The 72089-nt window shown below is 44.4% G+C and overlaps 1 protein-coding gene across 1 annotated transcript; it reads right to left on the bottom strand.

Annotated features, from left to right (window-relative positions):
• Positions 1 to 16868: 16868 nt before the first annotated feature.
• Positions 16869 to 28635, bottom strand: LOC132823591 (adhesion G protein-coupled receptor G3-like). Its single transcript, XM_060837509.1, has 8 exons — positions 28614 to 28635; positions 26808 to 27145; positions 24712 to 24819; positions 24570 to 24615; positions 24378 to 24484; positions 20883 to 21007; positions 18820 to 19088; positions 16869 to 16972 (listed from the first exon to the last, which is right to left on the bottom strand). Exons 1-8 carry the CDS (start codon positions 28633 to 28635, stop codon positions 16869 to 16871), a joined length of 1119 nt encoding a protein of 372 aa, XP_060693492.1.
• Between the last annotated feature and the right edge of the window lie 43454 nt (positions 28636 to 72089).

Consider the following 72089-nt stretch of genomic DNA (forward strand, 5'->3'; position numbering starts at 1 on the left):
CCACATGAAAGATTACTCTACAGACTAAGAGTGTGCAGTGTGGGGTAACATCTTAGCCTGGATAGAGAACTGGTTAGCTCACAGAAAATGGAGAGTCAGGACAGATGAGTCATTTTACAATTATCACATTGTAATTATTGAGGTGTCACAGGGATCAGTACAGGGGCTTCAATCAGTCACAGTCTTTATGAATGATTCAAGAAAGGGACTGAATCTGATCAGTATTTTCACTGATGACATAAAGGTAGTGAAGAGAGTAAACTGTGCTGAGTAGATAGGGAGTATGGAAAGGGATATAGAGAGGGAAAGTGAATGGGGAAGAAAGTGGCATGTGGAGTATAATGTAGGAAATGTGATCTGGTTTACTTTGGCAGGAAGAAATGTAAACAGAGAAATTGAACAACGCTGTGGTCCAGAGGGATTTGGCTGATCTGATAAGTGAGTCATAAAAGGCTGGTGTTCAGGAACAGGAAATCATCAGGAGGACAAATGGAAGTTGGCATTTATTGCAAGAGGAGTCAAGTGTAAAAGTATTAAAGTGTGAAACCAGTAACTGGTGAGTCCACATCTGGAGCCTGAAGTACTGCCTACAGTTTTGCTCTCATGTCTTAGAAAGGATCTGATTCCATTTGAAGCAACTCAGAGCAGATTCAGCACTGATTCCTGCGATGAAGGGAATGTCTTATGGGGAAAGATTGGACAGATTGGGCTTGTATTCATTGAAATTGAGATGAGTGAGCAGGAATCTTATTGAAAAGGATAAAGTCCTGAGGGGGCTTGATATAGTAGATAAATAAAGGATGGTTTACTTTCTGGGAAAATTTAAAACCGGAGGCACAGATTAAAAATACATGGTCTTTGATTTAAATGAAAAACAGGGAGAAATACTTACAATCATGTCAGAGAAAATAAGTTGAATACTGTTCCACAAAGAAGAGAGGAGACAGAGTTATTGACAATGTGTAAGGTCGTGTTAGTGTCTTTATTAACAAAAAGAGAAGACAGTTATTGACGATGTGTAAGATTATGTTAGCGTCTTTATTAACAAAAAGAGGAGACAGAGTTATTGATGATGTTTAAAATTGTGTGAGCTTCTTTATTGTCAAAGTAGTCAAAGGTCATGGAGTAAATAGGAAAGGAGAGCTGAAGACATGATCAGATCAGCAATTATCTCCACAAATTGTTGAATAGGCTTGTTGGGCTGAATGGCCTACTCTTTCCCCTTATTTGTTTGGTCCGATGTCTGCATGGTCATATGTATGAGGTATTTTATGTTAACCAATAATAAGCAGACATTAATCATTCTATAATGACTGTTGTTATGCTGTTGTATTGCTCTTATTGGCATCTGGCATTCAACCAATTGACATTTCTCTGCACCGAACTTCCTCTGTCATTTGTCCATCCATTCCACCAACCAGACTATGTCCTTTCTAAATTCTCTACTATCCTCCTCACTTATGGCTTACCACACTTCCACGTTTTGTATCAGTTACAAACTTATGAAACTGTGCCCTGTACACACAGGTTTGGTCATTGATATAAATTGAGCCCAGAGTGCTAACATACCCCTGACAATTCTCAGCAATAGGAAACTCCAACTTTTCTATTCACTGAAAAGCTCCTGTTTCCTCTCATTCAGCTGATTCCATAGCACATTGCTATTCCACAAAATGACAACTTCGCTCTCAAGGCTCATGTGTGACATTGTATCACATGATTTCTGGGAGTCCATGTAAACCACACAAACCACATTGCGTTCATCAAACTTCACTCTAACCTCTTCAAAACCTTCAAGTTATTAAATCCAGTTTTCCCTTCAGAAATCCATTTTGCTTTTCTTCAATTAAGACATATTTGTCCATGTCAAAAAGTGTGGTGCTGGAAAAGCACAGCCGGTCAGGCAGCATCCAAGGATCAGGAGAGTTGACGTTTTGAGCATAAGCTCTTCATCAGGAACTGCCTGATCTCCAGCATCACTTTCTCCTTATTGTTCAAGTGACTATTAATTTGAGCTCATATGATCATTTCTCAAAGATATTCCACCACTGAAGTTAAACTAACTAGTTTATAGTTGCCTATTAACCTAAGAACATTAATAAGTATTCATAAACAAATAAAAACTATAAGCTAGGTTTTAAGCCAATCATTGCAAACATTAGCATTCTTAAATATTATCAAGGGCTTGTGCTCGAAACGTCGAATTCCCTATTCCTGAGATGCTGCCTGACCTGCTGTGCTTTGACCAGCAACACATTTTCAGCTGTGATCTCCAGCATCTGCAGACCTCATTTTTTACTTAAATATTATCAAATAAGACAATGTTTTATCATAGCAATTCCAATTGGTAAACCAGTCAGTTACAATTGATCTAATAACAAATAGATGATCAAGGCAGTAAATCACACTAAAACTTCCTAATAAAAATGTCACAAGGTTTTCGCAGGACATTGGTCCCAAGTTACAGCGAGAGAAAAAGAAACATGATTAAAAATTAAATACAAATCAAATCAAAGCAAGATGTAAATGTTCAAAATGATCACATTCTGTGATTCAACATCATAAAGATCAAATTTCTCAGAAATAGATTTTGGATATGAAAGATCATTTTAAAGGACATTCTCTTTATGAATATTTGTTATTCTGCATTAAAATATTTGTGAAACTCTAACAGAAAATGATATCTGGTGGGTTCTGAATGTATCAAAAAAGAAGCTGCAATCCTAAATAGAATGGCATTGACTCTGTAGCACAAAACAGGCCATTCAGCCCAACGGGGCTGTGTCACTGATTATGCTGCACATGAGCCTCCCTCATTTCATCTTCCTCTCACTGGTTTGGCGTATGGCTCCAACATTCTTGGACAATGCCGGACAACTTCTGTATCAGGCTCAGCTGAAACAGCCTGAACACAGTTTGGAATCAATTGGTGGGAAATCTGTGCACATGGAAGGGGTGACTCTCTTTGATCTTTGGTCCTTCCAGTGCACAGCTTCAGGGCTGCACCAGGAATTCAGGGACAGAGGCCACATCCTTTTCTATCAATGATGGAAAGTTATGGGGCCCTCCCAGAATTCCCTGACAACGTCCCTGGTGTGCTGCTCTGTGCTGGGAAATTTGCTCTGTGCTGGGAAATGTGCTGGGAAATGAGAGATGAAAGTTTAACATTGTGACTCAGAAACAGACGGCAGCACATTACAACTGTCTTCATCAGGTGGTTGTAGTTTTACTTGTCTCGCTGACCGTGCTACTGGGTGATCGTGTTAACATGCAGTACCACAGGAAGATGAAAAACCCTGCAAGCAAAACAAACTGTTTCAGGAACTTGTTTTGGTGTTTACATCAAGTATGTTAACATTAATAAATATATTTTAAGATTATTCATTAAAGAACGAGATATTTAATGATGAGATGGCCAACATTAGTTTGATGATCCAGAACAAGGCATATTGATCCTTGAATGAATGTAAATTGGTAGATTATTTTTAGTGTTCATGCAATTGATTTATTATTCTCCATATCAAGAATGGTGGTCTGATGAATTTCTCCCTCCTCTCTATCAATGACATGGTACAAAGAAAATTGGAACAGCAGTAGACATTTGGCCCATCAAACCTGTTCCATCATTCATTCTGACCATGACTGATTGTCCAACTCAATGCTCTATTCCTGCTTCCCCCCACATCCTTTGTTCCCTCGAGTCCCAAGTGCTATATCCAACTCCTTCTTGAAATTAGACAATGTTTTGGCCTCGAGTAAAAAATGAGGTCTGCAGATGCTGGAGATCACAGCTGCAAATGTGTTGCTGGTCAAAGCACAGCAGGCCAGGCAGCATCTCAGGAATAGAGAATTCGACGTTTCGAGCATAAGCCCTTCATCAGGAATAAGAGAGAGAGAGAGCCAAGCAGGCTAAGATAAAGGGTAGGGAGGAGGGACTAGGGGGAGGGGCGATGGAGGTGGGATAGGTGGAAGGAGGTCAAGGTGAGGGTGATAGGCCGGAGTGGGGTGGGGGCGGAGAGGTCAGGAAGAGGATTGCAGGTTAGGAGGGCGGTGCTGAGTTGAGGGAACCGACTGAGACAAGGTGGGGGGAGGGGAAATGAGGAAACTGGAGAAATCTGAATTCATACCTTGTGGTTGAAGGGTTCCCAGGCGGAAGATGAGGCGCTCCTCCTCCAGCCGTCGTGTTGTTGTGTTCTGCCGGTGGAGGAGTCCAAGGACCTGCATGTCCTCGGTGGAGTGGGAGGGGGAGTTAAAGTGTTGAGCCACGGGGTGATTGGGTTGGTTGGTTCGGGCAGCCCGGAGGTGTTCTCTGAAGCGTTCCGCAAGTAAGTGGCCTGTCTCCCCAATATAGAGGAGGCCACATCGGGTGCAGTGGATGCAATAGATGATGTGTGTGGAGGTACAGGTGAACTTGTGGCGGATATGGAAGGATCCCTTGGGGCCTTGGAGGGAAGTGAGTGTGGAGGTGTGGGCGCAAGTTTTACATTTCCTGCGGTTGCAGGGGAAGGTGCTGGGGATGGAGGTTGGGTTGGTGGGGGGTGTGGATCTGACGAGGGAGTCACGAAGGGAGTGGTCCTTGCGGAACGCTGATAGGGGAGGGGAGGGAAATATATCCTTGGTGGTGGGGTCCGTTTGGAGGTGGCGGAAATGGCGGCGGATGATACGTTGTATGCGGAGGTTGGTGGGGTGGTAGGTGAGAACCAGTGGGGTTCTGTCTTGGTGGCGGTTGGAGGAGCGGGGCTCAAGGGCGGAGGAGCGGGAAGTGGAGGAGATGCGGTGGAGGGCATCGTCGATCACGTCTGGGGGGAATCTGCGGTCCTTGAAGAAGGAGGCCATCTGGGCTGTGCGGTGTTGGAATTGGTCCCCCTGGGAGCAGATGCGGCGGAGACGAAGGAATTGGGAGTATGGGATGGCATTTTTACAGGGGGCAGGGTGGGAGGAGGTGTAGTCCAGGTAGCTGTGGGAGTCAGTCGGTTTATAATAGATGTCTGTGTTGAGTCGGTCGCCCGAGATAGAAATGGAGAGGTCTAGGAAGGGGAGGGAGGAGTCTGAGATGGTCCAGGTGAATTTCAGGTCGGGATGGAAGGTGTTAGTAAAGTTGATGAACTGTTCAACCTCCTCGTGGGAGCACGAGGCAGCGCCGATACAGTCATCGATGTAGCGGAGGAAAAGGTGGGGGGTGGTGCCAGTGTAGTTGCGGAAGATGGACTGTTCCACATATCCTACGAAGAGGCAGGCATAGCTGGGGCCCATGCGGGTGCCCATGGCAACTCCTTTAGTTTGGAGGAAGTGGGAGGATTGAAAAGAGAAGTTATTCAGGGTGAGGACCAGTTCAGTCAGTCGAAGGAGGGTGTCAGTGGAAGGGTACTGGTTGGTGCGGCGGGAAAGGAAGAAGTGGAGGGCTTTGAGTCCTTCGTGATGGGGGATGGAGGTGTACAGGGACTGGATGTCCATAGTGAAAATAAGGCGTTGGGGACCGGGGAAGCGAAAATCCTGGAGGAGGTGGAGGGCGTGGGTGGTGTCCCGAACGTAGGTGGGGAGTTCTTGGACTGCCTCGACTGCTTTCTGTGATTCTGAATCCCACAGCCTCAGCTCTCTCTGGGTGAAGTTATTTCTCCTCATCTCAGTCCGAAATGGTTTCCCCGTATCATTAGACTGTGATTCATGGTTCTGGAGTCCCCCACCAATGGGAACATCCTTCCTGCACCAATCTGTCTAGTCCCATTAGAATTTTATAACATTTCTTAATCGCCCTGACTGGCCCAGGCTTGGCCAGTTTTATACTCTCCTGGTGGAGGATCACAAGACTTCAACTTAATGTCCATCACTAGGAGAGTTTGAACAGTTGATAAGTGGGGAATTGATCAATGGTCCAATGTTCATAATAGACAGAGGTTGAACCCCTTCCTAAAAACACTCAGGAAAGTTCAATCACATGGGTGATCACTCAGAGAAAAATCATCCCTGCAGTTAGAATGGACAGATTCTGCAAGGATCTGCTCCTCCAATCACAGGCTGGGTCTCTCCAAGCAGCAGTGGCAGTGGCATAGAAACAGCCTCTGATTGTCGGAATTTAGAGAAGGTTAGTGGCGGCAATGAACAAAGCTTTTGAGGTGGAGAAAGTAAGGGCCCTGATGTTGGAGGTGTTATGGCTACAGACTATAGGAAGGACAAGAGACAGGGTGCGAGTGGAGCCTTGGAGCAAGGTTGTTAGATGGGGGAGGGGTGGGGAGTGTGCTGTGAAGCTGGGGAGGGAGAAGTGAGGACAGGTGCAGGGAGTAAGACCTGAGGACAGAAAGTTGCAAATGGGAGAAAAATGCTGCAATCGTGGGAGAAGGTGTGCAAAGGGGGAGAGAGGCTGCAAAGAGAGAATTCACTGCAAAGGATAAAAGAATCTACACAGGGGAGAGACTTTCACAAAGGGGAGAGAGTGGCTGTAATCAGGAGCAAACAGAAAGCTGCATGAGGTCAGGAGCTGCAATATGGGGGAAAGAGGTGGTGAATGCTATTGAAATGAAGCCTCTGTTAATTGTGTAATTCAATATTAGAACACAGAGCATAGAACATGTAACTCTGAAGATGGACGAGGGAGATCCAGTAGATATAGTGTAACTGGACTTTCAGAAAGCTTTTGATAAAGTCCCACACAGGAGGTTAGAGAGTAAAATTAGTGTGCACGGTATGGGGGCAAAGTACCAGATTGTATTGAAAATTGGTTGGCTGATAGGACACAAAGGGTAGTGATAAATGGCTCCATTCCGGAATGGCAGGCAGTGACCAGTGGGGTACCGCAGGGATCCGTGCTGGGACCGTAGCTTTTTATAATATATGTTAATGATATAGAAGATGGTATCAGCAATAACATTAGCAAATTTGCTGATGATACAAAGCTGGGTGGGCAGGGTGGAATGTGATGAGGATGTTAGGAGATTACAGGGTGACCTGGACAAGTTAGGTGAGTGGGCAGATGCATGGCAGATGCAGTTTAATGTGGATAAATGTATGGTTATCCACTTTGGTGGCAAGAACAGGAAGGCAGATTACTACCTCAATGGAATCAATTTAGGTAAAGGGGCAGTACAGAGAGATCTGGGTGTTCTTGTACACCAGTCAATGAAGGCAAGCATGCAGGTACAGCAGGTAGTGAAGAAGGTAGCTAATAGTATGCTGGCCTTCATAACAAGAGGAATTGAATATAGAAGGAAAGAGGTGCTTCTGCAGCTGTACAGGACCCTGGTGAGACCACACCTGGAGTACTGTGTACAATTCTGGTCTCCAAATTTGAGGAAAGACATTCTGACTATTGAGGGAGTGCAGCGTAGGTTCACGAGGTCAATTCCTGGAATGGCGGGATTACCTTACACTGAAAGACTGGAGCGACTGGGCTTGTATACCCTTGGGTTTAGAAGACTGAGAGGGGATCTGATTGAGACATATAAGATTATTAAATGATTGGACACTCTGGAGGCAGGAAACATGTTTCCGCTGATGGGTGAGTGCCGAACCAGAGGACACAGCTTAAAAATACGGGGTAGACCATTTAGGACAGTGATGAGGAGAAACTTCTTCACCCAGAGAGTGGTGGCTGTGTGGAATGCTCTACCCCAGAGGGCAGTGGAGGCCCAGTCTCTGGATTCATTTAAGAAAGTGTTGGATAGAGCTCTCAAAGATAGTGGAATCAAGGGTTATGGAGATAAGGCAGGAAGAGGATACTAATTAGGAATGATCAGCCATGATCATATTGAATGGCGGTGCAGGCTCGAAGGGCTGAATGGCCTACTCCTGCACCTATTGTCTATAAAAAAAAACTACAGCACAGTACAGGCCCTTCAGCCCACAATGTTGTGCCTAGCATTTATCTTCACCGAAGATCAACCTAACCTCCACACCCCTCAGTTTACTGCCATCCATGTGCTTGCCCAGCAGTCACTTAAAAGTCCCTAATGTCTCTGACTCTACTCCCAGCTGGCAGTGCATTGTATGCACCCACCACTGTCTGTGTAAAAAACCTCCCTCTGATATCTCACCTTTCCTCCAATCACCTGATAATTATGACCCCTCATGATAGCCATTACTGCCCTGCGGAAAGGTCTCCAGCTACCTACTCTATCTATTGATGTCTCCCATTCCCTTGTACACCTCCATCAAGTCACCTCTCTCTTCCTCTCTCCAGTGTGAAAAGCCCAAGCTGACTCAATCTCTCTTCATAAGACAAGCCCTCCAATCCAGGCAGCATCCTGGTAAATCTCCTCTGCACCCTCTCTAAAGCATCTACATCCTTCCCCTAATGAGGCAACCAGAACGGGACACAATATTCCAAATGTGGTCTAACCAGGGTCCTATAGAATTGCAGCAAAACTCCCTGGCACTTAAACTCAATCCTCCTGTCAATGAAAGCCAAAATATCATATGCCTTCTTAACAACCCGATCAACTTGTTGGCCACTTGAGGGATCTATGTCCATGGACCCCCCAAGATCTCGCTGTTCCTCCACACCGCCAAGAATCCTGTATTTAACCCTTTTTCACCATTCAAATTCTACCTTCCTAAGTAAATCACTTCAGTTTTATCCAGGTTGAACTCCATTTGCCACTTCTCAGCCCAGCTCTGCATCCTGTCAATGTCTTGTTGTAGCCCACAACAGCCCTCGCCACTATCTACGACACCACCGACCTTTGTATCATTGGTAAACTTACTAACCCATCCCTCCACTTCTTCATCCCAGTCATTGATAAAAACCCCAAAGGGCAGAAGCCCTGGGGACCCCACTGATCACAGACCTCCAGGAGGAATACTTTCCATCCACTATCACTCGCTGTCTTCTATGGGCCAGCCAACTCTGTATCCAGACAGCCAAATTTCCCTGTATCACATACCTCCTAATTTTCTGAATGAGCCTACCGTGGGGAACCTTATCAAATGCTTTACTGAAATCCATATGCACCACATCCACTGCTTGACCTTTGTCAATGTGTCTGGTCACACCCACAAAGACGTCAGTGAGGCTTGTGAGGCATGACCTACCTGACTCTGACAAAGCCATGCTGACGATCTTTAAACAAATGATGTTTTTCAAGATATTCTTAAATCCTATCTCTCAGAATCTTTTCCAATACCTTGCTTGCGACAGATGTAAGACTGATGGGTCTGTAATTCCCAGAGATTTCCCTATTCCCTTTCTTGAACAAAGGAACACCATTTGCCTCCCTCCAATCAGCTGATATTACTCCCATGGAGAGTGAGGTTGCAATGATCATCACCAGAGGCACAGCAATCTCATTCCTCACTTCCTGGTCCAGCCCTGGGGACTGACCTATCTTGATGCTTCCCAGAATTTCCAGCACATGCATTTCCTCAATATCAATCTGTGCAAGCCTTTTAATCTGATCCATGGGGTCTTCACTATCAACAAGGTCTCTCCCTCATGAAATCTGAAGCAAAAACCTCATTTAGGGCCTCCCCTACCTCTTCAGACTCCAGGCAAAGTTCCCCTCCATTATCCCTGATCATCCTCTCTCTGATCATTCTCTTATTCCTCACGCATGTACAGAACGCCTTTGGATTTTCCCTAATCCTGCCCGCCTAGACTTGGAAATAATCCTTGGCTACAGAATTACAGGTAAGCGAGGAAAGATGGATTGAGGATAGCTAGGAGAGGAATATTGATTAGCTGTATTTCACAAAGATTTGCTTTTATATGTTATCCTATCACGTATTACTTCAACTCATCTCTCATGCAGTGAATTATCCGAGGTGCAGTGACTGTGTCTGAGACAATCATGCTCCCACTGAGCAGAGACCTCGCCCGGCCACAGCAAACATGGTTAAGGTGATGGATGTTTGATTACAGAATGTGGCAGTGTGTTTTTTTCAAAAACCATTTGTTGCTTGCTAACTTACTCTGATTAACTTAAATGGAAATGCAGTCTCCAAAATCCCAAATAAAATCTCAAGAGAAACCCTCAAAACATAATATTATTTTGAGCTAAAGTCTCATCAATGTGAACAGTCTCGGTAATAGTCTGACTGACCTTGGAGAGGGTTGAGAATGCAGAACAGGTACATTGCAGTTACACTCTGAGGTCCATATGAGAAGAAAGCTATGCCATAGGTAATGCCCAGTAGACAGGTCAAGCCGAGTACAGTGATTACACTCTTTCTATCTCTCCCTTTCAATCTGAACACCTTCACACCCACAATTAGCAGCACGATTGAGTTACTCAGGAAGACAAGTGCAAAATATGCAATATTTGTAACATAGTGCACTGTCTGGTTTTTTATCCAACACCTGTTGAGAGGACAGAAAAAATATTTTAATTAAGATCCATAAAATTATCCCAAGGAGAGTTTTGTGCAGAATGAGGTGATGATGTAATATTCATCCAAATGGGGAGGTGCCCATTTCAATTGGTCAATCCTGCTGCCACGGTGGGGGGGGGGGGGCGGGGGGGGAGGTTTCGGCTCGCTCAGTTGGCTGGCTGGCTTGTTGACAATGTGAAGTGACAACAACAGCATGGGTTCAGTTCCCGCTCTGGCTCTGGTTACTATGAAGGTCTCTCCTTCTGGATACACAACAACACAGAGTGGCCGGGCAGAGGCTGAGAGCCAAGTTCAGGACCAATCGGGATGGCCCCAACCGGGACCTCGGGTTCATGTCACACTACAGGTGACCCCCACTGCACTATACACACACACACACACACACACACACACACTCACACACACACACACTCTCTCTCTCCCTCCCATGCAGGCACACACACATATGAGTCTCTGGAGTGAATTTGCATTTGCAGAATTGTTACAGCAGACACATTCTATTTTGTTCAAAAAGCACACAATCTGCAGGCAGTCAATCGTGTAACATTTCATAAATTCCTACTTTGGAAATAGAACTAGTCTGGTTTAACATTGGGATAGACAGACAGACACTAACTTCACACCTTTAATACATTGTCTGAGCTGAGCTGTCACCATTTCTTTATAGAACCTTCAGTTATCTTGAAATTTGACTTGAGAAATGTTCTGGGATTTACATATTAATGAAACGAAACCTGCAACCCATTCTAAAAGATGAAAGTTAACAGCAATTCAGGTTTGTTCACGATATAATTTCAGTTACATGACACTGCAAGCTGTTGCTATAAATTGCTGGGTGTCTTGAAATGCATAAAAGTGTATATATCCCCAGGACCTGATCAAGTGTACCCGAGAACTCTGTGGGAAGCTAGGGAAGTGATTGCTGGGCCTCTTATTGAGATATATGGATCATCAATAGTCACAAGTGAGGTGTCAGAAGTCTTGAGGTTGGCAAACGTGGTGCCACTGTTTAAGGAAGGTGGTAAGGACAAGCCAAAGAACTATTGACCAGTGAGCCTGACATCGGTGATAGGCAAGGTGTTTGAGGGAATCCTGAGGGACAGGATATACATGTATTTGGAAAGGCAAGGACTGATTAGGGATAGTCAACATGGCTTTGTGCATGGGACATCATGTCTCACAAACTTGACTGAGTTTTTTGAAGAAGTAACAAAGGGGATTGATGAGGGCAGAGCTGTAGATGTGATCTATGTGGATTTCAGTAAGACGTTCGACAAGGTACCCCATGGGAGACTGGTTAACAAGGTTAGATTTCACAAAATACAGGGAGAACTAGCCATTTGGATACAGAACTGGCTCAAAGGTAGAAGATAGAGGGTGGTGTGGAGGGTTGTTTTTCCGATTGGAGGCCTGTGACCGGTGGAGTGCCACAAGGATTGGTGCTGGGTCCCCTGCTTTTCATCATTTATATAAATGATTTGGATGTGAGCACAAGAGGTATAGTTAGTAAGTTTGCAGCTGACACCAAAATTGGAGGTATAGTGGACAGCGAAGAAGGTTACCTCAGATTACAATGGGATCTTGATCAGTCAATGGGATGAGAAGTGGCAGATGGAGTTTAATTTAGATAAATGTGAGGTGCTGCAATTTGGGGAAGCAAATTTTAGCTGGACCTATACACTTAATGATAAGGCCCTCGGGAGAGTTGCTGAACAAAGAGACCTTGGACTGCAGGTTCATAGCTCCTCGAAAGTGGAGTCGCATGGAGGTGGGATAGTGAAGAAGGCATTTGGTATGCTTTCCTTTATTGGTTAGAGTATTGAGTACAGGAGCTGAGAGGTCACGTTGCGATTCTACAGGACATTGGTTAAGGCACGTTTAAATATCGCATGCAATTCTGGTCTCCTTCCTATTGGAAGGATGTTGAGAAACCTGAAAGGGTTCAAAAAAGATTTACAAGTATGTTGCCAGTGTTGGAGGGTTTGAGCTATAAGGAGATGTTGAATAGGCCGGATCTGTCCTCCCTGGTGCATTGCAAGCTGAGGGGTGACCTTATAGAGGTTTATAAAATCACGAGGGCATGGATAGGATAAATAGACAAAGTCTCTTCTCTGGGGTGGGGAAGTCCAGAAATAGAGGGCATAGATTTAGGGTGAGAGGGGAAAAAATATAAAAGAGATCTAAGGGGCAATGTTTTCACGCAGAGGGTGGTACGTGTATGGAATGAGCTGCCAGGGGAAGTGATGGAGGCTGGTACAATTGCAACATTAAAAGGAATCTGGATGGGTATATGAATAAGGAAGGTTTGGAGGGATATAGGAAGCCAGGAGCTGGCAGGGACTAGATTGGGTTGGGATATCTGGTTGGCATGGACGGGTTGGACTGAAGGGTCTGTTTCCATGCTGTACATCTCTATGACTCGAAATGACAGTGGATTATCATTGGGTAGATGTTCAAAGATCGAATGTGACATTTTGCTGGCTGCTGTTTCATCATCAGAAATGACAGGTTGATATGAAACAGTTTAATGTTTCAGGGTAAAATAGTACACAGAGGAATGTTGTGTGTGCATTAACCGTTTGTGGTGATTGTCTCTGAGAGTGACTCTTGGCCTCGAGTCTCCTTTCAAACATTCCGTGTTGACAAATGAGGATTCTCCAGCTCGAGTTCTTCATGGATCAAAATATTCAGTGAGGAAATCCCCATCTCAATGCTTTTTAATATCAATTGCTCTAAAAAAAACTACATTAAAAGTCGGGAGCTAAAACAAAGTGAATTAAGTAAATGAAATAAATTCAACGCCTCCCAAGGCACCCTGGGAAAATGAAGACTGAAGGAATGAGAAAGAAAGCTCTAGACAACAATTTGCAATCTCTTATTTACACTTTTAAACAGGATTGCTAACTCTTCAATGTTTTTTTGTAAATAAAACAATCAGTTGGATTTATAAATGGCCTTCAGTGGTTTGTATTTTTCAGCAAAGCTGCTTCCCAGAGACAAGTGAATGAAGAGGACAAAAAGCCAAGGAGAGATTCAGAGGGATGATTAAAAGTTTGGATATCGAGGTGGTTTTTAGTGTTTAGTGGAGAAAGGGAGTGAATTGGAGGGTCTTCAGGAGGCAATGCCAGAGATTGATGAGGTAAAAGGAGTGAGGAATGTTCAAAATGGCCGTTCTGGAGCGTTGTAGGGAGGGAAGTATTTCCAACGATATAGGGAGGGGAAAGGTCATGGAGCTTTTAAAGCAAGGATCAGAATCATAAATTGGAAAAGGAGGAAGGTCAGGAGTTAGTGTAGATCAGTGAGGACAAAGGAAAGTGGATAATTAGGACTTGATGCAGAAGAAGGAATGACTGCAGCGTTTGTGATGAGCTGAAGGACACAGATGGAGAAAGAAGACTGGAATAGTCGAGGCTGGAGACAACAAAGATACAGAATCATAGAAACATAGAATCCCGAGTGTGGAAACGGGCCATTCGGCCCAATATGTGAGGGTTTCAGCAGCAGATGGGTTGAGGAGGAGAGGGAGCTCGGGGAGGGACAGGGACAGAATTTTGTGATGGGAAACATTTGCAGCTAGAAGCTGAACCTGAGGTCATAGAAGAGACCAAAGTTTTAAAGATCAGCCTGAGGCTGTGGGGCAGGGACAGGAATAGGATCAACGGTGAGGGGATAGAGGGTGTGAATGGGGCCAGAACAACAGCTTCAATTTTCTTCATATTTAGTTGAAGGAAGTTAAAATAGATTCAGAAGTGAATGTTGAAAAACAATCTGGCAGCATGGAAACTACAGACGGTTCACATGGTGGTGGAGAAGGAGACTTGCTATTACAATAATGTCAGCAAGCTCCTAGTTCGAGAGGATGGCCCACAATTGGATTCAGAGATAAGGGGACAGGCTAGTAAGGGAAGCCATTGTTAGAAGTGTTCTGGCCATGGTAGGGAAGAGCAGTGAAGTGAAGGAAGTCCCATGGAGCTGGATAATAGACAACATCTCAATGAGATTCTTTCACCCCTACTGTAATTTTGAACTTGCTGCAGCTGAATGGATTTGATAAAAAGGAGGCAAATAATTATCATCACAAGAAAAGTTGCCCAGTCTGGATGGGAGGCACCTTTGGTAATTGATAGCATCAAGGGTGGAAATTGGCAGTGGCTGTCATCTCATTCCTCTCCCTGGATGTGGGAGCAGTGCCAGGATACTGGTGGGTTGCTCGTGTTGCAGCCCTGTCTAAACTAGAAGCTTGAATAAACCCAGTAACTACAGGCCAGGCAGTTACTGTCAGTGATGGGGATCTTTAGAGACAAGGATTCACACAAAATGGAATTGGTATTTTTTGAAGTACAGGATTCACAAATGGAAGTTAGAAGATCATTTTTAAAAAATCTTGTGTTTGACTAACTTGATTGAGTTATTCAGAGTAACAGTAGCAGGTACGCCACACTGACCTTTACTGACAATCCTATATTGGTTGTCAGCATAATCCTTTGCACACTGGATTATTTAGTATATGCTGTCCAATTGCAGAAGCACATCTAATGTTGGACACTACGTTGTGAGTGTGGGCTAATGATGTGTTCCTGAACCTATCGGCCCTGTTTATTGCAGACAGAAAGATTATGTACACCCACTGCCCATTTCAACTCAACAAAATGGGTGATTGACATTCTTTAGTTCATTTCTCAGGGCGATGCCTTGACTAACCAGAGTTAACTGTGCCTGGATTAACATTTAACCGAGGCTTTGCATGAACCATGCTTATATAAGAACTAGGAACAACAGTGGACCAATCAGCCCCTCAAACTGGCTGTGCCACTCAATGAGACGATGGGTAGACTGATTGTAACATCAAATTGCCATTCCTGCTTCAGCTGATCACCTTTCATTGCCTCCTCAGCAACAGTATCATTGCCTTAACAATATTCAAGCACAATGCTTCCACCATCTCTTTTGGGAGAGAATTGCAAAGACTCAGAACCCTCTGAAGGCAAAAAACAGCCTGTTTTAAATGGGTGCATCTGATTTTATAAACAGTGATCCTTGGGTCTTGGTTCCCCCTATCCAAACTAGACTTAATTATGCTGTTCCGAATATACACAACAGTCCCAATAAGCACACTCCTTTTAAACACCAGTCTGAATGGAACACATACTTACAGGTTGAAGTTAGAAGGAGAGAGTGAGTTTCCACACAGCTCAATGCTGAACTCCCAACCAGTTCTGGACTGAATTAAACTGCTGGAGAGCTGACCACTCCTCCTTCATTATACAGGTCACTTCTAAAACATGACCACTTTGGCCTGAAGTCTCATCTGTTTCCATACAAACAAAAGACCTCTCAATACCCTTCAATCTCTGTACCAGACCAGTCTGATCAGAGCCCAGCCTGGTGTATTACCCCTCGGAATAATATCAAGGACAGAGTGTCCTTGAGCCAAGGAACAGCTTTTAGAAAAAAACAGCTCTGTGACGCTCTCTGCATGTACCCTGTCAGACCCCTCAGGAACTTATATCTATCAACCAAGTCATTTCTTACTGTTTGAAACGCCAGTTGATTTTATTAAACATGCGTCATTGGCTGAGCCAGCATTTATTGCCCATCCCTAGTTGCCCATAGGGCAGTTAGAGTCAACTACCTTGCTCTGGATCTGGAGTCACATGTAGGACAGACCAGGTAAGGTTGGCATTTTCTTTGTCTGAAGGACATTAGTGAAGCAGATGGAGTTTTCCCAACAATTGACAATGGTTTCTTGGTCATTGTTACAGAATTTCTTTGACTGAATTCCAATTCTTCCAACTGCCAGGGCAGGATTCAAACCCTGGTCCCCAGAACATTACCTGGGTTTCTGGATTCACACCTAACACCACGAGGCCATCACCTCCCCTGTCCAACCTTTCCTCACAAAGCAATCCTCTCATTCCACATATTAGTCCCGGTAAATCCTCTCTGAACTGCCTCCAATATATTGACATCCTTTTTGAAATAAGCTGACCAATATGGGAATTTTGGAAATTTAAGATAAAATGGATTGATTATTTCACTAGCCACTTCTTTTCAGACCCTGGGATGGAGTCCATCAGGACCCGAACACCTGTCAGCCTCCGGGTCCATCAATTTATTCAGGACCCACTTCTCCAGTGACTGTGATTTTCTTCAATTTCTCCCTTCCTTCTATTTCCTGATTGTCATCATTAACCTCCCTATGGTAATGCCTCTGCCAATCAGAGTTTATCTGGTCACCAAAGACAACTCTTCTCTCAAAATATATATGTTGTTGCCACCATCAAATTGGTATTCTTACAAATTGTCCTGATGAATGTAAGACATAAAGCTTTGACAAGATGCATCTTTCTTCAGCAGTACAAAAGATCAACTGTTTCCAGAGGGAAAAGGGTCAATCCCTGGGGAGCGATGGGGAAAGAGTAGGAGAGTAAGGATGACTGGACAGTTTTACCAAAGGAACTGGCACAGACTTGATCAGCCAAATGGCCTCTTTCTCCATTGCTTTAGTTTATTTTCCAGTAACTTATTAAAAGTTGAATTATTAAAACTTACATGCTGGTAGGGGCATGATCGCCATCGAGAAGAATTGAGTACTGGCCATAATTATCTGAGCATACTCCAATGATGATTAAAAGCACACCAGCTGGGAGGCCTGGGAACACAAATGAGCACAGTTACAGAGATTACTGACAGTATTCTGTGATTGTTAATAGACAACATTTATTAATAATTCCAACTACAGTGAGAATTACACTCAAAACCAATTTAATATGATCAATCAGGCTCACAGTGTGATTTAGCTTCATGTGGTAGAAGCTACATCTATTCACACACAGGACCCTATCCTTTGGAGGAAGAAGATATTTGCCCATACATCGTATATTCTTCATTGAGGAAAGGGTTATGGTCATGGTCAATCCATGCTGCTTTATCCATGACAATGCCTTGACGACACAATTTGGAGGGACCAGTGTTGGACTGAGGTGGACAAAAGACACCAGGTTATAGTCCAACAGCTTTACTTGGAGCCACAAGCTTTTGAAGCAGTGTTTCTTCATCAGGAAGTTGATGACCTGTTGGAGAAGCAGCACTCCGAAAGCTAACACCTCCAAATAAACTATAACCTGGTGTTGTGTGATGCTTAATTTTGACTACACAAAGGATGCTTGCCTGGTCGAGTTTAAGCATCTAATTAAGACTAACAGCTTTGAGTTACTGCTGCATCTATATCCCAAACATGGTCCAATCAATCAGTACCCTCATCTTACACTATATGAGTTGATGGTCCCTTTTCAACATTATTTCCTTGCGCCCCAGTCTTGATGACTCAAGAGGAAAGTGATTCAAGTTGGGTTTATTTTAAGCAATATTTTAGAACTAACCTTGCATAGCAAGAGTTCAAACTGCTCTTGGAGACCTGTTTCCTTGTTTCAACTTGTTTTATTTGGCTTGAAATGAAAACTCTTTGTTATATTTGTCAGATCCACAGAGAATAGAAACTGAGACAGTGTGTGACAAGCTGCTGAATTCACTCAGAGCCCCTGCTGTGTAGCTGGTATATACAAATTTCACTCCCCCCTAGATTCCACTATACGGGAGTGTCAGACCCACAAAGAGGTCACTGACGTTAAGACTCAGACTTCAGATGTTGGCAGGTTGCTGTGGGGTGCTGCGCTGGGAATGTTGAATACAGTTGGCAGGGCTTCTACCCAGCATGGAGCTGCCCCCTGACTCTGACTGTTTTTCTGCTGAGCAATGTGAGGACAGTCAGAAATGAGCTGCCTGCTCTGTTTTGGGGAGTGGTGACAGATTGGAAAGTGAAAGTTGCTGTCAGAATCCTTCACTTCCTGCTACAGCAACAGGAAGCCGGCAGCTTTTGGAAGAAAACTTGTTCTTTGGTTTAAAATACCGGCCTGTGTGTATGGTCATGCTCGGCACATATTAACATGTGTCTCTTGGTGATGACTCTGGGGGACCTCACCCTTGAACCTTTCAGCACTGAATTTAGATTCCTAACACCCACCTTTCAATCAGAGACACAGTTCATTGCTGGAGGAATCTCTCCAATTAATCAAGAGAAACCCTCTATCTACTAACACCATTAATTCCACTCTCACAAGAGGGGATGGTGTCTTTGATTGGTGCTGTCTCAGGGTTACATGTCAAGGATGTTTCATGCTGTGTTCATTCCCAGCTGGAAGTAAACCTGGACTATCAAACATCACTCCCATTCTGTTTTCGGTCCGGGTTTGAATCTGTTCACTTACCAATTACAATTCCTACTTTCACCAAGTTTGATCCTTAATGCACTTGGCCTGAAATGTGACAGAGATTTTCTCCTGTTATGTGACAGAGACAGCCAGAACCCTTAAAGAATAGCTGTTTTATACTACAGCCCCTTTTCTTGTAACAATGAAATAAAAGTTGGTGCTACATGAGACAGTGAGAATCAGACCATGCATTTACAAATAACTCAGTGACAGAATACTTCACACTCACCCCAACCGAGAAGGCAGAGTTTCAGCATGTAAAACCGAATGTAAATGTTGAAGACTTTGATCAGCATAAGGTACAGGTGAAATGCTTCAATTCCCATCCATGTAAAACTGCAAAGCAGTGAGTAATGCAGCAGGGCAGCAATGGCTTTACACAGCTCATCAGTGCTCTTGGAACTGAACACTGTGCTGGTTAAGAAGCTCACATTGAGAAGGAACAAGGCAGCAGAGAGATTCACGTGGATCTGGATGGAAGCTTCCTTTTGTCTTTTTCTGAATGAAGGGAACAGAAACAGCAGAAGGTTACCTCAGAGTGCAATGGGATCTTGGTCAGATGGGCCAATGGGGTGAGGAGTGGCAAATGGAGTTTAATTTAGATAAATGTGGGGTGCTGCATTTTGGAAAGGCAAATCAAGGCAGGACTTCCCCTTAATGGTAAGGTCCTGGGGAGTGTTGCTGAACAAAGAGACCTTGGAGTGCAGGTTCATAGTTCCTTGAATGTGGAATTGCAGGTAGTCAGGATAGTTAAGAAGGTTTTTTTTTAGATTAGATTACTTACAGTGTGGAAACAGGCCCTTCGGCCCAACAAGTCCACACCGACCCGCCGAAGCGCAACCCACACATACCCCTACATTTACCCCTTACCTAACACTACGGGCAATTTAGCATGGCCAATTCACCTGACCCGCACATCTTTGTGACTGTGGGAGGAAACCGGAGCACCCGGAGGAAACCCACGCAGACACGGGGAGAACGTGCAAACTCCACACAGTCAGTCGCCTGAGTCGGGAATTGAACCCGGGTCTCTGGTGCTGTGAGGCAGCAGTGCTAACCACTGTGCCACCGTGCCGCCCTGTGTTTGGTATGCTTTCCTTTGTTGGTCAGAGCATTGAGTATAGAAGTTTGAAGGTCATGCTGCAGCTGTACATGACATTGGTTTGGCCATTTTTGGAATATTTTGTGCAGTTCTGGTCTCCCACTTATTGGAAGGATGTTGTGAAACTTGAAAGGGTTCAGAAAAGGATTTGCCAGGGTTGGAGGGTTTGAGCAGTAGATAGAGGTTGAATAGGATGGGGCTGTTTTCCATGGAGCATTGGAGGCTGAGGGGTGACCTTATAGAGGGGCATGAATAGGATAAATAGACAAGGTCTTTTTCCTGGGGTGGGGAAGTTCAGAACTAGAGGGTATATCTTTAGGGTAAGAGGAGAAAGGTTTAAAAGGGACCAAAGGAATAACTTTTTCATGCAGAGAGTGAAGTGTTAATAGAATGAGCTGCCAGAGGAAGTGATGGAGGCTGGTACAATTACAACATTTAAATGGAATCTGGATGGGTATATGATTAGGAAGGGTTTGGAGGGATATGGGCCAGGTGCTGGTAAACGGGACTAGGTCAGATTGGGATGTCTGGTCAGCACGGATGAGTTGGACTGAAGGTCTCTAACCGTGCTGTATATCTCAATGACTCCATTTGGGTGAAAAACAGCAAGCTGATAAACATTGACTTTGAAGACTTCCTGCATCTGGAGATGCCTGAGGCAGGTGAAGCATGTGCCTATGGCTGTTTCTATAACTCCCATCTCCTGGAGCAGGTGGATAACCTGAAGGCACAGCTTGAGGGGCACCTCTATACAGCAAGCACCCCTAATCAGGAAACTCTTCCTCTCTGACCACCTGCTAAAGGGGTGTTGGAAGGAATTGTAGCTCGATGATCAGTCTGGCCTCAGTCTGGATGCACCCTCTATGGTCCTCAAGTCCTGGAGTGGAACTTGAACCCAGAACTGCTAACTCAGAGGTAGTGACACTGCTCACTGCAGATACAAACTCTGACCATGACATACTGAGGTACAATCTGAAAGTAAAGTGAATCACTACTCAGCTACAATACTCTTAGAATTAATATCAAACATTAAAACAGAAGTAAGCTTTGTTTAATGAACTTGCTGTTGCGAATTATTCATAAACTCTATCTTCAAGGAGACATTTGTTATATATTGTGATTGTACAATGAGACCATTGAGAATGGCTTCTTCTACATGAAATTTCATCTTTGATGATTAATGTTCCTACCTGAGAATAAAGTGGATGATTAAAGTAATTGCTGTGAAAATGCCAGAAACACCACAACCAATCTGGGTGATGTATGTTAGTGATCTCAATGTCTTCTCATCCAAGTGTTGGTTCCCATCGATTTGCTTTATAACAGAAAACGAGAACATTGACATGAGGATTGGGTAATGTTTTCTTCAACTGAGTGACACACCCTACTTTCAATGTACTTTCCCTCACCTCCGGGTTGGGGTCCCCCTGTGATATCTACTCATCTCCTGTTGAGAAGCCACACAAACACCTGATCTAAGGCCAGGTCCGTCTGAAAGCAGCCACAATGATGTGCACACTCTGAACAATTCTCTTTTCTACTCTGAGCTGCTGGGCCTCCACACAATCCCCAGAATGAGAAGCTCCACATCAGATACTCAGCATCTGGAGAGTAATGGGGGAATAGCTAATGTCCATATTCTGATGCACTGCTGTTGTTTTAGTTCATTCTGGGAGTGCTGTTTCTTTCTAATCTTTGTAAGAAATGGGGAAGTGTGTTGTTTTTTCAGATATAGAAAAGCAAGAGTGTGTATGTGCAGAGAAGGGGTACAAGGAAAAATATCAGCTCGGCAAGCATTAGGGAAATATATCTTTATCTTTCATGTATAATTGAGGTTAATTGAATACTAACTTTAGTGAAGAATTATTAAAGCAAATAATTTCTTTCATCATAATGTTTAAATGATTTAGTCTCAGCAAAATAGCTGAGATAGCTGAAACGCGTAAACTAGGCAAGAAAAGATACATTGTCCAAATGAATGTTCAGGAATGGAATGTCCCTATGAACAATGGAAGATGTTACAAGCAAAGTAAAAAAAACCATCAAGATACAAGTTTAGCCTGATGTCAGCACCTACAGAGGGAAAGGGTGCCAACTTGGAGAAGGGGGGAAACAATAAGGGCGGAGCACAGAGGGGTAGTGGCAGAAAATAATAAGAGAGATTGGGTAATATAGGAGTAGGGAGAGGTGACCTCACGCAGCTCAAAAGTATAACTGTGTAATAGTTTGAACAATCATCACTTCAATTGCTCTCTGCAATTGGGGTCCTTTCTTACAAGATCGTAGAATAAATTGTCTTGTTTCCAGCTTTGGTGGTCTCGTCTAAATTTGATTGAATTTTATTTCTAACAATCCCCCCTTGTCCTGTCCAACTCAGAGCCTTGCTCAGGTACTGATGGTGGGTAAGAAGCAAGCACACTATTGTGTGATTGGAATCACTGCTCACAACAGACCAGGCAGCTCATTGTCTGCCTGAACTAATTACCTGATTACCCCATTAACCTGGACTAATTACCTAATTAGAGTTGGGAGTGTGTTGCTGGAAAAGCACTGCAGGTCAGGCAGCACCCGTGCAGCAGGAATTCCTGATGAAGGCCTCTGGTCCTAAAAGTCAATTTTCCTGCTTCTTGGGTGCTGCCTGACCTGCTGAGTTTTTCCAGCAACACACTATCAATACTGGTCTCCAGCATAGGGCAGCATGGTGGCACAGTGGTTAACACTGCTACCTCACAGCACCAGGCTCCTGGCTTCAATTCCTGACTGTCTGCGTGGAGTTTGCACATCCTCCCCATGTGTGTGGGTTTCCGCCGGGTGCTCCGGTTTCCTACCACAATCCAAAGATGTGCAGGTCAGCTGAATTGACCATGCTAAATTGCCCGCAGTTTTAGGTGCGTTAGTCAGGGGTAATTATAGGGTAGGGGAACGGGTTTGGGTGGGTTTCTCTTCAGAGGGGTGGTGTGGATTTGTTGGGTAAAGGGTCTGTTTCCACACTGTCGAGAATCTCATCTAATCTAATCTGCAGAATTCACTGTCTCCTCGTTCCCTGAATACTCCATTAGTGTGGACTAATTCCTGATGAAGAGGTTTTGCCTGAAACGTCGATTCTCCTGCTCCTTGAATGCTGCCTGACCTGCTGTGCTTTTCCAGCACCACACTCTAGACTCTGATCTCCAGCATCTGCAGCCCTCACTTTCTCCATGTGGACTAATTACCCAGAAAGCCAAAAACAGGCAGAGGTTATCTTCATATAAATAGACCGTGTAAGGAAGGCAGGCTTCCTCAATTCCCTGAAGGAAAATTTGCTATGAGGATAAATGGGAAGGAAGGTCGATGACTAATGTCATCAGGCAGCTGAAAGAAAACCAATGAGGTGTCAGAACACACAACTGGAAATATTAACTGTTAAACTAGAAGTCTGTCCATACTGTGTACAAGACCCTGGTCTGGCCACATCTCACTGACTGTTTTAGGTTTGCTCCCCTGAGATAATTGGGGAGATTGAGTCCCTGGAAGAGGTTTTGAGGACAGCTACGTTATTGACACGGAGTCTGAGGCTTCATGGAGATCAGAGCAAACTGAGCAAGCTGGGCCTTCTCCCTTTGGAAAAGTGCTGCCTTTGAGGGGATATGATGAGGACTGGGAATTTTCCCCGAGCTGCTCCCACTCCACCTCAATCAATCTAATGGTTTGGGGCAGAAATCACACTGACACACATAAAATGGGCTTTCACCACATTTCCGGAAAAGTTATGGCATCTGAACAGAAGCCAATTCAATAAAACTCCCAATCCGAATGGTGACAATCCTGGTGGGATAGGCAGTGAAGGCGGCACGGCGGCACAGTGGTTAGCACTGCTGGCTCACAGCGCCACGCTCCTGGGTTCAATTCCTGACTGTCTGTGTGGAGTTTGCACGTCCTCCCCGTGTCTGCGTGGGTTTCCTCCGGGTGCTCTGGTTTCCTCCCACATTCCAAAGATGTGTAATTCAGGTGAATTGACCATGCTAAATAGCCCGTAGTGTTAGGTAAGGGGTATATGTAGGGGTATGGGTGGGTTGTGCTTCGGCGGGTCGGTGTGGACTTGTTGGGCCGAAGGGCCTGTTTCCACACTGTAAGTAATCTAATCTAATCTGAAGACAATTGGGCTGTGGGAGATGACAAGTGAGAGGTGGGAATAAGTATGGGCTATAAAGACAGCACTTGAGTATTCCAAAACAATTCACTTCCCAAGAGACATAAACCTCTGGAAGAAATCACCAGCACACACTGGGAGTGAGAGATTTACTGCAATCATTCCATAGGAAGCTGGATGAGTTTTGGTGAGTGGGAGACATCTTGATATGCCCAAGGTGAGTGGATTAACAGTGATTGTGACATCAGGTGTCATTGTCTCATGGACCTATCAGGGTCAGTGTGACACTTCCCAAAGCTCCTCCCTCAAATTTGGATTCTCTCTCAGATTTAATTTCTCGTGCCCCCCTGTAAAGATGGGATAACTCTGGAAGAAAGGAATGGGTGGGGGGAAATGGATGGGATGGGATGGGACTGTCCTAATAAAACAATTGGTCTTTCTTGTCTGTTTTTACATCTTAATATGCAATGAAGGATTAATGGAGTGAAAGTTTGTTGATCGCAGCCAAAGTGGAATAGGCCAAAAGATACAAAAGATTGCATGACATTGACCCTACCAGCAAGACAGCAAAGAAAGTCAGGTGATTGCATTGACAGATGACTTCATTGACTGTGTTTTGTGTTGTGCAGCCGGAATCGTTCCAGTGACCCTCAGCTGTGTTCCCTGCAATAGAAAGGGACAGCACTGAGAACTCAATCCTTGGGTCCAGGATCATTGAAATCTTTGATAACATGACCGTTTTCCCTACCATTTTGTTTTAACTCCCAGAAGACACATTTTGGAATGGCTTTTACCTGGTATGAAGAAAATGATCAATAAATCTTTACCACTCTTAACATGAATATTTCCTGTTAATCAATTGAATCATGAAAAGTGAAAAATGTCCTTACCGGTGATGATTTGGTAAATACAATTCTCACAGGGTCAAGCAGATTATCAAACGCTCTATTCCCCACTTCAATTCCAACCACACGATTTAGAACAGTTTGATTTTTAACCTGCAAAGATATACATAAAGATTGCAGTAGAATCTCTTATTAAAATTAAATAAGGAAATGGAATGAACAGCAGCCCAATTTCTGGGTGAAGACAGACTCCACTCACTATAGTTAAACGTACAAAGTGTGTTGACGTGGAGTGTTTGGATCGAGGTCTTACCCTTGTGTATTCAGTCATCCCACCTGTATGATGGACTGGGATCAATGGTTCTCATCTCCACCCAGCTCTCACTGCTGGCTCGAAGGGTCATACCCTGTCTGAGTTGAGGGACAAACCATAATGGAAGGAGAAATGATGAACATTGAGGTGTATTCATTGACAATGAAAACAGCCAGGGCAGAAAGATTCCAAAGGATTCAAATCACCAGAATGTTTTGGACCAAGTGCATGCCACACCATATTCCATGAACTGTGGGGGTTGGGATATCAGTAATGGGTAAAATAGCATGGGCTCTTCCAAACCTTGGTCAGGAAAGGGAAACTCTGAATCCAAACCTATCGTTAGTTTGGAGACCGTTTGCAGGGTCTCACAGATTAACTCCAAGCTTAAAGGATGGGATCAGTCAGCACACACTACTGAAGGAAACAAAGGTCTTTGGAATGCACCTAATAAAATATATGCTCAGATTTTCACACAGAAACCACATTGAAAATGAAGAGGTGGTTGACATTTCAAGAATAAAAAGAACTCTAAAATGTGACACCCAGAAAAGAAAGTGTCAGTATTTCAACGACTGGATCAGAACTGAAAAGCCAGAAGGGTCTTTTCTGAAGGGCAAAGTGGGGGCTACAGAAAGAGACATTATCTGTGGTAGACTAATGAAAGATGTCAGAGAGGGGTTGCAGGTTAGATATAGTGGATATGGGAGGATGGTACAAGTCAGAAGGGTGTGGCATAGCCTTACAGCAGATCTCTTAGTGGGATACAAGCAGTACCATGAGACCACTCAAGTTTTGAAAATGTACCAAGGATGTGCACACACACTTCCAACAGGAGTACAGGAGATACCATATTCATCGAAGAGTTTGTGTGCATGTACCTAATGATCACCAGCATCATAGACAGGAGATAGATCATGATGTCAGTCAGTGAGTAGCAGCGATTTGACACCAGTGCTGCCACTTTGGAGTTCCATCATCCAGCCAACCCCACGGTTCACCCTGAACACAACATTAAGATCATCACCTGTGCTACTTCAAGACTTCTGAGTTAATTGTAGGATTGCAGTATTCTTTCTGTCTAATGCTGCAATTTTGTGCATTTGGGCATCTTTCCATTCTTGTTAACAGATTCAGGAAGTGACACAGGGAGTGACACAGGGAGTGACACAGGGATTGGTACAGGGAGTGGTACAGGGAGTGGTACAGGGAGTGATCTGGAGAGTGCTGAGTTTTTTTGGTGAATTTTGCTGTAGTAATTAGTTGTCATCAGACACAATGGGGCCTGTGAGGCTTCATCTTGACTATGAGCCTGACTGGGAAAATGAACAGAGGTGTAACGATGAGAAAAGGGACAAGGCTTTCAAACAGATCCCATGTCAGCTAAGGATGGTTTGGAAGCAATTCCTCCCTGAATTTTAGTGATGAAAACAATGTGACTATTTCACTAAAAAAAGATTGTGACTGTAATTTCCCAACGATTGCAGCTCAACCTCAGAGCTAAGCAGGGACAGCATTAATAATGGCCATCAATTGGACTGTGGCTCTGAACTCTGAAGCTTCTGACTTTCCCTGAGGCTGCAACAGCTTGCAGTTTTCAGTGAACTCCTGCATGAGAGAGACGCTCCATTCCAAGGGAATGAAATTCATCCCGGTCCCTCTTGAAGGTGGAACAAATTGAAGGATTTCTTTGGATTGCAGCCTTTACACAGCGCGGGTTTGTCAATGAGCTCACACACCGTGCCTTGTGTATAATTACAGTTTACGTTTTACCATTTCCCTGAGCTGAAAGTAATTCCACTCCCTCAATGTGGGTCTGCTGTGTGACCACAGGTAACGTATCTTTCAGGTACATGCCCATTATCCTGGCACCAATACTGACACATTCATTCTGTGGCAGTCCTCTGTGCCAGCTGTGCCCATTATCCTGGCAAAGCAAAGATTGGTTAATGATCAGCAGGATGACCTCCTCATGATATGGCCCATGACTCCAGATGGGAACCTTGCACATGTGCACATGACATTGACTTGCTCCCATTCTTTCGAACAGACCATTGATGTCCTGAAGCAATGTCCTGAACTGTCCTGGAAGAGCCCAGTAATCTTCAGCTGAGCAGGTGTCAGGGTTTGTCCTGGTCTGCAGGATGTTTGTTATAATGAGAATGCCTGAACACAAGATCACACAATAGACTCCTGTAACAAGCTCAGACAGAGACTCTGATAGGCCAGACGACAGAAGAAGGCCGCTGGGTTTATAGTGATCCAACGTCACCATGAGGCTTTCGATGTCCCCCCTGAGGTGAGAAGCTGAGGAACAGGCGTAAGAATGGGAAGGGAGAAGTGGGAGAACAAAAAAGATCTCTGGAATGAGGCAGCCCCTTTCTGTTCAGGCTGGATGTGAACAAATCATTCACAAGCAATACCAAGAATTTCAAAATAAAAACCGAAAGAACTGCAGATGCTGTAAATCAGAAACAAAAACAGAGAAAGTTCAGCAGGTCTGGCAGCATCTGTGAAAGGAAATCAGACTTAACGCTTCGGGTCCTGTTTCCAGAAACATTAACTCTGATTTCTCTCCGCAGATGTTGCCAGACCTGCTGAGCTTTTCCAGCAACTTCTGTTTTTGTACCTAGAATTTTAACTCCACTTCCAAGTCCGAGATTCCTTATTGGTTCTCTGTCACTGACCATCACATTGTTTACTTTCCCCACAAAGCAAAAGTAAAAGCCAACACAATGGCTGATGCTGTCTCCTCCAGAGCAGCTGAAACACACAGGTACCTCTCCCCCCACTTCCTGCCTCCTCATCTGTGACCCCCCCGTCCTACAAGAATGAAGCGAGTGTGTCTGTGAGGAACATGCAATGCTGATGCAGCTGTTCTGATTGAATAGCTGGCAGTGTGTCAAAGTTGTGAGTATTATAATAGTGTGAAGAGTGTGTGGATGAGGGAAAACGTGTGTGCACTAAGGCTGTGTCTTTACTGATGGTTATTGGATGTTAGTGGGTGGTGGCCCTTTGATGATTTGAGATGTGACTGAGGGATTCTGTCACCCTGAGTACACAGTGCACCTCTCCTATTCATTACATCTCTTCTTTTCAGTACCTCTTCCAATAAGATTTGCAGTGTATATCTGAAAGTTTGATCCACGCTGTCCCCTCGGATCAGCACTGTCGGCTGTTCCACAACCCCGATTTTTGAATGGTCTCAGCACCATCTGCAGCCAAAGAGCATCTCCCCATCTCGAAGTGGACAGTGGCTTCAGACGATGTTTGACACACATGATACTGGAACCTTTACTGATCTGTTTAGCCAATGATCAGCCACGGGGCAGTGGTTGTGTGTAGCAACAATGGAAATGAGGTAGTGCAAAACTGATATCCTACCTCTACCTCAAACAACAGGCATGGATTAATTGGACATCACAATCCCTGTACCTGCGTCCATCATAAACCCATACTGTCTCTGCAGTTATGATACAAACTGTTTCCATGATCCTCACACCAGGCCTCACTCCATGCTCTCTGACAATGGCCATCACTGATGATCACACTAAAGTGGGAGACTCGATAAGTAAGAACTCCCTGTACTTTGGAGCACTCTCATCTTCCAGAACATGAAGGGGCTGTTACGTACCTGAGAGGATACCCTGGATCATTCTTGGTGGATCACATCACTGTGCAGCACCTGGGTAGATTGCTATTTAAATGCAATCTGTTATTGTTGAACCTGATGGAAACCTAAAGCTTGAATCTGTCCCTTGATGTTGTCCATCAGAAAGGTAACATTTTGCTGCTTTCTTTAGAGATGTTTATTATAAACCTCTGGAACAGGTGGAACTTGAAACCAGGTTTTCTGGCTTAGAGGTAGGGACACTACCACTGTACCACAGTGTTTACTGTCACACTAGCACACTGGTCACTTGTTTTTGTGTAGTGATGTACAAGAAAGTGACTGATGTTAGCCTGAAGCAAAAATATTTGACGATCAGGTTTTTAACCAAAGATGGTCATTTTATTCCATTCCCTCCCCCACCCTGGTGGACTCTGCTCATGTTACTCGGTATGGCCTTGGAAACTCTCGCATTCAGGATGGTGTACTAATCGAACACACAAAGAAATATCTGCTCAAAGCATCAATTTACCTCAGCAAGACTTCAACAACTATTTAAATAATGCTCAACAAGAACGAAAACTATCACCTCAGATAAAATGCTCAATAAGCAACAGGGAGAAAGGTCTATTATTTTAGTACCTTTTGATAAAATCCAACAGCTCATTACACACTTGGAAAAGTGATTACGTTACCTGGAACAGTCTTGCATCCCTGAATAATATTATTTTACTTCGTATCGTTTTCGTTGAAATGTTGATGTTGTCCAGGAGAGTTAGTGGCAGATTGATCCTAATCGCTGGGTCAAAGGCAGAGATATTCTCCTGGGTTTTACATTCAATAGAAATAATACATTTGGTTAACTGACAAGAATCTGCAATGTCATCTCCCTCTTCCCTTCAGGAGGAACGTGCTGAAGAAGTTTCAAACTTTTGGCCTTTTGTCCCACTTTAGGACTTGAGCACAAACATTAAAGCTGACACACCAGTGCAGTACTGAGGGGGGGCTGCATTGTTGGAGGAGCTGACTTTCAGATGGGATATTAAACTGAGGTCCCTTCTACCTGCCTGGATGGATGTGAAAGGTCCTATGGCACCATTTTGAAGAGGAGCTCAGGAGTTATCTTTCAATCAACATCAGAAAAGCAGGTAATCTGGTCATTGTTATATTGCTGTTTGTAGGAGGTTGCTGTGCATCAGTTCACTGCCCTGTTTCGTACAACCGTGTCCACACTTCAGAAAGTACATCACTGGCTGTAAAGTGGTTTGAGAAATGCCAAATAAATCCAATTTTTTTCTTTCTATTAAAAAAACCTGTTGACCTTTGGTGGAAATTCTAACACTCGCTGTGAGAGTTCTTTAGCAGCACTCAGAGCATCTTCCACCTCACAATATGGTACCAGAAGCCTGGGGCCTGCATGGCCATCAGGGAAATGATAGTGGGACCAGAAAATAGAGGTGACTCACAAGATCAGAAATATAATTATGGTCACCCTCAAACTGTTCAAACTCATTCCCAAAACTCTGCTCGTCTCGAAACAGGATTGGAATTTGAAATGTTTTAAGAGAGAACTTCTGAGGTAATTTTAATCTCACTTGTCCCGCATGAAATGGAGTTAAAGCAACCGACTGTTTCATCTGCACTCAAATTTCCACCGTACTAATTTCAGTTCCCTCTCAGTCTCCCGGTAAGTAACGGGGTCATTGAATCAGCACCAGGATGGGGCCCTTACTCATTCCCTTCGTTAAGATATGGGAGGAGAAGTGTGTGAGCATGTACACAGGATTGTGTGCTTGTTTGTTACACACTTGTTTGCATGTTTTATAAAATCCTTACAGTGTGCAAGCAGGCCATTTGGCTCATCGAGTTCATACTGACCCTCCGAACAGCATCCCATCCAAATGTATCCCACTGTGTTATCCCTGAAACCCTGCATTCTGTATGGTCAATCCACCCATCCTGCACATCCCTGGATCACATCCCCACTTTAGCATGGCCAATTACCTTACCTGCACATTTTTGAACTGTGGGAGGACCCTGGAGCACCCGGAGGAAACTCACGCAGACACGGCAAGAATGTGCACACTCCACACAGACAGACAGTCACCCAAGGCTGGAATCAACCCTGGGTCACTGGCTCTGTCAGGCAGCAGTGTTAACCACTGTTCCACCCAGTTGTGTAGTGTGTTTGTGTGTATTTATGTCTGTGTATGTGCATGTGTGTTTGTTTATGTATATGTGTCCGTGTTTAGGTGCATGGTGTGTTTGTATGTGTGCCTGTGTGCATTTGTATGTGTGTCTGTGAATGTGTGTCTGTGATTGTGTGTGTGTGTGTGTGTGTGTGTGTGTGTCTATGCGTGTGTGTGTGTGTGTCTGTGTGTGTCAGAGGTCCTGGTGGAGGTGGAACACAAAGTCAGTGAATGTCACACGTTCAAGCTTGGAGCAATAACAGAGAAAGAGAGACTGCACTGTGAAGAGAAAGTGGGGACACATGACTTCCAGCCACTCGTCCTGCCAGCAGGACTCTAACTGGGACACGAGAGGATTTCCACATACACTCACCGTATCTGCATTAGGGAACTGGAGACCTGGGAAATTTTCAACTTCTGTATCTCGAATGTAGAATATTACATTCTCTGTTTCAACAACTTGTCTGTCCTCTTCACAATCTCCAATCAGTAATTTGTTTTCCAAACCTGAGATGATCGAAGCTCTGCATAAGATGAGTAAAGGAAGAATGTTACTGCCCCGACGGTAATGGAGGGCTGGAGTTCAGCAGCAGTGGGCTCGGGATAACTTGCTGCATCAGGACAAATAGTTTAACACAGTGCATTGGCCTGAGGCCCACACTGCACTCTAGCTGCCCGTCTGGGTGAAGGAGGTGAAGGAGAGAGGCCTGAAGCCCTTGGGGAGGCTGTACAGCGGCTCATGAGGATCTTTGTCTTCAGTGTAAATACAGCACTTCCTCACGGTGTAACCAGACCAGTTTGTTCATTTGGAATGGGTCTAAATGTGAGGCTGCATTCCTGATTATAATAAATTCACACATTTTGCTTCCTGTTAGCATCCTGGGATCTGCCCAGTGCCTTGAGCAGCTTGCTCTAGGCCAAAGAATGTCCTGGTTCTGCACAATACCATCCAGACAATGCTCATTGATTACGTTCTCTGCATAACATGCAGCACTCGCATGAAATAAGACAGAATGATGCCAATCAATTGGCCTGGAGATGTCTGGTGGGGTCAGACCAGTTTGTGCAGAGACACTGTGTGACTTTATCAGACCCATTAGGTTTATTCACTCATTAGCCGTAACAAAAGCTGTGTAATTAATGGAAGATATCATTCTGAGGCCCAGAGTAGGGAAAGGATAGCTCCCAGGAAGCTCAGTTATTCAACAAGAGAGGAGATATTTGCAAATGGCAATGGGGAGTGCTGAGGGAAGGGAGGGTCAGAAACGTCAGGAAATGCAGGATGGCACTGAAAAAAGTAGGAAGATGCTGCATACTCGCTGCACTTGGTAGGATTACAGATAGTGGTGTTTATCCCCAATGTGATGCAGGGAAGTGACTAAATTCCCTTCATTGTACACATGTATAGATCTGGGACTCAGTTGGCTGGATGGTTGGTTTATTTTGCAGAGTAATGTCATTACCATGGGTTCAATTCCTGTACTGACTCTCCTTCTCAAACACCCCATCCCCTCACCTGAAGTGTGGTTACTTTCAGGTTCAATCACCTCCAGTAATCTCTCTCCACGAGAGAGTAGTTCAGTGATCTTCTAAGATTATAACAACTTTACTTCTTCTATAAATCTACAACTATGATTTTTAAAATGTTTCAGGATTTAAGTGTTTTACATGATTGAGAGATGACATCTGTCTGTCTGAGTAATTCCATAAAAGTACACGGTTACAGCAGGGTTATTCATGATTAATTATAAAACAGAGAGGCAGAGAAAGATATCCAGGGTATTCCAGAGGTGTTGAAGCAGAAGACTTTGTAACCAAGAAAGATGGATGGTAGGGAGGGTTATAGTCACAGAATAAGGGGTCAGCCAGTTAGGACCGAGGCAAAGAGGAAGGTGGTGTTGGGAAATGTCTTAATTTCTTTTTAAAGACAAAAGCCACATTGCACTGACTGAGGATTACAGTCACAAAAAGCATCATCACTTGGACATTCTACATTTTACACCATTGAAATGGAGAGACCCTGTCTGCCAGGCTGCACCAAGAGAAATAGCTTTGAAAGAGTGTGAATGGCTGCCAATCCTTGTCTCATGAACAAAGGTCAACAAACAATCCAACAGGTAAACTCAAGGGGCTGGTGACACACCATGAGGTGGAGGTATTGACAAGCAATTGAGGAGGGCTCTAGGAGCAGTTGGCTTGCTTCCCACAACTGAGAAGGGGATCGCGGAGGACCCTGTGCTCAACAGGAGAATGAGCTTCTAACAGAGGTCGGTCGTGAGATGGGACTAAGGAGGACTCTGGGAGAAGACAGCTCGCTCACTCCGACTGAGAAGGGGATTGTGGAGACCCAGTTTTGAAGAACAGTCTCAAAGAACAGTCGTACCAAAGAGTGCTCACTCCACAATGTGATGGCCAGGCAGTAGGAGTGTAGAGATGGCAGGCAGGTGGGTGACTGAAAGGAATTGAGACAGCAGATCCAGGAAACCCAGGATTCCATGGAGCTGTCTAATGGGTCTGACATTTTAGATCCCTATTTAGTGAGCAATGTGACTGAATTGGGGATGGATGCCTCGAAGGAAAACCACTATACCATGGTGCCTGAAGGTACTCTGGGAAAAGAGAGAGGGGCTGAGAGGCAGATTAGGGAGACGGCAGCAGTTGCTGACTCAATAGCTCGAGTAATAGACAGTCTGGTTTGCAGATGAGATTGTGAGTCCCGTACGCTCTGCTGCTTCCTGGGTGCATGGATTTGGGATGTAATGTAACGGCTGGATAAACTTCTGGTAGGGAGGGTGAAAAACCGATGGCTGTTCACGTGGGAACCAATGACACAGGGAGGGATAGCTTGGAGATCTTGCAGGATCAGTTTCAGGAGGTAGGGAGTAGGTTGAAATGCAGCACTTCCAGGGCAGGAATCTCAGGAATACTCCCTGTGCCATGAGCTTCACCATTTAGGCAAAGACAGATCAGGGAGGTAAATGTGTGGCTTGAGGGATGGTGCAGGAGGGAGGGGTTTAGATTTTTTTACAAGTAGGATCATTTTTGTGAAAGAGGAGATGGGCTTCACCAAAACAGAAATGGAAATAATCTCTTGGCTGAGAGAGTAAACAGTGCAGTGAGGGTGGGTTTAACCTTGCAAGGTAGAGATGTGGGTTAACTAATGGACCTAGTTTTGGAGGTACCAGAGAGGGCTAAACAGAGAAGATGGAGAACAGGGAAAAGGAAGTGAGGGAAGGCTTGAGTGTTGACAGTAAACGAAGAAATGCTTGTCTTCCATTGGGCAAGGAAGAAATAAGGGCAAGGTAATTGTATGTATGTAAATGTACGGAGTATAGTGAACAAAACTGGGGGCAGGAAACAGAAATTTGTCTCGTGGGATATGATGTAGCAGCAGTGATGGAATCAATATGGTTAGAGATGAGAAACTGGAAGGGAGTGGTGACCTTGTTAGATATTTATTATAGACGTCCAAATACTGGGGAGGAAATAGAAGAGAACATTTGCAGGCAGATTATGGAAATCCTCAAGACAAGTTGGATTGTGATTGATGGTGATTGCAATTACCACAGGGTAGACTTGTCAGTAAACAAGTGTGCACGAGAACTGTCTGGAACAGTACATTTCCAGTCCTACAGAGAGGGAGCAGTATTGGATCTGGTCCAAGGAAATGAGGTGGACCAAATGGAGAATGTCAGAGTAGGGGAGCATTTGGGAAATAGCGATCATAATATTAATCGTGTTCGATATTATGTTGGCAAAGGATCAAAATCAGTCAAAAAGGCTGGCAGCACTCCAGGTAGAGAAGTTGCCTGACCCAGATGGGATGCATCCTAGATTGCTGAGAGAGAATATGTGAGTCTTTGACAGAAATTGTTTAACCCTCTCTGAGCACAGGGTTAGTTCTGGGGAACTGGAGGATTGCAAAGTGACATCATTGTTTAAGAATGGGCAAAGGATAACCCAGGAAACTGCAGACCTGTCAGCTTGTTATCAATAGGAGGAAAGCTGACAGAAGCTAAAAGAGGGGATAAGGTAAAGATATACCTAGAGACAGTAAACATGGTTTTGTCAAGTTTCAGCAATATCTGACAAACTTAATTGAGTTCTTTGATGATGTGAAACAGGCAGTGGAGAGGGTAGTGCTGTTGGTGCTGTACATTTGGACTTGTAGAAAGCATCTAATGCAGTGCCACATGGCAGGGTGGTTCGTGAGTTAGAAAGGTTTAGGATTGATAGGTCCTTGGCAGCATGGGGTAGACGTTGGCTACAAGGTCAGAAACAGACGGTAGGTGTAGATGAACATTTCTAAGATGGAGATGAGTTGAAACTGTTGCTCCCCGGGGACTGGTGTTGGGACCCTTGCTTTTTCTGATTTATATAAATGATTTGAAGTTGAGAGTTGAGGGTAAAATCTCTAACTTTGCAGATGACAGTAAGCTCAGGAGAATAGTGAATTGGGAGGAGGATACTAAGGGACTTCAGAGGGACATTGACAAGGTGACAAAATAGGCAGACACCTGGCAGATGAATTTCAAAGCAGAGACATTTGAGGTGATACATTTTGGTAGAAGAATCACAATACAGAATCCAGGCTCAATGGTCCCACCCTGAGGGGAGGTACAGGAGCAGGCGGAACTCAGGGGTCATGTGGGTGATTCTCTGAAGGTGGTCAGACAGTTTGGAACAGTTATTGAGAAGGTGTATAGGATCCTTGGGTTTATATAGGAGCCATATTGTACAAAAACAGGGAGATGATGCCATACCTCTGTAAGTCATTGGTCAGACCACATTTGAAGCATTGTATTCAGTCCCAGGCACCTTATTTAAGGAAGGATGTTAAAGCCCTGGAGCAAGTGTAAAGGAGATTGACCAGAAATGTCAGGATTGCCAGCAAGAGAGCTGGGAGTGAAATGAGGAGAAACTTCTTTCCTCAGAGAGTTGCTAAGATTTGGAACGTGCTGCCAGGGAGAGGGATGGAGTCAGATTCCATTTCAGGTTCCAAAAGAGAACTGGATATATATTTGAAAGTAATGGAATTACAGGGTACAGAGATAAGGCTGGAGACTGGGACTGGCTGGGGAGTGCTTTCAGGAGACAGTACAGACCAAATGGATCAAAGGGCCTCCTTCTGTCCTGTGATATTCTATGATTCAATAATTCAAGGACTAATCATTGGAACAATGGGATTCTGGCTGAGAGAGGAATTCCCAGCCATGATTGAATCAAATTCTGGCTGGACTGTACTTACCAGTGTCACACTTGGGTCACTGGGCAATTGGACAGAGAATGCCATGTGACAACAAACCTCTTTCTATGTTTAAGCAGCTGCCTCACTGGGCAAACATCTGAGACACTGAAGGATGAAAAGCAGGACTGGGTTCTCCTTGTCTCCCTTTCTCTCTATCCAGTTTGCAAGTTTTAAACCCTGCCAGCTGACCTTGACTATCCATGTGCCACAGACCAAGGTTGTAAAAAGAACTCAACCTATCGCTGCTGTCTCCACAAAAAAAGGATAAACCATCAATCGACATCTTTAAGTCACATCGATGCTGAAATGAACACAACCACCAAATTCAGTCTGGAGTAAGTCATCAGTCTTCAAGAACTATGTACCCCTTCAATATTACTGGTCTCTAAATTGGATGATCTACCCTCCGAGTCTGTAACTTTAGCCCTAACATCAGATGCATGTACTTTTCCCACAAACAATGTTAAACTGACAGGAGGTGTTCCAGCTGGTTTCCCTCTTTTTCCTATCTTAAATAATTAGTAAATTTCCAATCCAATGCACAATTCTCAAAACAAGGTAGACTTGAATTTATGATGCGCGCTCTTTTAGTTTCTGCACTGACTGCTTCAATACCTACAGGAGGTAACATCAGAGGTTGGAAATTTAACTAAACCAAGTCCCATTACTTTTTCCATTCAATTTTCTGAAACTGATATTGAAGCCTTGATTGATGTTCCGTTTTCCTTCTTGCAATGGTCACATTGCTGTGGAAAGACATGCAAAATACTGACTTCACAAAATGTCAATATCTTTCATGGAATTTCATTTTTGAAATGCAAAGTACATGTTCGGAAATTTCATGGTGACATAGTGATAGCCCTTGGAAAATGTAATTGTTAGAACTGTTTTCAATTCTCAATGACAAAGACAACCTATACATTAAGATCTTCTACATGGTTGGAAAATTAAATCACTTCACATCATTACAGTTTTATGGACATTATCTGTCCCTCAAGAGCATTTCATTCTCCTCTAAAACAAACTGTGACCCCACATTGTAGATTAAGATGCTGGCTAAGGCAACAATGAGTCTGTTTGAACTGAACACTGAGTTTAAAGGGGCCTGCTAATTTTAGGTTTCCTTCATGTTTGAATCATATGCTGCTATCTTTTCCCTTCCAGTGAAAATGGAATCTGTCGGAAATGCATCTAACAGTTTCACATCTGGGTCGTGTCCACCATTTTAATGGGTATAGGAGTCTCCAGGACTCCACTGAAAACCAGATCTTTGTGTCTGTTGCAGTATTGCCTCTCTATGTGTTTAATTAGCTCAACTCTCCCTCAAACACTCATATTAGAATAATCTTCTAATATTAACCACTGTATTACTCAGAAGATCTTTTCAATCTTGTGATGACAGCAAGACCTTATAGGGCAGGATAATAGGCCACAGATGGGAAGACATTTACAATCAGGAGGGAAATGCTGTTGAGCAAACTGTTGGAGCTTTGTGCTGACAAGTTCTCTGGTCCGGATGGACTCCATCCACGGGTCTTAAAACTGTGGCACGTGAATAGTAGAAATGTAGCTTCTCATTTTTGCATAAGTTGCTGGATTTGGGGAAATATCTGTTCAAGTGGAAGATAATTAATGCAATTCCTTTATTCAAAATCTGTCAGAGCGAAAATATTAGAAGATATCATCAAAGATATTATCATAGAGCACTTAGAAAAATAGAAAATAATGAGGCAGAGTCAACAAGGCTGTGTGAAAGGGAAACCATAACAAAATGAATTAATTTACTACAGCTCTTTGAAGAAGTAACATGCAGTGGAAAAGGTGGATATACTGCATTGATTTCCAGAAGGCACCATGTCAAAGGTTAGGGAGGAAAATAAAGCCTGAGGGTGCAGGGTATAACACATTGATAAGGACCGAAGATTAACTCATTAACAGGAAACAGAAAGGCGGCATAAATAGGCCTTTTTCTGGTTGGCATTTGTTACAAATAATGTGCCTCAGGAATCAATGCTGAGGCTTCCAACTTTTATAATTTATATAAAGGAATTGGATGAAGAAACCTAAGGCAGAATTGCTAAATTTGTTGATGACACCAAGATAGGTCGAATACAGAGTCATGAATAGGACAGATTGAGGCTACAACAGGTTACAGAGAAATATTTGGATGAAGGTTTGATGAATGGAGTATAATGTGGGAAACTGCAAATAGCTCGTTTTAGAGAAATAAAACAGAAACATTTCTAAATGGAGAGATTGTAGACCTTTGTGAAACACAGCAATCTGGGTTTATTAGTGAATTAATCACCGAAACCTAGCATGCAAGTACAGCAAGTATTTAGGAATGTAATTGTTTATTGTGAGAGGAATTGAATATGAAAGTGGTCAGGTTATGCTCCAGTTATGCAAGGCACCAGTGAGATCACATCTGTGGGTCTATGTATAACACTGATCTCCTTGTTTAAGGAAGGATGGAAATGAAGGAGGAGGTTTCAGAGACCCAAGTGGGCATGTTGTCTTATGAGAAAGAATTGGACAGTCTCATCTTGTATCTGTTAGAGCTGGGAAAAGTAAGAGGTGACTTGATTAAATGTAAGACCTGGAAGGAATCGATGTGGAGGATGTGGAGATGATGTTCCTTCTTTATGGGATAACCCAGAACTAGAGGTCACTGTTTAAAAACTAAGGGTTTAAAGATGGAAATAAGGAGAGTTGTTTTCTCTCAGAGGATCATGTATCTTTGGAACACTCTTCCTCAAAAGATGGCGGAAGCAGAAACTTTGGGTATTTTCAAGTCAGAGGTAGATAGATTCTTGGTAAAGGTTGAAAGGTTATGGGAGGCGGAATGTGGAGTTAAGGTTACATTCAGATCAGCACCCCCTCCCCCCACTCCCATGATCTTCAATAAGATCTTCAATGGCAAGAACAGGCTCAAGGGGCCAGATAGCCTATTTCTGATCCTGACTCGTACGTACATATATTATGTTTTACACTGTCTCCTTTAATTCAAGGTCAATCGTAATAGTCTGGAGCGGGTGTGTGACCTCTTACAAACCTCCTGGTGACAAGCTCATGTAACCTCATATTCTGTCTGCCCAGAGATAGACCCATGTGACTTCTTGGTCTGCAGACATAAAGTCAAACCGAACCTTATTCAAGGTTAGGCACAAGCTTAACATCTGGACACAACAGACGGCAGCTGGCCTACACTCACAGGCTCAGAGTTAGTCTGACTGAACAATATGGGGAATAAAACAGTTGCTGCTTTGTCACAATGGTGAAAAGGTCTAATTTCATGTTAACTCGCAAGCAGAATATACATAGTACTCCAGCTTGAGACCAATAATTCCAACTGCTCAATCTAATCTTCATACCTGAAGGATCTCATCTCTGGAACATTCTCAGAAACTTCTTCAACACTCTGTAACATTCATCCAAAGTGTGGTACCCCAGCACCGTACACAATACTCCAACTGAGGGCTCACCAGAGTCTGAGACAGGTTCAGCATCCCCTCCCTGCTCCATTATTCTGTTAATAAAGCGAAAGATGCTTTATTCTTTGTGCTGTCAGCTTTAATGACTCACACACATGTCCTCCCAGGTCTCTCTGCCCTTGCACATTCTTTACAAAAATAGCCTTTGTTTCATACTGTCTCTCCATGTTCTTTCTAACAAAGTGCATCACCTCACACCTTTCTGCATTGAATCTTCTATGTCCATTCCACCATCTCATCAATGTCCTTTTGAGGTGCTGCACTACTAGCCTCACAGTGTACAGTGTCTTGAAGTTTTGTATCTTCTACAAACTTGGACGCTTGGCCCCTATACTCTATGATCTAGAATTTTAATATAAGTGTGGAAAAACAAGGGTTCCAATACTGATCCCAGTTGGGAAACTTGTCATCTCTCAGGAGAACATTGTCTCAGACAATGCACATTGATCTCTGTGGAGAAACTGCTTCATACAGCACGAGTTCTGTTGGAGACACACACAAACATGGAAGGGTCAAACTCCCAGATGGATGTTTATTGCAGAGATGTTGATTTCCGTACCAACTGCTGCCCTACTCGGGGTAGACACAAATATTAACATGAGTTCGCAGAAGGAGGAGGCCACTGAGCCCCATTGGTGCAGACATTTTTAAACAGCAATGTAACGTGTAACACACTTAAATTATTTTGTAAGCTCGATCCAGCCGTTAGGAAAGAGCCCAGAGTGGTTTAAACATTGGGGATGCTGGTTTAACTAGACAATGGCTTGCTTTCTGTAGTTCCTTTCGGCGAATAGGTATAATTTTCAACACTGTCCTGAAGTGTATTGGGCTCTACACATGGAGGGAAACAGAATAGGGATGTGTGCAGAATATAATGAGCATTCCATGGAAGCAACACAGAAATGTGCAAGTTTAACATCTTATATCAAGAGAGGTTTCTCCATCTGATACCAATTTTACTTGAGCTTGCTAATGGGAAAAGAAGCAATATAAATCCTAATTTCTGCCCCCCTATTTATCACTCTGGCAAAGGATTTTCATGAATAATATTAGCATGAAGCGAGAGGCAGAATATCCTGTTCTCACTGGTGTTCTCACAAGCTTGGAGACAGGGAGGGTAAATAATTAGGTGGGATGGTGTTTTACCTGAGCCCTGCTGACTTCCCATCTTCACCAGAGTTAGGGTCTGGGCTGCAGCTCGACTTCCCCACCATGCTCATGGTCAAGGCCCTTAAGTGGCCAATAATGGATCACAAGATGGCCCCATCACACCACCTCTGCTGGGATTGACACAGCTACAAGTTGGCAAGGTGCTATGTGGTGTGCTGGACTGATCAAACTGTGTGGGCTGCTTGTCACCTCTGGGGAGAGTGTGTGTTGGTGTCCTTCAGTCAAAGGCAATCAGAAACTAATCGAAGGATAGCACATCAGGAAGGGATGGGCTGATGAGAGTTGTCCCTGCATTTGTTTACTACCCTCCTGGCCTCTTTTTCCCTGCAACTTCCCACAGCACTATCCCTGCTACATTACTGACCTGTGGCTTGGCTCCTCCAGGAGCCTGGGATTTGCGGGAGCGAGGGGGGTCCTTCTGACATCATCCATGACCACCTCAGTGGCACTGCTGAGCACATCAACTACCAGCCCCTGAAAGCTGCCAGCAGCTCTCACTCTATGGCACTGCTACCCCCAGGGTGATGATTCCAAGGAAGGCTCTGTCAATAGCTGTGCCACTGCCTGATTGGCATGTGGTTTGGCTGGTATTCGTCCTAAAGAGACACAATGGGTCTCTTGCTGACTCTGTCCAGTCATCAGGTGAGACCTCTGGTATTTCAACAAGACTGCCTCGGGTACCTCCTTCAGACTGGGATACGAGCACAGAGTAGGTTCAAACAGAGGGAACGGCCAGAAAAACACCAAGTATCATTGAACATAGAGTCTCGTTAAACCCCATAGTACTGGGATGATATCTAAATGAACTGTGTTGTGAGGCTGACAATGCCCTCTGGGAGAATGATTATTTACGTGTCAGGAGTGTGGTTGGTACATCTCTGGATGAAGTTGTTCACTATTCCAACTGCAGCCGTGCATTGGTCACTTTCATCAAGCTGGCGCCGCAAATGTTCACAAGGCTCAGTCGGCCCTGAGTGGAGAAGGAGAGGATTAAATCATCAGGTCAATACAAATCAGCTCCAGCCCTTCGCAATCCCAACAGGAAAACACCCACAGGACGGGCTCGGGGTAAACCCGCTGTATTTTATTCTGGGAGTGGAATCCCTTTCTCAGCTCTTTAATTAACTGGTTCGGGAGTTTGAGAGAAATTTCCAGATTTGACTCAAATCGATCAGTGAAATCTTCAATTAAATTGTAAGCAGAGAGGTTTCAAACTGGTGCATCAATCAGTTTGTTACAAATAATTTAAACAGTAATAATCCCACTATGTTACTATGCTTTGACAATGATTCAAACTTATCAAATATTTTTAAAAACTAGAATAATTATTAACTAGGACAACAGCAAATCCACAATCTGACAGAGGGATCATTGGGACCAGTTTATATTAAGAACCTTGAACCTTACGGTCATAGTGAAAAAATGGAGCATAATGAAATGGATAGACTGGAACCTCTCCAATCCAGAATGTTCAGGATCAAGGGATCTCTGGGAACTGGAATTTTCTGGATTAAAGAATAACATTAAAACACAAAATTGGAGAACATCAAACTTATAAATGTTCACCTACAGCATAAAACACTGATAAAACATTATAAAGCAGTAAAAATATTGTGTTACTTATGCCCCATTTCCACTCACAAAGTATTGGACTAAAATGGTGCTTAAAGTTGATCAAATTCACTCAGAACATTCCTAGAACATTCATGTTTCTAAACTCTCGGTTTCTAGACTGCAGAGGCTGGAGCTTATTTCCAATTTTATATCTCATTTACACAATCAAAACAGTTTGGGATCTAATTGTCTCTTTCTCCACTGATGGGTTCCTATCTTCATTCAGTGAACAGGGATTCAGTTTTTAGAATTCTGTTTCCTGTGGGTGTGTTTGTGAAGTGAAGCTAATTAAGATGTGACTCCATGGATTTTGTTAAACCTCTGATCAGAATTGGTTAAAAATCGTCTGCAATCTCCAAACTTCCACATCAAAGCTCAATCCTGTAACGTATGTTGGAAATGTCCACATGAGGCCATGACCTGGAGGTTCTGGTCTCACTCCGAGGCTTGACAGTTAAAGATGGGGTGTTCATAAACAAAAACCAAAATTGCTGGAAAATCCCAGCAAGTCAGGCAGCATCTATGAAGAGAAATCAGAATTAACGCTACGGGTCCAGTGACCCTTCCTCAGTTTTGAAACGTTAACTCTGATTTCTCTTCATAGATGCTGCCAGACCTGCTGAGCATTTCCAGTGACTTCACTTTAGTGACCACTTCTAAATCCTTCCAACATATGGCAATGGCAGATGGCATGAGCAGCCATGGTGAGATATCGAAATGAATTAGATCGTCGATCATCACCCTCAATAGTTCCAGGCTTCAACATGTGTCTAACAGTACATGCTACCACAGCATTTCAGATCCCTTGAAGTGGCCAGTGAGCTCAGTTGGCTGGATGGCTGGTGTGTATCAGATTGGTGCCCCCAGCACACAGATGTCCTCCAATCTAACTGGGGTGGGTTCAAGACCTGTCTCCTCACTCCATTCATGGTGGAGATTGATGGGTTGTGAGTTGGACCTCTCTTCAGGCAGAGAACTGAAGGAAGCCATGACAAACCTCCACCATCTGCTACAAGCAGCCATGCTGTCCCAATAAAGCAGCAGCAAAGAGAATTACAGTACTTAATTTTTCTGGAACAGGATCATTTCACGCCCCTATTGTTCATGTTGCACACATCAGACAGTTCACTGATCATTGCTGCATTATAAAGTGACTGATGCACTAATTGGGTGCATGGCACCAGCTTCACATTGACCAGTAACACCAACAGGGCAGGGAGAGTGGTTCCTTCTTCATTTCTGGCCCTCCAGGCAGGAAGGAGTCACCGATTAATCCAATATTTACATTGAGGGCCAGAACTGTGTTTAATTAATCCAGTCATGGGATTCAGTTCCATTAGTAAGGAATGGTTTGTGATCACAGGCAACAGAATATTTGTGTAAAAGCCTGTCTTCCTGACAATATCCATAATCTGCGAATTCTTCAAATGATTCATTGGTGAAAGATGTATTTCACACAGTTATGTGGTAAATAACCAATGAGGAAACCTTTTCCTACACTCCAGATTGGTTACGATGAGATCCTCACCAAAGCGGACACTCTTGATGAGCAGTTGGATTTGAATTGTCAAACAGCTGAGAGCTTGCTGCTGGATTATTAATCCACGAGGGAGCTGAGGTTTAAAGTGATTGGGCAGTAAAGTGAAGATTAGGCCAAGGTCAGATCTGCCATAATCTTTTTTTTAAGTTTAAAGTACTCATATTTAATGTGATTTTTGCCAGTATTTCCTTCAATGGATATACAATTGAGCTGAGTTTAAATTTCTGATGGAACTGTCTCACAGAGGTCCAACTGCAGCAGACCTCAATGTGTGATAGCAAAGGGCATCTATCACACAGCAGTCATGTACAGTTCCCTGAAATATCACAGAACGGGTCCTTAATGGCAACCTAATTGCTTAAGAAAATTGTAAGTTGTCAATTTAAACTGATTTAACTTGAGATGTACATTGTCCAGATCAGAATAATATATTTATAAAAACATTTATTTACCTGCTGAAGAGGATGTGCTGGTGGTTGATTCCTAAAGTGGAAATTTACAGCATCAGATACGTTTTCAATCAAATAAATGTTTATAAATAACAGAATGGAGATACTGAATAATAATTGGACCTTACCGGGGGTGTTTCACAGGGTCTGCCTGTCACTGGGGTAGTGACACTGACATGGTTGGAAAGGTTACTCTGTGTTGTAATTTTAAATGGGTCACCACTTAGAAAAAAGGCAAAAAGGTCCTGTAAAGAAATATGATAAAAATATTGAAACAGACCATCTGAAAGTAAAAGTTCATACCATGAATATTTTATAGATATTTTTATTTCCAACTTGTTGTCAGTCGTTCTAATCAGTGCTCAGTGAAATCAGCAAGGTTTATCTATTTTTAGTGCATAAATTAATTAGAAATAGAGATAAGAAAATACCCATTGCCCTGATATTTCAGGTGACACTGTTTTACAACAGAGTGTCACACCGTGTCTCAAACAATAAAAAGCTCAGCAATCTGCCAAGAATAAACACAAAAGGAAGGATTTAACATGTCCAGCAGCATCTATGGAAAAGGAAATGAGAGAGTTAACAGTTTCAAATGTTTGACCTTTCTTCAGAACTCAGAAAATGCAAAGTGTAATTGGTTTTGAGCAACTGAAAGGGAGTTAGGGAACATTCCAGAATGTCTGTGTACTCAATCAGTACCCAAGTACCACTGTGTCTTGGATAAATGTTGAAATACTTCAATGGTGACTAAAACATGATCATTATTATCACATAGAATCAGTCTGCAGACTCCAAATGTGAGAATTCCCACGTCTTAGCCCTTCAGTGGGTGCTATTATGTAACTGCTCTAACTACCCCGGATTGGAGGGTAATCACACATTAACAGGAGTGGAACTGTGGTCTAACCAGGGGCTCAGGCTGAGATCAAGGTTTGGACTGCTGAAGGAAATCCAAACATTTAAAATTGAAGCTTTAATACAGCTCTCACTGGGGCCCTATTCAGCCTTCCCAGTCTGGTGGAGGTTCCAGATGTACCTGCTAAACATTGAGGCCTAGCAGGCAGGGACACATATAAACAGATGGACAGGGAGCAGGAGCAGGCCATACAGGCCTTTGGGCCTGTTCCACAATTTAATAAGATCATAAGGAGTAGAAGTAGACCATTCGGCCCATCAAAGGTTCTGCAATTCAATAAGTTCATGGCTGATCTGATCATTCTCACTTCCACTTTCTTACTAATTTTCTAATAACCCTTAACTCTGTCACTGATTAAAAATCTGTCCACCTCAGTTTTGAATACACTTTATGGTCCAGTCTCCACAGCCCTTTGCTGTAAAGAGTTCCACAGAACCAGTGCCCTCTGAGAAAAGATATTCTTCATCATTTCTGTCTTAAGGTGATCCCTTCCTCTGAGATTATGCCCCCTGCCTGTAAACTCTCCCACAAAGAGAAATAACTCTCAGCATTGAGGGAGTGTCAAATCCTCAAAGAATCTTAAATGTTTCAAGAAGGTCATTTCTCTCATTTTGCGAGACTTCAGTGAGTACAGGCCAAACCTACTCAACCTCTCATCATAAGGATATCCTTCCATACAGAATCACAGAATTCTCACAGTGCAGAAGGAGGCCATTGCACTGGCTCCAGCACTGATCCCTGAGACATTCTGTGAGTTAGAGGCTGTCATCCTGACAAATGTTCCCCTTATCTCAACTCTCCAACATCTTTTAGGAGTGGTCTTATTCTCCACAACCACCTGATGAAGGAGCAGCATTTCGAAATCTAGTGCTCCCAAATAAACCTGTTGGACGATAACCTGGTGTTGTGTGATTTTTAACTTGGTCCACATTTTGAATGAGTGTGTGAGGCAGGCAGTTTTCCAATCCTCTGGGAATTTTCTAGAATCTAACGATTCTTTGAAAGTTACCGCTATCACATCCAATATCCCTGTAGCTACCTCCTTTAATATCCTATGTAGCAGCCAATCAGGTCCAGGGAAACTTTATCTCCATTAGTTTCCTTCATACTTTGTCTCTGCTGATTTATTCCCTCCCCAGCCTCAATGTTTCGCCTCTTGATTATTTTTAGAATGTTATCACTGTTTTACACTCAATGTAAAAAACTGTGACTCAAATCCATTTTTCACTCCCATTAATAACCTTTCACCTCTGGCTTTAACAGGAATTGAGCAAATTCTGACTTCAAAATATTCAAGGACTCTGCTTCTACCCCCTTTTCAAGATGACTCTCTGAGAAAAATATATTTTACTTCCTCTCCGTTTCTCAAGCCCTGAATCTTACACAATGACCCCGAGTTGTAGTTTCTTCGAGATGAGGAAACATCCTTTCTACATCCACCAAGTCAAAGCTGTTTAGAATCTTATATATTTCAACCATGTCATCTCTTACTCTGTTCAACTCTAATGGATACAAACTTAGTCTGTCCAACCTTTCCCCATAAGTCAACCTTCCTATTCCAGGTATTAGTTTGGTAAACCTTCCCTGAACTGCTTCCCATTTATTTCCATCTTTCCTGAAATAAGGTGAGCAATACTCCATGGAGTATTCCAGATGTGGTCTCACCTCCTCATTTCTGTATTCCATTTCCCTCTTATTAAATTATACTATTCTATTAACTTTCCTAATATTTTGCTGTACCCACACACTGGCCTTTAATGATTCCTGTATTAGGACATACATATATCTCTCTGCGCTCTAGAGCACTGCAATCTCTCACCATTTAGATCATAAGCTTTTTTATTCTTTCTGTCAAAATGGACAATTTCACATTTTGCTTCATCATATTCCATTTGCCAGATCTTTCCCCACTCACTTAACTTATCTACAGAGCAACCTCAATTGTTTGGCATTCGATTATCCACATTTTGGATTATCCAAACAAGATCACAAGGTCCCGATGCATGGCTAATCTATGTTATCCGGCATTTGGTTCACCGAACGGAATACTCCCCGCCTGTGGCCTTCGGATAATCGAAGTCCCTCTGTCTATCTTTTGGGAAACATACCTTCTGTCCTTTTGTCCAAGTCATTAATGTCAATTGTATACAGTGGAGTCCCAGTACTAATCCTACAGCACACCACTCATTATATCCTTCCCAGGTGTAACAGGCCCATTTATGATTAATCTCGGCTTAATTTTACACAGCCATTTTAGACGGCACTTGCTGTTTTTACTACAGTCTGAGCTCTCTCTAATTGGCAAGGTTAACGAGCCCCTGGTTAAACCTAACTTCTGTAATGACCAATGGAGAAGTGGCCCTGCAATGGAATCAGTGCACACCTCCAACATTGGCCGGAACAAATACTTGGATGCTCGTATCTGGCATCGAACCATCGACGGTGCTGGGAATGGCGGCTTTCTACACTTTTCACTGTACTCATGTGATCACACATGACACTGAAACGGAATCCGAATTCTCAAGGAATGAGGATAATTGTGGTGTAAATAATCATTTTTTATAAATCCAGGTTCCTGTGCACAAGAGAAAAATTATATGAACCAAAATCATGGATTATTTTAATCTTTATGTAGATTGGGTCAGTCAGATTGGCAGAGGGAGCCATGAGGACAAGATGACACTGGAAGGAATAGTCTATAGGCCTCCTAACCACAGCTATATTGTGGGACAGAGAATAGGCCAGAACATAATGATGGCATGTAACAAAGCCAGTACATTAATCATGTGTGATTTTAATCTTAACATAGATTGAGCTAGTCAGATTGTTGGGAGAAGTCAGGAGGATGAGTTCATTGAATATTTGGGACAGTTTCCGAGAGTAACGTGTTATAGATTCAAGTGGAGATCAGACTATTTTGGATCTGGTGATATGTAATGAGACAGGTTTAATAAATAACATCAGAGTAAAAGAGCAGCTAAGAAACAATGATCATGATATGGTTGAATTTACCATTCAAATTGTGAGGGAGAAATGTGGGTCTGAAACAACTGTGCAAAGCTTAAAGAAGGGTAATTACAAAGGAATGAAGGCAGAGTGGATTGGGAAAGGAGTTTAGCAGCAATGATGGTTGAGGACAATGGCAGAACTTAAAGAAAATAGTTCATGGCTCCCAGTAAAGACATATTCCAGTGAGGAAGGTGGATCCCAGGAAGATTATAAGCCAACCATGGTTGACCAGGGAAGTTAAGGATCGGATCAAATTGAAGGAAGGCGAGTACAATGTGGCAAAGATTAGTGGCAAGCCAAACAATTTGGAAAGCTTTAAAAACCAAGAAAATATGACCAAAAATATTAAAGAGGGAGAAAATAATCTCTGAGAGTAAACTTACAAATTACTTTAAGATGGTTAGCAAAACTTTCTTTAAAGATATAAAAAGGAAGAGAGAAGTCTAAGCCTCTTAGAGAATGAGGGGAACCAGGAAATAGCAAAGGGGTTGAAAAATACTTTGCATCAGCCTTCACAGTAGAAGATACTAACAACATTCTGAAATTATTAAATAATCAAGTTGCAAAGGAGGAGAGGAAATAAATACAATAACAATCACCAGAGGAAAAGTGCGAGAAAAACTGCTGGGGCTAAAGACACCCTGATGGGATCCATCCCAAGTAATTATCGGAAGGGGCTGGAGAGATCATGGATGCAATGATAATAATTTTCCCAGAATCTTTCCAGGGTTCAGGAACGTTCCCAGAGGTTTGGAAAACTGGCAATGTAGCACCTTTATTTAAAAAGTGAGGTAGACAATAACAAGTAACTATGGGCCGGTTAGGTTAACATCTGACCAAAGTCTACTGTTGGAGTCAATTATCGAGAATGTAATAGGAGAGCATTTAGAAATATGTAATATCATTGACGAAAGGTAGAATGGCTTCATGAGGGGGATACATTTACCTGAATTCTTTGAGGAAGTAACCAGCAGGACAGATAAAGTGGAAGTGGTTTATGTAATAAATTGGATTTGCAGAAGGCTTTTGATGATGTATCAAACATTGGGCTGTTTAAAAAGATAAGCGCTCATGGTGTTGGAGGAAGCATATTAGCATGGACAGAGGATTGCTTAACTAATAGAAGACAGAGTTGGGATAATGGGAGCATTTTCAGGATGGCAGCTTGTAACTAGTGGTGAGTCACAGGGACCAGTTCTGTGGCCACAATCATATACAATATATATTAGTGACTGCATGAAGAAGGTGACTGTTCTCTCGTCAAGTTTGCAGACAGCAGAAAAATAGATGGAAAGGCAAGTGGTATGGATGACACAAAAAAAGAGATCGATTAAGCGAATGGGCAAACTCTTGGCAGAAGGAACATAACCTGAGAAAATGTGAATTTATGCAGTTCGTCAGGAAGAATAAGGGAGTAGAATCTTATTTAAATGGAGAAAGACTGCAGAAAGTTACAGAACAGAGGGATTTGAGAGTCCTCATGCATGACTCACAATTAATTAGTATCCAATTTCAAAAGGAAATAGGGAAGGCAAATGGAATGTTAGCCCTAATTCCAAAGGGAATAGAGAATCAAACCAGGGAGAGTTTGCTAAAACTATGCAAGGTACCAGTTGTATAACAGCTGGAATACTGTGAACAGTTTTGTGTTTCTTATCTCAGAAAAATATACTGGCCTTGGCGACATTCCAGAGAAGATTCACAAGGTTGGTACCAGGTATGGAGAGGATGGCTTATGAGGAGAGGCTGAGCATGTTGGGCCTGCAGTCATTGGAGGCTTGAGGAATGAACAGTGACCTTATTGAAACACACAAGATTCTGAGAGGACTTGACAGGGTAGATGTGGGGAAGTTGGTTTCCTTTGTGAGAGTGTCTAGGAGCAGAGGGAATAATTTCAGAGGAAGTGTTTGCACATTGAAGAGAGAGATGAGGAGGCATTCCTTCTCTCAGAAGGTGGTCTATCTGTGAGACTTTACCATCCAGGGCTGTTGAGGCTGGGCCATTAAGGATATCCAAGGCTGAGATAGACAGATATTTAACCAGTAAGGGACTCGAGGGTTCCAGGGAAAAGGCAGGAAAGTGGAGCAGAAGATTATCAAATCAGCCAGGATCTCACTGAATGGTGGAGCAGACTCAATGAGCTAAATGACCGATTTCTGCACCGATATCTGATGGTTTTATGGAAATGGCTAATTTTGAGGGAGATTGAAGGAAGTGTAGAGCTGGAAATAAACGAGGTAGCACTGGGAAAGAATTAGTTGGAACACAGGAGACCAGAACTAGAATTCCAAAGGGAAGAGGAGGAAAGCAAGAAGGAGAACAGGGAGGGGGCAATAAAGGGAATTTCAGTCCTAAAAGTTTGAAGTAAGAAGGAACAATTCCCCGGAACTCAGTGAAGAGATCGATGGGGAAAGATCTGCCTCCAGCTCAGGGCCAAGTCCGGTGCTATTTAAATTTTCCCAACAATCCACAAATTTGAAGAAAGGGACATGAAGGCATTTTCCTTTCCTTTGAAACATTGCAGAACAAAACAATTGTCCCACAGAAGGCTGGACCCTTCTCATGCAGAGCAGGCTGACTGGTGAAACCCCTGTGGGTTTTGAAATGCTTTCTGAAGAAGTTTCTGTCGATTGTGAAACAGCCAAGATCCCTCGCCTCAGTGCTGTTGGGTTTATCCCTGAAGGGGACAGGCAGAGCTTTCCAAACCTCCCGAAGCAGCCTGAGCAGAGACACAGAGACCATGGGTTTGGGCACTTATCTACTGGGTAACAGGTGGGAAACTAAAACAATTCCCCACTGTTATATTCCAAACCCAATGAAATAAGGCCCAATGTTCCACTGGTCTTCCTGATGACCTGCTTTCTGTATTTCATGCACATGTCCCTCCAATTCCTTTTGTGTTGCAGCTTTCTGCAGTTATTCTCCATTTAAATAACACTGTTCTTGTGTTCTCCCTTCCAAAATGAACAACTTCACATTTTCCCACATTATACACCATTTGCCAAAATTTTGCCCACTATTTCACTTGTTGATATAGAGTCAGAGAGTAGCACAGATGTACCTCATCGAAACAGACCTTTGGGTCCAACTGGTGTACATGGCGACCAGATATTCTAAATTAATCTAGTCCCATTTGCCAGCACTTGGCCCATGACCATCTAAACCCTTCCTATTCATGTGCCCATCAAGATGCCTTTTAAATGCTGTAATTATACCAGCCTCCAACACTTCCTCTGGCAGCTCATTCCATACATGCAACACTCTGCATGAAAATGTTGCCTCTTCAGTGCCTTTCAAATCTTTCCCCTCTCACCCTAAATCTATGCCTTCTAGTTCTGGACTCTCCCACCCCAGGGAAAAGAGCTTGTCTATTTACCCTCTCCCTGCTCCTCATGATTTTATAAACCTCTATAAGGTCACCCCTCAGCATCCGATGCTCCAGGGGAAACAGCTTCAGCCTATTCAGCCTCTTCCTGTAGCTGAAATCGTCCAACCCTGGAAACATCCTTGTAAATCTTTCCTGAATCCTTTCAAGTTCCACAATATCCTTCCTATCGGAGCGAGACAAGAAATGCACACAATATTCCAAAAGTGGCCTAACCAACATCTTGTACAGCTGCAACATGACCTCCCAACTCCTATATTCAATGCTCTGACCAATAAAGGCAAGCGTACCAATACCTTCTGTAAACTCTTTGTTTTCCTCTCACAACTTGTCTTTCCACCTGTTTTTGTGACACGTGCAAGTTTAGGCTGCAGGACATTTGCTTCCTTCCTCCAAGTCATTAAAATACATTGTAAATAGTTGCAGTCCCATCACTGATCCCACTGATCCCAGGTTGCGAACCTGAGAAATAACCCCTGTTCTCCACTTGCTGTTTCCTGTCCATTAGTCAAGTCTCTATCATTGTCAACATACAATCTCCAACACCATGGACTCTTGTGACTTAACCTTCAGTGAGGTGCCTTGCTGATCACCTTCTGCAAGTCCCAGTACAACACATCGACTGGTTCAGAGAGAGTATGGTTCTGGAACAGCATAGCCGGTCAGGCAGCATCTGAGGAGCAGGAGAATCGATGTTTCAGGCATAAGCCCCTCATCAGGAATGCGGCTTGTGGGACAGGGGGCTGAGAGATAAATGAAAGTGGGGTGGGACTGGGGGGCAAGACAGCTGGGAATGTGAGATCGATGAAGGTGAAGGGGAAAGGTGAGAAGTCAGAGAGGAGTCAAACAGACCCCACCATGAGGGATATATTGCCCTTCCCACCCCAATCTGCATTTCACAGAGACCATTCCCCCTGCGACACCCTTGTCAGATCCATGCCCCCAACCAGCCCACACCCCACTCCTGGCACCTTCTCCTGCCATTGCAGGAAGTACAAACCCTGTGCCCACACCTCCCCACCTCCGCCCAGGGCCCCAAAGAATCCTTCCCCATCTGACAGAAATTTACCTGTACTTCCACACACCATCTACTGTTTCCTCTTGATGTGGTCTCCTCTACATCAGGGAGGCAGGACACCAACCTGTGGAACATTTCAGTGAACATCTCTGGGACCCCCACAGCAACCAACCCTACCACCCTGTGACTGAACAATTTAACTCCCCCTCCCACTCCACCAAGAACATGCAGGTCCTGGGCCTCCTCCATCGCCAAACCCTAACCACCCGACACCTGAAGGAAAAACACCTCATTTTCCACCTTGCAACCCTGCAGTCACATGGGATCAATGTAAATTTCACCAGTTTCCTCATTTTGCTCCCACCACCTTATCCCACGGCACCACCCTCTTGACATCTTCCTGCCGACCTATCCGCTTCACCTTCCCCTCTGACATATCACCTTTCCCCCCCAACCTTCATCTACTTATCACATTACCAGCTACCTTCCCCCCAGCTCCACCCTCCCCCCCCCCCTCCCATTTATCTCACAGCCCCCCGGCCCACAAGACTCATTCCTGATGAAGGACTTATGCCCAAAACGTCGATTCTCCTGATCCTCGGATGCTGCCTGACCTGCTGTGCTTTTCCAGCACCACACTCTCGACTCTGATCTCCAGCATCTGCTGTCTCACATCTACTGGATCCACCCACTAAAGCCTTCAGAATTCAATGTCCAGTTTAATCATTTTTGAGCATCAACCCCTCCTTCCAAGTCTATTGTCTACACAATGTACCTCAGGTTCTGTCATGAAATGGATTGCTCTCAGCACAGCTAACCCATTTTTAATTACTCATAATCCCCATTATATCCTGTTTAGCTCCTCGTCCCTGGTTAACTCTCAGCAATTTGGGGTGGTAGGTATAGGACTGGTGTTAGGGGTAGATTCTTTACTCAGCGAGTCGTGAGTTCATGGAATGCCCTGCCAGTAACAGTGGTGGACTCTCCCTCTTTATGGGCATTTAAACGGGCATTGGATAGGCATATGGAGGATAGTGGGCTAGAGTAGGTTAGGTGGGCTTGGATCAGCGCAACATCGAGTGTCGAAGGGCCTGTCCTGCGCTGTAGTTTTCTATGTTCTATGTTCGATCCCTTTGTCTGCCTACCTTTGTTCTCTCTGTCTCTCTCTCTCTCTCTCTGTCTCTCTCTCTCTCTCTCTGTCTCTGGTCTCCATTGTGGCCGATCACTTGCACCTTTTCCATTCCATCTCCTGATATCCAAATAAATACCGAGCCTTTCCCAGCCTCATCACTTCTGAACAGGGGTCACTGGACTCAAAACATTAACTCTGTTTTCTCTCCACAGATGCTGTCAGACCTGCTGAGTTTCTCAAGCAATGTCTGTGTATAATTTGTTCAAGATAGAAGGTGGAGGATGAAAAGAAGGTGAATGGTCAGGGATGGGAAGGAACAGCGGGGAAGACAAAGGGCTGAATTCTATTATTTTGTTGCAGTGCGTCTCATGGCGGTCAGTCTGCCCTGACCCCTCTTGACCTCTCTCGTGCCAACGCCCAGTCTCCAGCTTAATACTTCCCCCAGCAGCCTCTCTGGTACCTGACCCATGGAAGTGTGTGCCAGGACAGGTGGAAGTGTTCACTGTTACCGGGACTTTGTGACATACTCACCACTGGCACCAAATTAAATTCCAGTTCCAAAGAACCCCAGGCACTGCAAACCAGGACCTGCCCTCCCCACAGTGCCACACCACTCCTGATACTGAGGAAATGGCTCAGAAAGGGAAGCTGGAACCTCCTTTCACTGACAGGGACCTGGAGTTGCTCATGCCTGAGGTGGGGGGACAGGCTACTGCCCCTTTTCCCCGAGAACCACCAAATGAGGCCACAGCACAGGATACAGCCAGCCTGGATGGTGATAGCAACCCAGGTCAGTGCATAGTCTCAGGTTAAACGCAAGGCCCAGCAGTGCCAAAGAAAGTTAAGGACACTCTGCACACTGCACGGCCAAGTGTCACTACTTTCTCTCTGCTATATCATGCTCACAGGGCCACCACACACTCTAATAATGTCACTACACACACCTCTCACCAAGGCCTCTGAACTAAAACTCTCACTGTAGCATATCCATTCCAGCAGCTCCCTCTCTGGGGCAGGTAGGGAACAAGGAATCGTCCAACCTCAGACTCTATCTCAGACACTTGAGCTGAGAAATCTGTGGACATTGTCAGAATCGGACAATGTGTCAGTAATGGCACTCCTGAGCCTTCAACTCAATCACTAGGAAATGACGTGTAATATACTCAAACAATGTGCAATACAGGCTTTGTCAGGAGGTCAGTATCAAGGCAAAAGATGGAAAATTATAGGCCGATTAGCCTTACCTCGGTTGTAGGTAAAATTCTAGAATCCATCATTAAGGATGAGATTTCTAAATTCTTGGAAGTGCAGGGTCAGATTAGAATAATTCAGCATGGATTTAGGAAGGGGAGGTGGTGCCTGACAAACCTGTTAGAATTCTTTGAAGAAGTAACAAGTAGATTAGACCAGGCAAACCTAGTGGATGTTATCTATCTACACTTCCAAAAAGGCCTTCGATAAGGTGCCTCACGGGAGGCTGCTGATTAAGATGAGGGCCTATAGTGTTCGAGGTGAGATACTGACATGGATTGAGGATTGGCTATCTGACAGAAGGCAGAGAGTTTGGATAAAAGGTTCTTTTTCGGAATGGCAGCAGGTGACAAATGGGGTCCTGCAGGGTTCAGTGTTGGGGTCACAGCTGTTCACTTTATATATGAATGATCTGGATGAAGGGACTGGGGCATTCTGGTGAAGTTCACCAATGATACAAAGTTAGGTGGACAGGCAGTTAGTACTGAGGAGGTGGGGAGGCTGCAGAAAAGTCTAGACAGTTGAGGAGAGTGATCCAGGAAATGGCTGATGAAATTCAACGTGAGCAAATGTGAGGTCTTGCACTTTGTAAAGAAGAATACAGGCATGGACTATTTTTTAAACAGTGAGAAAATTAAAAAAGCCAAAGTAGAAAGGGATCTGGGAGTGCTAGTCCAGGATTCTCTTAAGGTTGACTTGCAGGTTGAGTCTGTGATTAAGAAAGCAAATGTATGCTGTCATTTATCTCAAGAGGGTTGGAATACAAAAGCAGCGATGTGCTTCTGAGACTTTATAAAGCTCTACTTAGGCCCCATTTAGAATACTGTAGCCAGTTTTGGGCCCCACACCACAGGAAGGACATACTGGCACTGGAGCGTGTCCAGTAGAGATTCACACGGATCATCCCTGGAATGGTAGGCTTAACATACGATGAATGGCTGAGAATCCTGGGATTGTACTCATCAGAGTTTAGAAGATTGAAGGAGAGATCAAGTAGAAACTTACATGATAATGCATGGCTTAGAAAGGGTGGAAGCTGGGAAGTTGTTTCCGTTAGGTGGGAGATGAGGACCCATGGGCACAGCCTTAGATTTAGAGGGGTCAATTTAGAACGGAAATGAGGAGATATTTCTTCAGCCAGAGTGTGGTGGGCCTGTGAAATTCATTGCCACAGAGCACAGTGGAGGCCGGAACGTTGGGTGGCTTCAAGGCAGAGATTGATAAATTCTTGATCTCACAGGGAATTAAGGGCCACGGGGAGAGTGCAGGTAAATGGAATTGAAACACCCATCAGCCATGATGAAATGGCAGAGTGGACTCGATGGGCCAAATGGCCTTGCTTCCACTCCTATGTCTTATGGTCTTATAGTCATATACCTTGATATAGAGCTCGGAGCAATATAACCTTATCCACAAATATGCTGCAATGCTATTTCTAGATGAGGGGAGTGAAATTTAGGCACATACCCGCTGTGATAAAACCCCCATCTAAAAAAGGTCACCCTGAACATCACGGGCCATGCCTTTGCACATTCCAGTTCAGAGTGAGAATGTGGCAGTGCTGTCTTCCAGTAACAGGTTGGAAAAGTGACACAGAAATGGCAAACCCAGTGAGGTCACTCAGTTTGCAACTGACATGACATGGCGGCTGGAGATGAAATGATGGGAAAATGGATTTGTCCAAAGACACAGAGAAGGAAACAGCAAGCTATTGTTGCCAGGTAACTGTGGAGACTTTCATGTCAGGAATTGGTGTGATCTGGTTTCTCTGGGACAGAGAGGAGAACTGGAAGCTGCTTACAAAATGACATGAATCTGTCGAATAATGAGATGCAACTTCATTTGAAATAAGGTTGTAAATGCTGATTTGCAAGATTGAAAATGCATTATGTAAACTCCAGGGAAAGCTGGAAATATTATCAAGAATCGGATTTTTCCATTCTCCCTATATTTTCCAGTTTTCTTACCTTTCCCCATGCCACTCAATGGTGCAGAAATTTCCACCCAAAAGGATACTCTCCTCAAATCAAAATGAGAGACGCTGAGAGATGGAGTGAAGCTGAAAGCTTATGTTTCCTTGGAAACAAGATGCGCCATAGCAACCACATTGCACTGATTGGTGGAAATGGACCCATGAACCAGGGGCAGTAGACAAGTAGCATGTTCTCCTAGAACTTTCTAGAATGTGTCTCAGACCTTTTGAAGGAATTGTTCCTGGAACTGAGCACTGCTAAATTGCATTACTGTCTCTTTTCTTTGTCAAACCATCTGCAACAAAAATCACAACATCAGCCACCATCAAAGACTGACGTGCCCAGAGTCTGTCAAAATATTAATTGATTTTCTCATGAAGGAGAAAGAGAATCATTAATGCTGAGAAAGAAAATACCAGTAACCCTCCCATAACATGACAGCTAAAAGGGATATTATTTGGAATAGAGGTGCACTGTTGGAACACAGAGATATCATTCTTACCTCAGTGACTAAAAATGAGAATCTATCGTATTTAAGTTTGAAGAATAAACTTAGAGGTTAAGGTACATCTCCAGTGCATGGACGGGTGGATGATCTGTCTGTGTCTTTAACTCAAATATTCAGTGTAGTTTTAAAGGAAGATTATTGAAACAGTGCTGGTACCTTGAAATGCTGTGGTGTTTAAATCCTACTACTTGTTACTGCAGTTGGAAGTGTGAAAATTAAGCTGATCTTTATGCTCTGCATGTGTTGCCACCTTTGCCTGTTCCAATGGTTACAATCCAACCGAGGTATAAGGATGGGGCTTGTTGAGGGGTTTTGATAAATCATGCAAAACGACTCAAAGGAAACTGAACAGCAGCTGAAGAGTTGCAGTCAGTTTCAGTCAGTAAAGCAGTGGCAGAGAGAGAGAGAAACAGAGTCAGAAACAGGCTCCACGTAGGAACTGACTGAAGTTACAGAGAGGGCCTGTAACTAGGGATCAGGGAGAAGTCCCAGGAGCAATTTGACAGCTGCAGTTAGTCAGGATTAAGGAAAGCTCTGGGAGCCAGGAGGTGTAACTGAGAGGAGGCCAGAGCATAGAATTGCCTTCAGGCAGAGTAAGGCTGTCAGTAGATACAGAGCAGTTACACAGTTAAGATTTAGCAAAAGTACTGAGAGCCATGGTGTGGCTGTGAAGAAGCCTGTGAGACATTAATAGCTCAGGGTAATATTCAGTGAGATCATATAATCCCACAAGTAGTGTTTGCTTGGTACAGCTGAGCAAGCTTGGATCTCAGACTCACCTTGGGAAAGCTTAAATTGTACTGGAGTACACTTTCCAGAATCCAGAGCATGGTCCCAGGAAAAAAGGGTGAATCAACAGAACATGAGCATCACTGAAAATGGGGAGGTGGGGGGGGGGGGGTCAACCTGGTGATCCGACAACACAGGACTACTTGCATGTTAAACAGTGTAAGCAGCCTGCAATAGACAGCGCTAAGCAATCCCACAACCAATGGGTCAAATCTCAGCCCTGCAGTCCTGATGCTGAATGGAGGTGGACAATTAGACAATTCTCTGTAGTAGCAGGCTCCACAAATATCCCCCACCTCAATGATGAGGGAGCTCAGAACATCAGGGCAAAGGACAAGACTGAAGCATTGTCGTCATTTTCGGCTCAAACTGCTGAGTGGAAACTCCATCTTGGCCTCCACCTGACATTCCCAGCCCTGGAGATGCCAATCTGTGGGTAAGTGGATTCACTCCATGTCATAGCAAGGAGGAATTGAAGGTCCTGGACACTAACCTGGACACAAAGGTTAAGTTATCCAGCGGTAACCACACCTCTGACCAAGCTGTGTGAGTGCAGATACAGGTCTGGCAGCATCTGTAAGGAGAGAAAAGAGCTGACATTTCGAGTCTATCTGACCCTTTGTCAAAGCCAAAGATTAGGGAGAAATAGGGAGGTATTTATACGAGGCTGAGAGAAGGTGAGTCATGGCTCCAGAAGCAAAGGTAGCAATAAAGAGGTGATAATGACAGTGCACAGAGAGATTATAGGGAGATTAGGAGCTGGGAATGACCAAGGCTGAAGCCAGTGCTATGTGACAAAATATGTGGGGGAGGGGTGAAGTAGAGGCAAAATGGAAAACAGGGGAGAAGGGCAGCAAAGGGGGAAGAGGAGAGGGAAAAGGTAATGAGAGAGTGGGGAGCGAGAGAAAGAGAGACACTCAAAAAATAAGAGGTACAGAACAGTGAAAAAAATATGAAGAAGGTAAATAAAATAAATGAAATAAAGTTGCGGAGCAGAATGAAAACAGAGGGGTCAAGATGGGATAACCATCTGAAGTTGTTGAATTCAATGTTGAGACCGGCAGGCTGTAACGTGCCTAGTCGGAAGATGTTCCTCCAGTTTGTGTTGAGCTTCACTGGAACATTGCAGCAGGCCAAGGACAGACATGTGGGCATGGGAGCAGGGTTGTGTGTTGAAGTGGCAAGCCACAGGGAAGGCCATTATCACCTCTTTATTGCTACGTTTGCTTCTGGAGCCGTGACTCACCTTCTCTCAGCCTCGTATAAATAACTCCCTATTTCTCCCTATTTTTTTAGCTTTGACAAGGGTCAGTTAAACTTGAAACATTAGCTCTTTTCTCTCCTTACAGATGCTGCCAGATCTGCTGAGATTTTCCAGCATTTTCTCTTTTGGTTTCAAATTCCAGCATCCACAGTAATTTGCTTTTTTACAAAGGAAGATGTTTGTGGTTAGTGGAGATCAATTATCTCAGTCCAGAATATTCGGCAGGACTTCCACACGGGAGTATCCTGGGCCTAACCTGAATAAGCTGCTTCTTACGTGACAGTCCCTCCATCATAAGGCCAGAAGTGAGGATGTTCACCCTCAGTACGATGCCTGAGCTACTGAAGCAGTCCATGTGAATATGCAGCAAGACCTGGACAACCTGCAGCTTCAGCTGCCAAGTGGAAAGTAACCTTCACTCCCAACTACCAGACAGTGGTCATCTCCAACAAGAGGGAATCTAACTATCTCCCCCTGACATTCAATGGCATTATCATTGTTGACTTCCTCACTTTTAATGTTATGAGCTTACCACTGCCCAGCTATATCAGCGATATAAATACAGTGGCCAATCAGCAGGCCAACCGCTGGGAACTCGGCTGTGAGTAACTCATCCCTGCATCCGTACGCCTGCCTACGTCACATAACTCAGGACTCTGATGGGATACTCTCCACTTGTCTTTGTTATGATGCCAGCTGATATTATCCCCGGGCAGTTCAGATCCCAGGGAGGAGAGAGTGAGGACTGCACAGCAGGTCAGGCAGCATCCGAGGAGCAGGAGAATTGATGGTTTGGACATCAGCCCTTCGTCAGGAATGAGGCTTGTCGGCTGGGGAGCTGAGAGATAAATGGGAGGGAGTTGGGACTGGGTGGGGAGGGGGGCGGAAAGATGGGCTTAGAATGCAACAGGCAGATGAAGGTGGGGAAGAAGGTGATAGATCAGAGAGGAGAGTGGACTGGATAGATGAAAGATAATGGAAAGGTCAAGAGGGTGGTGTTGTGTTAGAGGCTTGGGACTGGCATAAGGTAGGGGAGGGGGGAGGGGGCAGGGGAAATGAGAAAACTGGTGAAATCCACATTGATCCCGTGTGGTTGTAGGGTCTCAATGCGGAAAATGATGAGTTCTTCCTTCAGGTGTCGGGTGGTTAGCGTTTGGCGATGGAGGAGGCCCAGGACCTGCACGTCCTTGGTGGAGTGGGAGAGGAGTTGAAGTGTCCGGCCATGGGCCAGTGTGGTTGGTTGATGCAGATGTCCCAGAGACCTCCTACTAAAGATTCGCAAACCTGACTTCCCCAGTCAACCCATTTGTCAGCCTGCTCCTGTCCCACTGAACTGACCCCTGCCTACCTTCACACCGTCCTGTCCCCCTTAGTCCAGGAATTCCCCACCTATGTTTAGAACACCACCCATGCACTTCACCACCTCCAAGATTTTCATTTCCCTGGCCAACACCTCATCTTCACCGTGGACATCCAGTCCCTGTACACATCGATCCCCCACAACGAAGGTCTCCAAACCTTCCATTTCTTCCTCTCACGCTGTCCCAACCAGTACCTTCCACTGACACCTTCAGCTGCCTGGCTGAACTGGTCCTCACCCTTAACAACTTCTCCTTCCAATCCACCCACTTTCTCCAAAACAAATGGGTAACTATGGGCACCCGCATGGGACCCAGCTACGCCTGCCTTTTTGTTGGATACGTGGAGCAGTCTATCTTCTGCAGCTACACCAGCACCGCCTCCCACCTGTTCCTCCGTTACATCAATAACTGTATCGGTGCTACCTCGTGCTCCCAGGAGCAGGTTGAACAGTTCATCAACTTCACTAACACCTTTCACCCCAACCTCAAGTTCACCTGGACAATTTTGGACACCTCCCTCCCCTTCCTGGACCCCTCCATCTCCATCTCCGGCAACCGACGAACCATGGACATCTTCTACAAGCCACGGACTCCCACAGCTACCTGGATTACACTCCCCTCACCCTACCACCTGTAAATACACCATCCCTTGTTCCCAATTCCTCTGCCTCCACCTCATTTGTTCCCAGGATGGCCAATTCCACCTCAGAAAGTCCCAGATGGCCTCCTTCTTCCACGATCGCAATTTCCCCTCCCATGTGGTCGACACTGCCCTCCAGCACATCTCCTCCCCTTCCCATACCTCCTTCCTTGAATCCCACCCCTCCAACAACAACAAGGACAGAACCCTCCGGGTCCTCACCTTCCAGCCCACCAACCCTAGCATACATTGCATCATCCTCCACCATTTCTGTCATCTCCAAATAGACATCACCACGAGGGATGTATTTCCCTCCCCAGGCTTATCAGCATTCCGGAGAGACCATTCCCTCTGCAACTCCCTTGTCAGATCCATGCCTCCCCAACCAGACCACACCCAACTCCCGGCACCTTCCCATGCCAACGCAGGAATTGCAAAACCTTGCCCACATCTCCCCCCTCACCTCTGTCCAAAACCCAAAGGATCCTTCCACATCTGACAGATATTTGCCTGTACTTTCCCACACATCATCTACTGTATACGTTGCACCCGATGTGGTCTGCTCTACATCAGGGAGACAGGATGTCAATTTGCCGATCAGTTCAGAGAATATCTCTGGGACAGCCACACCCACAACCCCACCGCCCCGTGGCTGAACCCTTTAACTCCCCCTCCCATTCTATCAAGGAGATGCAGGTCCTGGGCCTCCTCCATCGCCAAAACCTAACCACCCGATGCCTGGAGGAAGAATACCTCATTTTCCGCCTTGGGATCCTGCAACCACACGGGATCAATGTGAATATCACCAGTTTCCTCATTTCCCCTCCACGCACCTTAACCCAGTCCCAAACCTCCAACTCGACACCGCCCTCTTGACCTGTCCATCATCCTTCCCCCCATCTGCTCCACCCTCCTCTCCGACCTATCACCTTCTCCCCCACCTCCACCTACCTATTACATTCCCAGCTACCTTCCCCCAGCCCCACTCCCTCCCCCCATTTATTTCTCAGCCCCACCCCAGCCCACAAGCCACAATGCTGATGAAAGGCTTATGCACGTCGATTCCCCTGCTCCTCGGACCCTGCCTGACCTGCTGTGTGTTTCCAGCACCACACTCTTGACAGTTAAGATCGCAGAATGAAATCTGGATTGTATAAATCATATTTATTTTTAAAGTGAGGCTCATTTACCGAACCACAGATACACAAGGCTGCAGTTCTCTTCAGCAATAAAACAGAAGCTTCCTGGACAAAATAACAAAAAAGCTGTCCAAATAAAGAATATAGATTAGATTACCTACAGTGTGGAAACAGGCCCATCGGCCCAACAAGTCCACACTGACCCTCCTAAGAGTCACCCACCCACACCCATTTCCCTCTGAACCGAACATTATGGGTAATTTCGAAGGTCAATTCACCTGACCTGCACATCTTTGGGCTGTGGGAGGAAACCAGAGTACCTGGAGGAAACCCACGCAGACACGGGGAAAATGTGCAAACTCCACACAGACTGGAATTGAACGTGGGACCCTGGTGCTATGAGGCAGCAGTGCTAACCACTGAGCCACCATGCCACCATAGTTTGACAGATGTTAAAACACGGCATAACAAACTCTCATCTAATCCCTGACATTATCATTTTATAGTGATTCAAATCCAGAGAAATTCCCCTTCGATGTCAAATCTTTAATTTCAACTTAATTGCTGCTTCCAGTTTGTTTTAACAGTGCGCTATCAAGCCTCTGACATGAACACTCATGTCACTGAAAGCTTACTCTTTCTCAGTCTTTTTATCATCTGCATATTTCGAATCAAACATTCCTGGTCTGGACGTTTCACAAGTTAATCTCCGACACCAAGATGGCCATGCTTTCCTTGAAAGTTTTGTTTTTTTAGGTGAGAAAATATATTCCCTTCTTACTCCAGTCGTCTCCTCCTAAACTGTTCAAAAATCAATCCTTGATCATTAAGCAAGTTAATGTTTTTCAATATTTATTCCCCCTGTCATAAACCCCATCAAATCAACAACCCTCCATTCTCACAGCAGGGGGTTTGCAGTGACCTGCTCTCTGACACCTGCTGCATTAGGTCCCTCTTCCAGACTCTCTGACGATTTTTTAAACACCCGTGACAGTTAACCAACACCCCGATGCCACCAGTTTGAACTCTAAACTCTTAAAATGATATTAACATTTGTAAAAATCACAATCCTTACATCGCACCTGGATAAGTATAGCTCCAAGAACATTCAGGAAGATTGACAGCACCCAGGATAAAGGACCCCACTTGAGTGTGACTCCATCCACCACCTTCACCATTCCTTCCTTTCACCACTGGCTGACAGGGGCAGCAGTGAGTACCACATCTCACATTCAGTGCAGCTCCTCAGCAAAGCTCCTTTACAAGTCCCTTTCAAACCTGCTACATTGACCACATGGCCAGCAGGTTCATGGAAACAACACCAGCTACAAGTTGCCGATCAAGACATACACTACCCGATCTGGAAACACATCACCCTTCGCTCACAATCTCTGGGTAAAGATCAGGGCAATCCCTTCCTCTCTGCATGATGGTGCATCTCCAAGGGTTACAGAGGTTCAAGTAGGCAGCACACAACCAGCTTCTCCAGAGCAATTAGGGACAGGGAACTATTGTTGGCCCATCCAGCAATTCCTGCATCCTGGGAGAGAATGAAAACAAATGCCTGATTTCCCTGGTTTCCCTGCACTAGCGGGAGCTCAGACACTGCAACAGAGTTGGGAGGCCCATTGAAAATCCATGGATGGGCATTGATATCAAAGTCAGAACGGGATTTCAAGCAGGAGGTTCATCTGAACTGAGAGGCTGAAATATTGTTACATTGCTGGTTTTTAAACAGATTCAAAATAAACATCGAGACTGGGGTGGGAGAGCTACAGAATTTTTGCAGAGGCATGTTCAAGACTTGGGCAGAGCTGTATTGAACTACAGTAAGAATGTGACAACAGTCTCACTTTCCAGGCCAATTGAACCTTATATTGGAGTTTATTTACAGTGTGGAGATAAGCATGATTCATACCTTCGATTCCAGTGTTAGTACAAAGAAGAAACCCAGACGGTCACATCTGCAAGTGATCGTATCCACTCCATTTATGAGGGTGTTACATCCATTCGCATCGAAGGTGCCTGTATTGGAGAATTATTAATCATGAGAATCATTCCCTCACTTACACATTCCAGGATTGAGTGATGTCAGCATTTTAAAAACATCTTCACTTACCATTTCCAACTGAGTCCCAGACGCTGCATGGTGTAGAATCTGACTAAAATGGAAAAGATAAACCAGAACATTAGCTTCACCAACAATAACACAGTTGAAGCAGCTGTGTTGATACAAACACATTGAGACATTTCTCTCTCGCCTGTCTAACAGGGTAAGGCAGGGAAGGAGGAGGAAATGTGATGCCAACTGGGAAATTATTGGGTTGAATTTTCCAGATCCTGGACATGACCTCAGTGTTCCCACCAAAGCAACGTTACACAAAGCAGATTCCTAATTGGTCACGTCCTCGTTCACCATCTTTAACTTTATCAGGAAGTACAGGGCCCGGGGGAGTGTCTGAAGCAGTGCCCAGACAGCAGCCTCATTGGGAGAGGAGAACGCTGCTGGACATGGGAGAGACCAAGCAGACACCTTAAAATTGGGGCACTCACAAATGTCCCTCTCTTCAGTCGTGAGAACGATACAAAGTCCTGTGAGGAGCCTCAGGTTGGAGAGTGATCCCTCTGAAAGTGTGTCTGCACTACTCCAGGACCACTGTGAGCATTGCAGCTCCCTGAAGCTGCCAGTTATATCAGTTCCCCATGGTCCACTGCCCTCTCAGTGAGAGACCCTTTCCACCATGTTACTCAACTCCTGACAGAGCAGGGGCCTGTGTAACACCAGCAGCATTGCAGCACTGGAGGATCATGGTCCCTGACTGGGGCCATATTTGACCTCACTGCCTGGCAATCTCTGTGGAGGTTGCTGCTGAGTCCTGTGATCGCTCCAGTCCCTTATCATGAGAGACTCACCCCTGGACAGGGTTAAGGAGAGACCTGTCAGGGTTTCTGTCTCTTTAACCCCCAAACCTGTCTCCATGAGATTGGGAAAAGGCAGCCGTGCCGAGTGCCTTTACAGAACTTGTGGAGGTCATTTTACTGAAATGGAGATGAGTCGTAATGAAGGAAAGATGACAGCTTAAAACCATAATAGTCTTGGAGAGATTCAAGTGAAGACTCACCTCAATTCCCTGAGGACAGGCAGGACGTGGCTGTTACTGTCAGGGAATTGAGGTGAGATTGTGTCGCTCTGTTTGAGGTGATGCTCCATGAACAGAGTCTCTCGGGCTGTAAAGGGGATGGGTTTTGGGTGCTTTGGATGGCCAATGGGGAAGCACCTGTTTACACCGAGTCCCTGTCCTTCTCCTGCTGATCTGAAACTGTGGCCATGGGGGGCTGTGGGTCTGTTGATGTAAATGAGGAAAATGTCCCATTGAATTTCCTTCTGCTGTTTATGGTCTTCAGAATGTGGGGTATAGGGGACATTGTGTGATCAATTACATTTCATGGAGTGACCAAACCGGAACGTGGCCATTTTTCATGAACTTTTCCGCCAAGCTCCACAAACCTGAATAAACTGGGTCACATGACCTGAGGGGAACATCCTGTTTTACCAGGAATGTTGTGGGGGGTCCACCTGTAACAGAGAAATCCCTCTGACCATGGGATTTTGGATGGGGTCAGGGCCATATCCATGGGGTGGACAATCATTTTGTCCTGTCCCAGACCCTCCTTTCTAAACCCTCCAGAGGAATTTCAGACACAAGTGATGGGAAATATCTCACAAGGTACAGCGATCCTCATTTGTACAGCATCATAACATTCCACACCCTCATCATGATCACAGTTTCTGATGGACATTAAAGAAACAAGGAGATCAGCTCCGAATCCTCGAACCTGCCCAGACAGGGCTCCATTCACAGCCTGAGGATTATAGAATTTTGGGGTCATTCAGTTTAACTTGTTCATTAACACTGGAGATGGTCCAGACTGTGCTGCACAATCCAGTCAGACCTGGCTGCTCACAGGCTCAGTTCGATGATATTGTGGAGGTTTATCTCACCTGGAAAGGCACGTCCCGAAATGTAACTGTCAGAGGGAGGGTGAGATCATCAATCATTGAATCCCCCACTCGGATTGTAACATCGGGTGAGACAGGGTTCCTCTCCTGGCCCTGTAACAACACACAGAATGAATGATTGAAAATCTACTCACTGAGGATTTACAGAACACACAGAAACATTTCAATGATCTTCATTTCTGTGGTGAGGGTGAACAGAGGAGGCTTCCTCATTGTAACAAATGTTACCTTAGGGGCTGCAATCCCAGAAGCTCCCTTTGCTGTCAGAAATGTGTGAATGATAACTCCAGACCCTCCATGAAGCTTTCTGCCTGCCCTGCCCTAGACTGTGGGGATGGGTCATTAACACATTAAAGTACATCAATGATGTCCACCCCAGTGGGAGTTCAGAGAGACAGAGCAACCCCTTACACAGGGACAGAAACAGAAATACAGAGACACTCAGTGTTGGGGAGTGAAGGGGTGTGGGGTTCCTAATGATTCAGCCCAGTCACCCCCTGATGTTGAGGGCTGGATGCTCATTCCCACTGTTCACATTTTTAAGCATCAAGACACCTCACAAAATCGAGAGCTTTCAATGCTGACTGATACAACAGTTCACCACATTCAGGACAATGTACAGGGAAACACCAGGGAACTGGTTTGATTTGATTTTGGCTTCCTTGCCATGTGTACTCAAGTGCAAACATACAGAAGTACAGAGAAAAATGTTTCATGTCTCCACATAAAGTGCCATCTTCGGTACGAATACCGAGGGACAAAATCCTAAAAACTAGGTAGGAAGAAAGAAAAAAGTCAAGAGTTAAACATTGCAGTAGTTATCGTGTAGTGTGAAACAAATGAAAAAAATTTAGAAGTTACACACTATGGACCTTCTTAGTTTTCAACAGAAAATAAAAATAGACTGCAAGTTCAAACATGACAGTCTTTCTTCAGTGTTTCACCCATCACAGATCTCCATTTAATAGCTCAAACAAGGAGGGACCGAGACCTTGTCCCATGGTCACAGCTCAAACATGGGGGGACAGAGAATGTGTCTCATGGTCACAGCTCAAACAAGGAGGGACAGAGACCTTGTCCCTTGTTCAAAGCTCAAACAAGGAGGGACAGAGACCTTGTCCCATGGTCACAGCTCAAACATGGGAGACAGAGGACAAAGACGAAAAAGAGGCAGATAGTTGGTTAGCCACTGACCTTAAAACATTACAATGAGAAAACAGCCTCTAATGGAGCCTCTGAGAATCAGTTTGACATGTGTTGGCTCACTACAATCTCCTGAAGATCTCTGTACACATTCAAGGAGCTTAATGAAACCACATTGCAGACTTTCCTGTAAAGTACAGATTTGGGGACAGAAGAAGGCCATTCACCTATCATGTCTCCCCGGGTCTTCAAATTACCATCATTCCCTGGTGCCAATCACTTGTTTATCTTCCATACCTTTGTACATTATTTCTGCCCAAATAATGACCCACCGTCCTCTTGAATGTCTCAGTTGAACCTGGCTCCACCACACCTCCTCGGTAACACATTCTAGACCCGAACTATTTGCTGAGTGAATGTTTTTGTCTCATATCACATTTGTACCATTTGCAAATCACTTCAAATCAATGCCTTCACATTTTTCCTTCCTTCTGCAAGCAAGAATAGTTTCTCCTGGTCTACTCGAGCTCATCCTTTTGAAAACATCAATCAGATCTCCTTTTCACCTTCCTTTCTCCAAAGACAACAGTCACAACTTCTTCAATCCAATCTTATAACCAAAGTTCCTCATCTCTGCATCACTCTTGTAAATCCCTTCTGCACTCTCTCCAATGCATCCATGTCCTTCCTACAATGTGCCACCCAGAACTGTACTCACTAAAGTGAAAGTATAAATCCTGTCAATAGTGTCCAGTCAGTCGGGATAAAGGTGAGGGATGATGCAGAGCAAAGGTTAACTATGTCCTTATTTTACGAATAGCTGCTGAGCATGTGTGAAAGGATCCATCTCACAGTAACATCAGGTCAGATGGAATCAAAGTCTGACTCTGTCCCAAAATGTGCCCAAGGTAAGATATGAACCATTGTCATTGCTCAAGGATTCACTCATCTCCTTATCTTTCTGTCATCAGCTGGGTCATCTCTTCAAACACTCACCACCATCTACCAGTCACTCTGTTAACTCACATTATCTTCAACAAATGATTTGGATGTCAGCTTAAGAGTTATAGTTAGTAAGTTTGCAGATGACACCAACATTGTAGATGTAATGGACAGAGAAGAGGGTTACCTTTGATTACAACAGGATCTTGATCAGATGAGCCACTGGGTTGAGGAGAGGCAGATGGAGTTTAATTTAGATAAATGTGAGGTGTTGCATTTTGGTAAAGCAAATCAGGGCAGGACTTATTCACCTAATGTCGAGAGTGTGTTGCTGGGAAAGCTCAACAGGTCAGGAAGCATCCGAGGATCAGGAGAATCGATGTATCAGGTGTAAGCTATTCATCAGGAATGAGGCTTGTGGGCTGGGGCTGAGAGATAAATGGGAAGGGGTGGGGTTGGGGGAAGGGAGCTGAAAAATCGATAGGTGGATGAAAGTGAGGGAGAAGGTGATAGCTCAGGGGGAAAAGTGATGGACAGGTCAGGAGGGAGTTGCCGAGTTGGAGACTTGAGACTGGGATAATGTTGGGGGAGGGGAAATGAGGAAGCTGTTGAATTCCACATTTATCTAGAGTGGTTGTAGGGTCCCAAGGCAGAATATGAGGCATTCTTCCTCTTGACATCGGGTGGTAACGGTTTCGTAGTGGAGGAGGCCCAGGACCTGCTTGTCCTTGACGGAGTGGGAGGGGGAGTTGAAGTGTTCAGTCATGGGGCGGTGGGGTTGGTGGGTGCAGATGTCTGTGAGATCTTCTCTGAAATGATCTGCAAGAAGGTGTCCTGTCTCCCCAATGTAAAGGAGACCACACTGGGTGCAATGGATGCCGGGGATGACATTGGTAGAGGAACAGGTAAATTTCTGATGGATGTGGAAGGATCCTTTGGGGGCTTGGACAGAGGTGAGGGGAGTGGTGTGGGTGCAGGTTTTGCACCTCCTGTGGTGGCAGGGAAAGGTGCCAGGACTGGGGGGTGGGCTGGTGGGGGGGAGGGGGGGAAGTGTGGAGCTGATGAGGGATTCGTGGAGGGAATGGTGTCTCTGGAATGCTGATAGGGGTAGGGAGGGAAATATATCTTTGGAGGTGGCGGAATTGGCAGAGGATAAGGCGATGTACATGGAAGTTGGTGGGGTAGAAGGTGAGGACTGGGGGGTTCTTTCCTTGTACATTGGGAGGGATCGTTCCAGAGGACCACCTCATATTCCGCCTTGGGAACCTGCAACCACATGGGATAACTGTGGATTTGAACAGCTTTCTCATTTCCCCTCCACCCACATTATTCCAGTCCCAAACCTCCAACTCGGCACTCCCCTCTCAACCTGTTGATCATCCCCTCACCTACCCCCCCCAACCTATCACCTTCTCCCTCACCTTCATCCGCCTATCGCTTTCAGCTACCTTCCCCTAACCCCACCCCCTCCCATTTATCTCTCAGCCCCAGCCCACAAGCCTCATTCTTGATGAAGAGCTTTGGCCTGAAAAGTCAATTTTCCTGCTCCTCGGATGCTGCCTGTCCTGCTGTGCTTTTCCAACAACACACTCTCAACTCTGATCTCCAGTACCTGCAGTCCTCACTTTCTCCTTATCCACTTCATGGTAAAGTCCTAGGGAGTGTTGCTGAACTAAGAGACCTTGGAGCACATGTTAATAGCTCCTTGAAATTTGAGTCACAGCTAGATAGGATAATGAAGAAGGGGTTTGGTATGGTTTCCTTTGTTGGTCAGAGTACTGAATACAGGAGTTGGGAGGTCATGTTGCAGCTGTACAGAACATTAGTTAGGCCACTTTTGGAATATTGCATGCAATTCTGGTCTCCTTCCTATTGGAAGGATGTTGTGAAACTTGAAAGTGTTCAGAAAAGATTTATAAGGAGGTTGCCAGGATTGGAAGATTTGAGCTATAAGGAGAGGCTGAATAGGCTGGGGCTGTTTTCCCTGGAGCGTTGGAGGCTGAGGGGTGATCTTATTGAGGTTTATAAAATTTTAAGGGGCATGGCGAGGATAAATAAACCAGGTTTTTTCCCTGGGTAGGGGAGTCCAGAACGAGAGGGCATAGGTTTAGGCTGAGAGGGGGAGAAATATAAAAGAAACCTCAGGGGCAACGTTTTCACACAAAGGGTGGTCCATGTTTGGAATGAGCTCCAGAGGAAGTGATGGAGGCTCATATGATTTCACCATTTAAAAGGCATTTGGATGGGGATATGAATAAGAAGGGTTTGGAGGGATATGGACCAGGTGCTGGTAGGTGGGACTAGATTGCATTGGGATATCTGGTAGACATGGTCGATTTGGACTGAAGGGTCTGTTTCTGTGCTGTAGATCCCAATGATTCTATGATTCTAAGTATTTCTGACAATCTCCAAAGAACTGTTCATTCAGAGAAACAATGTACTTGAACCTTGCCCCATCATGCATCCATCTGGAAGAAAACACACCTCCTGACACTCCCATTGCATTCACAATCGCTTTACTTGCTGACAAGATACAAGGTGATAAGGAACCAGCGACAGGGAACTGCAACTGCAGAGGAAAACTCAGCCTGAACCTCCTGAATCCAGAATGAAACCACAGGATAAGGCCATTCAGTCCAGCAAATCTGTAACTGATGGTTTAAAGAGCATGCCCTCCTTTGCTCTGTCCTCATAGAGTCAAACAGCACAGACTCATCTTCTGGCAATCTTTTCTCCTTCAATTATTTATTCAATTCCATTTTAAAATTTAGTGTTGAATATGTACCCATTACACGGTCAGTCACTGAATGTCACAGTCTAACTGGAGATCAAATAAAAATATTTCTCCTCATGTCACCTCTGACTTTTTTCCCCTAAATCTGTGCTCCCTGGTGACCCACCCTTCAGCTGTAGGAAACAGGCTTCATTTCTTTGCTCAATCAAAGCTCTTTATTGTGTTAAATTCCTTAATCAGGTCTCCTCTTGGCTTTCCTTTCCACACTCCTCCGCGTTGCTCTTTCCTCACTCCATTGTGACCCTTCCCTGACTCCATGACTTTGATCTTCTGTTCTTTCCTCCCTCCTTCCCTCCAATCCCCCGGCTCCACTAATCCTCATTCTTCTTGACGTGGTGGGATGAGCCAGGGCTTGAGGACAAATTTTCACATTGTAGTTCTTCCAGAATTTGAAACTGAATTAATTTCCAGTGGGGCCTTGTGATCAGTGATTTTTTAAAAAATCAACCGCTGCTAATTAATATCCTCCATCGAAAACCGTAAATAAATCAGGTAACTACTTCCCACC

Source organism: Hemiscyllium ocellatum, chromosome 17 (assembly GCF_020745735.1).
Source record: "Hemiscyllium ocellatum isolate sHemOce1 chromosome 17, sHemOce1.pat.X.cur, whole genome shotgun sequence".
Taxonomy (NCBI): domain Eukaryota; kingdom Metazoa; phylum Chordata; class Chondrichthyes; order Orectolobiformes; family Hemiscylliidae; genus Hemiscyllium; species Hemiscyllium ocellatum.

What these genes read in the sequence shown, in the direction of transcription:
- LOC132823591 (XM_060837509.1), bottom strand. Translation starts at nt 28,635, where the DNA reads ATGATCCAGGGTATCCTCTCAG. An exon ending in TGAAAGATACGTTACCTGTG is followed by an intron (nt 24,820 to 26,807) that starts GTCACACAGCAG and finishes ATATCTTTGCAG; the next exon opens with GTTAAAAATCAAACTGTTCT. An exon ending in TATTTACCAAATCATCACCG is followed by an intron (nt 24,616 to 24,711) that starts GTAAGGACATTT and finishes TCTTCATACCAG; the next exon opens with GTAAAAGCCATTCCAAAATG.